At 39.5% G+C, this 72,089-nt stretch overlaps 1 long non-coding RNA gene across 1 annotated transcript; it reads right to left on the bottom strand.

Annotated features, from left to right (window-relative positions):
- Positions 1 to 18,770: 18,770 nt before the first annotated feature.
- LOC106149024 lies at positions 18,771 to 52,470 on the bottom strand. The gene is made up of 3 exons (XR_001234926.1): positions 52,301 to 52,470; positions 24,919 to 25,287; positions 18,771 to 20,615 (listed from the first exon to the last, which is right to left on the bottom strand). It is a non-coding gene; the product is annotated as an uncharacterized LOC106149024 (long non-coding RNA).
- Between the last annotated feature and the right edge of the window lie 19,619 nt (positions 52,471 to 72,089).

The raw sequence follows: 72,089 nt of genomic DNA, 5'->3' as shown, positions 1-72,089 counted from the left end.
CTTTTCTGTTTTTGTTTTGTTTTGTTTTGTTTTTCTCATTGTTGAAATGGAAGAATTTTTTTAGGGGCGGAATGGAGATTATAGGAATAAAGACCTTATTATAATCAAAAGACAGAATACAGAAGTTCTTTTAAGTAGGATAATACTGTTAAGTAAAATTCTAGACACTTTAATTACTTGCTAAGAAAAAATGAGGGGCCCTTTTCCCTTTGAATTTGGCTTTCTGTGAATAATTAACAATCCTGTTAGTCATTCTTTCAAATGCTACCTAAACTGTACTCCACCTTCTCCACAAATGGAGCAAATCTCTCTCCTGGGAAGCAGAGAGAGAAAAGCTCCCTGTGATGCCTCCGCTTTTTCTAACACTGATGCTAAAGTCACACCCCTCTCGGTGTGTTACTACTAGGAGGCCCTGGCCTGCTTAGTTTCCTTACTGCTCCTGAATGAGATGGATTCCACTAGAGTGGCATTTGGACATGGAGGCAAATTCTGTATCTCAGGATTTTATTTCGTACTAGTATATCTTGACCTATGACAGCAGCCACTTCTTAATTTGCTAGCAGATTAGCATGCCTTTAAAATTGCTTTACTGATTTTTTTCTAGCTATAATACTTTTCTTTGATGCAGGAAAGTGAAAAAGGAGCTGTGAAAATGTTCTATTAAATAGCAGACAAGACATGATTATCTTCTTTCACTAACAAACAAACCCATATGTCCTCAAAGTCCTCTTATTCGCACAATGTCAAAAGTATATAAAAAAAGGAAAAATGGCCTCTATCCACACTCTTCATTTTGTGGCATTATTTCATGTGCTGTTGTCAGGGTAAAGGGCGTGTTTGGGCTCCGTGACCAAATGTCTTATGATTTTGATCCAAAATGGCTCCCAAGCCTCTTGTGTTTGTAGAGTGATTGGATTATGGGGATTTACTGTTAGGGAGTGGGGTCTCATGGGAAGAGGCGGGTCACTGGAGGCATGACCCGGAAGTGTATGTCTGTCTTCCTGTTCGTTCTTGCTTGCCCTGCTTACTGTCCACCATGATGTGAGCAACTTTCCTTTGCCCAGGCTCTTCTACCGTGTGGGGCTATGCTGAGAGTGAAATTCATGACAGATGACCCCAGATAGACATCTCTTTCTTTAAATTGTGGGTGTCAGATATTTTGTCCCAGCTTTGAGGAAGTTGTCTTTAGACAACATGCAGGGTTGGCAGATGCCCAATGAGCGAGTCTTACCACTCCCAGCAGAAGTGTATTAAACAAAAGTTCCAGGCAGCACCTCACACAAAGACAGAGAGCTCACACTGCAACCTCCACTGCCCAGGCAGAAGGACAGCTGCAGACCAGTGCAGTGAAGAGGCAGAGATGAGGGGCCTGAGGATTTGCTGATCAATCAGAAAGCAGCAGCACAGGGAAGAGAGATGTGGGTAAGGTAGGAAGGTGTTCACGAACCATTTGCAAAATAGTGCCAGCTCTGCAACCCTTTAATCTGTGTTCTATTTTTCCTTTGCTGAATGCTAATAGCAAAACAGTGTTTCCCCAGATAGCCAGAGTTCCTAGATTCCAATTAGGAAGGAATGCCACGCCCCCTGCCCATTTCTTCCCTGGCTCCCAGAACAGAGCTTTTTCCTGTGGTTCCTTTACTTCGGTGGCAGTGGCAATAGTAGTTGGAAAATGACCAAGAGAAACACTTCTGTTTTCTCCCCAAATGCTTCAGAATGGTACACTGCCTCTTCTCTCAGCCTTAGGAAAAGAAAGTGGCTGGTTTTAAATGTTTTTTTATTAGCGCGTATCAACGACACAGAATAATGGATTGTAGTGTTGCATTTTCATCCGTGCACACAACACACTTCAATGGTGTCCACCCCCTTTGAACCCCACATTAACCCCCATCTCCTTCCTTCCCTGTAATAGATTCCTGGGAAAGTGGGTTTTAAAGATGCACTTTATTTTCAACAGCTTTGTGCTAGTCTTTTAAAAAATTGTTCTTTCTTTAAAAATTAGTGCATGTTTGTGATATGTAACGATTGCATTTCTCCTGTGGACTTGGTACGTGGATTTAGCACATCCTAGTTCTCTTTTTATCCCCTCCCCCTACTCTCTTGGTCCTCTTCCCATTTGCAAAAGTCCTGACTCCCTCTTTTCTATCATCTAGTTTTTATTTTGGTCTTCAAATTATTTATAATTTGCGTTTCTCATGTAAGAGAAACTGTGCAGTATTAGAGCTTGTGTTTGTGATTTATTTCACTTAACATTATTTCAAGGTGCACCTATTTTCCTACAGATGACTTGTGTTTGTCTGAGCAGTTCTCCATTGTGTATAAATAAAATGTTTTATTTATCCATTTATCTGAGGGTGGACGTATTGGCCACTTCCAAGATTTAGCTGTGATGCGTTGCGCTGCTATAAACATGGGTGTGCACGGATCACTGCAATATGATGGCTTTAACTCAGGAAGATACCTAGAAGGGAAAACGCCAAATCCAATAGAATTTCTACTTTCATTTTTTTGAGGATTTCTTTATTCTTAATGGCAAAAATTTTTTTTGAGTGCCTGCCTTGTATATCTCAGTATTTTGTGTCAGACTTATATCACAAGTATCAGAGGCATGTTACATAATTTTTCAGTTCTTAATCTTCTTGAAAGAACTAGATATGTGTAATCCTTTATTTATTGTTTTAAGAAATAGTTGTTGATATTTGGTGGTTATTGAAGTTTTTCAGTTGTGTCTTCCACTACCCATTTTTTGATACAGAGACTCAGTTGCTAAATTGCTCAGGCTAAGCTCAAAATTGGTATTCTCCTGCCTCAGCCTTCCAGAGTGGTGGGGGTACAGGCTTGCACAATAGTGCTTGGCCTTTATTCTTGTTGAAGTTTAGCTTTGAGGCAGTACTTTATAGATTGTAGAAAGAGACTGGAACTTTCTGGTGAATGTTGAGTGCAACCAGGAAAATAATGTTACTTTTTCTTTCTCTGAGCTATAATGCATCTGCTCCTTCCTGAGGGTGACTGTGTATCCTTTCTTTAATAGAATATGTTAGCTTCCTGAAATAAATTGTCTTGATTTATTTGCCATAAGCTTGTCACTTTTTTCTGAAATTTTACTCAGGGCAGTATCACATCAAAATGGGTAAACAGTTTTATTCTGCTTGACTCTTTTTGATTACTGTGACATCATAAAATTTGAAAATCACATTTTAACATTTTATTGCCTCTTTTTAAAAATGTCTTGAGCAACTGCACAGTGAAAGGATCCTTATTTTACATGCGGGTGGGAACAACTTAGTAATATTTTATTTTTTCAATCTCAGGATTGGTTTTAAAAATAAGTTCAGAAAGAATCAGACTTGTTGAAATTTACCGTCATCTCGATCTTAATATCACAGAGCTGATGCTCTCAAGGAATTAATCACAAGCTTCCAGGACTTACAAAGTGCTGAACCTGAAAACTAGGAACACATTTGCTGAATCAAACTAAAATAAAATGATGTTTTCTTAATCATAAATGAGACTAAATCATGGTAAAAGATTACCATATCGTAGTAAAAAGAGTTCGGAATAAAATTAAATCTACATATTTATATGCTTATTGGACTAAGCCTACTTCATTAAAATGATTTTATGATTCCCCAGTACATTATTTATGCATGTTTAACGCAAACATTTATACCTTGCTGACGGTTAAACAGTGCTTGCATGGTTTTGGATTTGTGGATCTCAGAGTAGTATGATTTCCAGTGCACAGGGCATTTGGAGCGTACTCCTGAGCACAATGTTAACTAAGATGAGTTTGTTTCCTTAAGTGTTTTAGTTGAGAAATAAAAGCTGTGCATATGTATATGTTCAAAGTATGCAGTGTGATAATGATTACCACAATCAAATTAATTAAGACATCTCTCCCTGTTGTAGTTACTGTGTGTGTGTGTGTGTGTATGTGTTTTCCAAGGTATTTTTGAAAATCTGAGGACATGACCTCAATATAAACTGGGTAGATTCTTAAAATGAGAGTAAAAGATGCTGGGACCGCAGGGGAGAAGGGTAGATGCTTGGACAACAGCATTAGAACTGCACGGTGTATATCCTCCTCAAGGAATGAGTGAGTGAAATAATGTTTGAACCATAACAGAACAGGTTATCTTGATAAAATATCGTATAAAAAAAAAAGTATTTCTTGGTGCTGAGGATTGAACTCATGTTAGGTAAGTACTTTACTCCTGAGCTACCACCCTAGTCCTTATTTTAAATGCTATTTTGAGACAGGGTCTTGCTAAGTTGTCCAGGATGGCCTTGAACTTATAGTGCTCCCGCCTCAGTCACCCAAAGAAGCTGGGCACTGAGCTTGCTTCCTCTGTAAATTTTTGAAGGCAAAGAATTGGTTCATCAAAGAAAGGGCTGAGTTTGAAGAATTGGTGGGATGTTGATGGAAAGGTTTTAGTGTCAGCACTAAGTACTGTATCTGAATACTCAATACTGAGTATCATAATGGCATGTGACTGTAAACCCTCTCTTTCATTAGGAAATGCTATCTGTACCTTCTCTTCAATAAAGTAAAGATTATTTTCATCAGTGAAATGAGGAGTGTCATAGGAATCTCAGCACAGCCTCTGCTTCTGATTATTTAAGACTTTAACCCACACAGACCCCCAACAGTTGCTCATGCTCAGTGAGCTTAAAAGCACCTGTATGAATCTGCTTTTGAGCCTGTTTCAAGTTCCCCAAGCCAAAAACCTGAGATCTGCATTTGATTCTTCTTGCCTTCCTTATCCTCAGTCTTATGCTGTCTCTGAAATCGCTCACATCTCTGCCTCCTGCCTGTCCCAGCCCTTCGGTAGCTGAGACCGTGAACACCAGCTTAGGACTCCTGGGTGTCCCCTGTTCTCAGGACGGTGGGGGGGTGATACCCCCCAACAGGATCGTCTTTCCCTGCCCTCTCAATGTGATCCGGGAAACAAAACTCTGATGCTGTGGCTCCTGGCTTAAATGTTTTGTCTCCTCATTGCCAAAAGAATAGCACTTCAGCTCTGAAATATTTTCTCTGCACAGGTGCTTCTCCCATATACTCTCAGCAGTGATCCTCACAGCAACTATGGTACGTGAAGTACTAATCCTTATTATCTCCATTTTGCAGGAGAAAAAGTGCTTGTCTGAAGTACTGTTGGTAAACAGCACCTTGTGAGGCTGCGGAGTTGTTAGTGTCGTGTGGGGGCCCCCTTTGCAGGCAGAGTGAGCAGAGAGAGGCTGGCGGTTCTGTCTCACCAAGTACCTGTGGGTGAGGCCTGCCTCACCACTTTCTGAAGAGAAGATGGTTTCAGCATTTACATAATAAGATTAAGGCTGAAACGCTTTGGTTCTTGACCCGTGTAGGTACTAATGGTTCTTAGGCTGTTTATTATATTGTGCGGCTTAGTTTTAGGTGAGACATTAGCCATTTTTTAATGCCTTTGCAACGTTTAAACATGATCTTTTCTTGTTACCAGTGTCTTTTCTGACCTTGTGTTGCTAGCAGTTTGGGGTGTAAATTTGATGCAGCGAAAAAAATATATTGATTCCGAGCTTCGAAGGGAAGTTATTTTCCTTCTTACTGAGGCAGTCGTGAGTTTGTAGTTGTTGTAAAAGTTAAACTTTCTTGAATTTTGATGGGCAGAGCTTCACTGCCAGACTCCTGAGACGATCCTGAAAGTGAGAAGGACCTGATCCACCTTGCCTTCCAGTAGATTTGCAAGTTCTGACTCCCTCGGGGTGGAAAAAGAATTTTCAGGACACCAAGGAAGAGACAGGAAGAATTTATTAGGCAAAAATTAAAAGGTACACCAAGAAACAGAGGGCAGGCCCTCAAGAGAGAGGTGGGTGTTGTTTCCTTGAAGGGGAACGTTTATACTTCTCTTGATGAGCCCAGGGAAGCACCCCCGAAAAAGGTGCCTCCCTCTTGACCCCAAGAGTACCAGCCTATTTTTCAGGTATGGGCCAAGTTTATTATTATTTTTCTAAGTTAGGTAATTAAATTTAGCTTTGTACTAGAGGTTGAACCTAAAACCTTTCCACTGAGCTACATCCTTAGCCGTATTTCTTTATTTTTTATTTTGTGATAGGTTCTCACTAAGTTGCGCAGGCTTGGTTTGAACTTGTGATCCTCCTGCCTCAGCTTCCCAGAGTGTGGAGTCTGCAAGCTTGTGCAACCCGCCCAGCTCAATTTAAAAATTCTTCGGATTTTCTCAACCTGTTCCTTTCTTTTCTCAACTAAGCGATCTATGGACTGTCAGCATTCCTGAGAAATTTTGGGAGTGACGAGTCTGGAAAGAAAGAAGCCTAAATTTCACCAAGGGACTGGTGATATGGACGGCTTGGCTGACTTGATTTCTGACTCCTAGAAGTTGCAAGCTTCTTGAACATACAAATTTTTAGTTATGATTTCTTTGTCTCCTTTCTACCTATCTTTTATTTCTTTTCTCCTACCTCATAGCCACTGAAAACTTTTTCTGTCTTAAAATTAAGTTGGATTTGAGGAAAAGAAATAAAATATACTAGCCTCATTTCTCCAACTTTATGTTTTGGGCCATTCATTCAATTCACTGTCTATTATAAGCATTTATCCTGTTTTCTTAGGTCGTTGGTTTCCTTCTTAGGTCAGGTGAGTTAGAAATATTTTTTAGGGGGCTGGGGATTTAGCTCAGTGGCAAAGCGCCTGCCTGGCAAGCGCAAGGTCGTGAGTTTGGTTCCTGGTACCGGAGAAAAACCAAAAAAAAAAAAAAAAAAGAAATATTTTTTGTTCTGTTGAAGAATACAGTATGTTCCAAGCAGGCTAGATCAAACTTTTGTAAATGACTTAAAACAACTTAATTTCTGATGCTTCTTCCACTGGACAATCCTTTGCCTATTTGATGACATTTGTATCCTCCAGTGTCGTCTCTGCTTTAAATAAGCTTCAGGTTTCTCCTACATCATGATTTGTAGTTTTTTTCTTTAAATCATGCTGTTCCCACTTTGAATTAGGAGACTCAAGTGTGTAATTAGATACGGTTCATTGTTAGTGAGAAAATTACGGGCAATGATCTTATATAGAATTTCATTTCAGTCATTACTTATTGTCTGTATCACGAGATGACTATTGAATGGTGATCTAGGGGCTTCATGGGTTAAATGGAAAGGAATAATACATAGGGTATAGGAAAGCTCAAAATCCAGAGTGTACAAAATATATTAGATTTTACTTTTGTGTAATTTGTTTTTAGATGTCTTGCACTGCAGACATGCATGTTTATTCCAGAGTGAAAAAATGGAGGTTTAAATATAACTTTAACACAGTACTGGCTTTGGGAGGTAAGTTTTGCATGCTGACACATAAGATTCTGGTCATCAAAGTCTTAAGAATATTTGCTTGGGTGCCCTATAACTTGAAAAACTTCAGCTACTTGAAAATAAAGAATTTTGAACATTCTTAAATTCTGTCAGGGATTTTGAAAAATAACTAACAAAGCATGAGTCATTTAATATTTCTGAACATCTGATTTCTGATCATAAATTGACACCTTCTTGGACTATGTTTTATTGCAAATGAATTGGGGAAACTACCGCCTCACATTCATAACAGTGGAGATTGAATTGCGGAAGAATCATCATTGGATGTTAGATTGGGGGCAGGTGAAGGTTGATGAGGAGCAGAATAACTGCATAGTCTTAAGAGATTTCTCTATAGAGTTTTAATTAATTACAAGCACACAAAATAATAGCTACACAGGGGAGAAAGTGAACATCAAATTTAATATCACCAAGGAGGGCAGGAAAATATTACATCCATCTGGGTATTAGTGAAGTTCAGAAAATGGTACCCCAAATTGAAGGACTGTAAAGTGTCTTCTGATGCATTTTCCCTGGGAGCTTTTCTTGGCCTCTTCTGTCCCTACTCAGGCTCCCCAAGGGAAGCCACAGAAAGTGGATTCCTCTTTCCTAAGCACTGTAGAAACCAGAACCCCTTCCCTCAATGCCAGCCATAAAAAATCAAAAGAATATTGCTCTAGAATTCTGCTTCCCTTTTGTGTAAGACTTGTAGCCATTTTGAAAGAAATTCTAGCCATGAAAGAAATTCTTGTAGCCATTTTGTTTCCACTGTAGCTCAGAAGAGCCCCCTCTGCCCCAACTTCCAGGAAAGATCTTGTCCTGTATGAAGAATACAAGATCACTTCTGCTGCATTTTGCATTACTGTCTTGTCATGAAGACACATCAAATAAACCCAAAAGGAGGAACAGTCTAGAAATGTACACGACTTACTTCCTTCAAAGTGGTAGTAAGGTCTTGAAGGACCTACAAAGACTACGTAACCATTCTGATTAAAGGTGACTTGGAGGTATGAGTTGTATTTAAATGCAAAATAGGAACTGGGTTTGAGTCTTAGACTGAGATGATATAGCTAAAATCTTTACGTTAGAGAATTGACATTTGGATACGGACTATGAATTGTATAAGGGATAAGCAAATTTTCTTTTCTGTAAAGGACCAAATAGTATTTTTGGGTTTGCAAGTCATACTTTATCCCTTGGGACAACAACATACCTCTGCTGTTGTTTGTATCCATGCCATAGATACTATAGACAAGAAGAGCCATAACTGTGCATTAGTAAAGTTTCATTTACAACTCTGGGGGATGACAGATTTAGCAACAGTTTGACAAGCCCTGGATTATATCGTCATACTCTATCAATGTTAAGTTTTCTCAATTTGGTAATTAAGAAATTTGGTTATATAATAGATTGTCTTTGTGGTTTGGAAATATATATGATTGAAGTATTGAGGGATGGTAAGTAAGCATACTGTATGCATTCTATAATTTAATTCTCTTAAATTATAAGTTATTCAGGGTTATGCAGAATGAATGTTAAGTATACTTGAAGAGGACACAAGCATGATAAAAACTGGTGAATTTTGTTAAAGGCTGAAGGGATTTATTTATCTTAATCTTGCAACTTTTTTGTTTGAAATTATTTGAAGATGAAGAGATGAAGGGAGTTCTCCACACTAACTGGGAGAGGGGACAAAAAAAGAAGATAATAAGCTACACGCGCGCACGCACCCTGCGTGGAGCTGTGCCGCTCCGTCTGTGATGCTCTGAACCACGTGGATAAACGGAAGACCCATGGTCAGGCTCGGGAGGACCACTCAGAGAAAGGGACAGTTCACTGGGGATGAAGGACAGAAAGAGGTGCAAACTCTGAGCGAACTGCCCAGTTTTTCTTGGCTTTTATCCTCTCTTGGGGAAAGAAGTCCATGGAGTCTCAGACTGTCTCTCTGTCTCTCTGTCTCTCTGTCTCTCTCTCTCTCTCTGTCTGCCTGTCTCTCATTGTCTCTGTCTTTGTCTCTCTCTCGCTTGTTCTCTCTCTCGTATGTGTTTTTCCAGATTTCTTTTCTTCCTCTACATTTTACTTCCCTTTCATAACCTGACACGCGGACTTATGCACTTCTGCTACATTCTTCTTACCCACTAGCTCTGGAGCAGTCATTGCAGAGACAGCGTAAGAATCGTTTAAATCACTGGGACCCCAGCCTTGGACTGCAGTGCGCAAATATCCAGTGTTAACCTCACAGGCACTCACTAGACCTGCTGGACTCCAGCTTGTGATTAAAAATAGGAAAGGATGTGCTCACCAGCGAGTCCATTTGCCTGGGCCATTTCACAGCGAGACCGCTTTTTTATTGATTGGCCTGCTTTTGTCTTTTCTTAAGTTTCTTTTGTTTCTGTGAGATGCAATTCCTTTTGTAATTTCTTCCCTGTAAGACCTCTCTGTGGTCTGCTGTGATAGAATCCCGATCCCTCTCTACTGCTCCCTTTGTACATTTTCCCAAACTCACCCCGAGAACTTTCTGTCGTCCCTGACGTTCTTCTAGAATAGCATTGTCTCAGCCTTTTCTGTAATATCTAGAATCCTCTGACCCCTTCATTTGCCTTTTTCCTTTTTCGTTTCCTGGCCCAGTTGGTATCTTCAGGTGTATCAAGAGTCAAACATCTTGTTGAGTAGAATTATTAGCACAACAAGTACCTCACAGTGCTCACATGAATCCTGCATTTCCCGCAAGAGAGCTTCACTATTTGGCATATTTATGGCGGTGGTTGGGAAACGCTGCATATATGTATTCTCGAACTGTTTTCTACTGTTGACCTTGACTACAGTCACTCCTAGGAATACTAAATTCATTGAAAACCAAGAGAACACTGTTGCATAAAATTTAATTTTAAATGATGTCCTTCAGTGATATTTATTGAGGGCCTTATCATGTATTCTACAGATGTTTTGACTGTCCAAGCTAGAGGAGACTGTCTAGCCCTCAGGGCAATGTACATCTAACTTTCTTTGTCTGGTTATTTTACAGCCCCCACCCCCTATTTCTTTGGTTTTTGAGACTGGATCTCCTATGTATTTCCGGCTGGCCTTGAACTCAGGGCAATCCCTCTGCTTCAGCCTCCTGAGTATAGAGATTACACCTCGCTCCATCCCATGTTTTTTGAAGCAGTAGCACTTCACTGCAGGGTTAAAATTAGCGAAAAAGATGAGTTGCCTTTGGAGCATTGTTCATTTCTGTTTTTTTTTTTAATTGTATATTTTAAGAAGTTTTGCCAAGACTCATTATAGTTTATAGGAAAGGCTTTTAGCCATTCCTAGAGAAGTATTGTTCTTTACTCTGGATAATGCCTTATTGAACCAATGAAGATCTGTATGTTGAGAATTATTTAAATGGGAAATTCTACAGAATATCGATTCTCTTCATCTTACCTCTTCTGAGATAGAAAAGTGTTAACTAAAGCAGCCTCTCTCTCTTGAACTTGGTCTCCTGCAAAGCTGAGGGACGGGCCGTAAAGCAGAGGAACTCTTACAGGCTTTAACTGAAACCCAGTGGGTTATTATGGATAATTTTGTGAATTCACATCAAATTTATTCTAATACAACTATTTCGTTTAAGAAAAATCAACAACCTAATTAGAAATTAACAAAATGGCATCATAGCAAACTCAAAGCTCAGACAACCCAAGCCCTTGGCATTCAAGAGAGGGATCCACACGGAGCTTACGAACTTGAAGGAGACTTTGAACATCCCAAAAAACAAACCAAGGCAGGGGATGTAGCTCCATGGTGCAGCACCTGTTTGGCAAGCACAAGGTCCTGGGTTTGATTACTGGTACCAAAAAAAGAAAAAAGAAACCAAGACTCCAGGAGAAGTAAATAATAATTTTAGCCATGTCTGAGGTAGACTGTGCATTTAAAAAAACAAAACAAAACAAAACTACAAGTTATAGCTGGGCGTGGTGGTGCACATGTGCAGGAGGCTGAGGCAGGAGGATTGCTTCCACTTCAAGGTCAGCCTGCGCTACATAATGAGTTCATAGCCAGTCTGAACTACATAACGAGAGCCTGTCTTAAGAAACCAAAACCAACCAAAAAAACACCCTAGACGTTAGGTAAGACAAGCTGGTCTGTTTATTATCATGCCTAGTTGTGGCATGATGGATAAAGTTTTGTTTGTTATTATAAAGTATTAATACAGGAAAATAAAAACTCCCAACCTGAATGATATCTGGGATGAGTTTGTGTTCTCTAAAATCGAACAATGAATTTTAGGAATAACGGTGGTTAAGAGCAGAATATATTTATTGAGCGAAAGAAAGCTTCTGTCCAAGAGAGGGACAGAATGGGGGCCCGAGTGGGTTACCCAAGACTGTGTCTTTTCTAGGGACTTTTATAGAGCAAAACCATGAGGTGAGGTGGGTCCAAGGTAGGGGAAAAATGGACAAAACCATGGTCAGCCAATAAGAATTGTTCAGGTAAAATTGATTAAACCAGGATCAAATGGGGAAAGGAGTCACGTAGCAAGCGGGCATGAATACAGAACAGGAGCTTTTCCTGTAAGGGGCTGGGTCAGGGACACTTCAAGGTGGTCACTACCTATTTAGAATATCAATCCCTGATGCCCACCCCTAGGGAGGCATGTGGGTGCATTTGTTTAGTCCTTTGTCTTGAGGTCTGGCCCACAGCAAATACGTATCTTTCATGTTGGCTCCTTCGAGGGCCTGGCCCTCTCTGACTGCTTATAATATTTCTGTCTAACTCAGCTGCCTGTAACAGTATTGGGCTGGTGATGCAGATCAGCAGTGGAGCACTTGCTTAGGAAGTGCAAGGTCCTGGGCTCCACCTCAGCAGCACACACCTGCACTCACACACACGCAGAGACACAAGCATACAAAACCGTGAAATATTACACAACAAAGTCAGTGGTTGGAGCAGCATGCATTCCCTGTCTTAGCTTTCTGGGGGTTGGCATTGGTGGGTTTCTCTGAGGCAGCAGGGGTCTACAGGGCTGGCCCTTCTGGAGCTTCTGGAGACCTCCTGACCCCCTACCCAAAGCTCTTTAATCTTTAAAGCCCAGAGTATCAGGCGTACCCAACCTGCACTACCAGTGCTGGTTTCTCTTCCCACCTGTCTTGTGCCTTTCAGCTCACTTCTGATTACACGGCTTTTGTTGGGCACTCCGGGGTCCTCTGCCAGCCTCCATGCTGGCTGATTAGCACTTCCTTCCATCTGCCGCCTCCACTCCTCCTTGTCCCAGACCTAACTATGCACCGATCTCAGGGATTCTGAGCCGTGTTACTGTATTCTATCTGCTACAAGCACTCTGAATACTCAGGGTGAAAATCCAAACAGGAGTAGAAACAGCTGCATGCGTATTTGTTTGGGTACAGGCAGAAGCTTTGGATTCTTTTACTCCTGTTTTGCCTTCTGTCCCCAAGCCTTGTGGCAGGACATTGCTTAGACCTGGTTCATAAAAAGCAATAATGCAAGGAAGAGACAGCTTTTGTCTTATTGGCTTGCCGTGGCTTTCCAGGTCAGGATAGAACTGGTCTTGGAGGCAGCTGCAGGTTATTGGAAGCTGTATCAGGCCTGCTCCCCTCGTGAAGGTTCTTACTTTATTAATTTGTAATCGCACCTTGCCCTGGTGCAAGCTAAGCTAAGTACGCAGATAACCTTCTGTTTCTTGAGAGGAGGCATAATACATGCTTTCTAGAGAGATAAAATCAATGGACACAGGAAAACACTCATTTATAGTGGACATTTCCATTTTTTCTCATGCAAGATGCAGGCCCAGTTTGTAAATCTTGCTGTAGATGTGCTGGTCTCATTTCTGTACAAATGAGAAAAGTATATTTGTCCTTGCTCTTCACCAAATACCACGTTTCAAAGATGTGAGTTTTGTTTATGAAAGGGGACTTTATTGGAAAAGAAACATCCTGTGTTGGTGAAATCAGATATATTGAGGCTTTTTACTTTTTATTTTATTTTTGAGAAAGAATTTTATGTACACATTTGATTTCTCCTCACTTGAGAGAGTGTTTTTGTTTAGTATAAAGTTTTGGGAAATTATGGCTCACAGAAATAGCAGAAATTCAACTTTTCAAATGGTTTGGGAGGGGATGTGGCCACTCCTGTCCAGGCCATACCAATCCGGTGACTGTCCTGAGATCCAGGGGTCTGGGAGCCAGAGCGGCAGGGCTGGGTCAGCTGAAGGACTGTGACCCGGAGCGCAGCACCTGTGCGGGCCTGCAATCACCCAGGGGTGCTGGGCGCCCAGGAGTCCATGTTCAGCAACAGTGTCTCGAGAATCTGTGACAGCTTGAGAGAAATGCTTCACAGGAAAAGGCAAAATGCATTCTATTTCCTGACTTTTGAATAAAAAGCCTCCATTTTCTTTCATAGCTCTGTGGAAATTATGCAGCTGGCCTTGAAAATTGTTAATAATGGTAGGCTAGTACCTTCACATAAATTACAGCCAGGCATGGGGCATACACCTCAAATCGGGAGGCTGAGGCAGGAGGATCGCCCCACGTTTGGGTCCAACCTGGGCTACATAGTGAGTTCAAGACTAAGCCCGAATACCATAGCCAGATCTATTCTTAAGAAACCCAAAAGAAAAGAAAATACATAAAATTTACATTTGCAACTTATTGATTATATTAAAAATAAGGTTAAAAAAGTTTCCCCAAATTTTTAGTCTTTCTGAAACATATATAAACAGGTCTAGTTATATTTGCAACCTTAAGAAATCCCTCCATCAATAAAAGTAAATAAATACCTTTGAATTCAGAATCGTGCCAATTTTCTTTCCAAAGATCATGTAGTCATTTTTTTGTAGTCTTTTGATTTAATTAATTTTTTTAAAAAGTGCTGGTGATAGCCAGTACTAATACAGAATACTAAAAAAGTAATTCGAATTTAAAATGTGTGCTTACAAAATTCTAAATTCGTACAGTTATTTTTACTCTAACTTTGCTGGACAAATGAACTGCTTGTTTTTTAAAAAAAATTGTTTGTGATCTTTTCCGGTTAAGATTTTGTTTAACGGTTTCGTAGTTGGAGACTGTGTGCGTGCATGCATGCATTTGGCGGGGTATTGAACTGGTCACTTCCTGCATCCCGCAGGTGCTCCAAGCTGAGTGGCCTGTCCAGCCCCAGGGAGTTTTCAGGACAGCTTTGACTCCATCACTCTCTCCAGGCGAGCTGCACCCTTTGCTTTACCCTCCATTGGTTCACGTTGCCTACCTGCCCGGGCTGGAAATAACACATCAGACACGCTTGCTTCCTGCAAGGTCTTAACTGCGCACAGTGACGCGTGCTACGTCAAGCGAGAGCGGCGCTGCCCGTGGCCAAAGCTCCAACCTTTATTCAGTGGAAAAAAAGAACTCGAAGAAGAGGGAATGAGTTGGTTTTAACTTTTCCATCCACAACCTTTGCAGTCCCTGCTATTGCTGCTCCTGCAGCCTGCTGTACTTTGGTTATTTTCTTGTCTTCATTTTTTTTTTTTTAACAGAGATGATCCTATTTTCTTCAAAATTTAAAAAAAAATGTGTTATATGTGACATGTTGGAGGAGTTAACCTTTGTTGCAGGTGCTCTCTGGGCAGGTGCTGCAGCTTCGTGGGGCCATCTGTCATGTTTTTAAAAACTAAAGTAAAGCTTCCAGAGGACTTTTTGTGATATGCATATCTTAAAATTATTAATTCATTACTTATGATTTAGAGTCACATAATTACAGCAGATGTCAGAGATGGGCTTTGCTTTGTTGATTCCCTATGTCCCTAGGGCACGTCACACCAGGGGACATTTAAAGAAATCAATACACCATTTTCTTTCCCACAAGCTCCTCAGCTTTTATGCAATTGACTTTGGCCCCTGTGGCAGTGTTTAGCTAGCTTACGGCCCTACATTCTCTCTCTGTCTAGAGGTGAGCCTGTCCCTCTGACTTGAACGTTGAGTTTGTGCCTTCTGAAATGATTTGCCAGTTGAAGCGATTGTTAACTATATGAAGATGTATTAAACTTCTGTGTTCGTTGTAATTTGGCCCATTGCCGGAGCTATTACGCAGTAATGAATATGTGCTTTGCACTCCAGGGGTAATTTTGATTCTAAGTTCGTGGTGGAATTCATGGGTGGAATCATTTATATAAAAGTTAAATTTGAGCTGAGTATAGTGGCATATGCCTGTAATCCAGGCGTTCTGGGAGGCTGACACAGGAGGATTGCAATTTTAAGCCCAGCCTTAGCAACGTTGGGAGACCTTTTCTCAAAAAAATAAATTAAAAAGGGCTGGTGATGTAGCTCAGTGGAAGACACTGGGTTCAATTCCCAGTACGGGAATTGCTTTGCCCCCTGCAAAGTAAAATTTGATTTAAATAGAGAAAAATGCACTGTCTTGTAGAAACTAAATGAAACTTAAATGGCAATGATTTTATATTTTCACCTTTTAATTAACAGCTACCTTAATTGTATTGTTTAAAGAAGGCATATTATTATTATTATTATTATTTTTAAATAAAAGGAAGGAAACATTAAGAGACAGACAACCTTTTACAAAATAGCAAAAGAACAGTACAGACAGTATAGAGTTACAGACAAAGTGGTAGGAAATTAACAATGCTGTGGTATTACATATTGATATCTTCAAAGTGGTTTCTTATAAGAAGGCATATTATTAAAGTATAAGTTTGTTTGCTATAAAACCAAATAAGGTAGGATTTAGTCGTGCAGAGAAGTTGGTAGTATAGCTCGATGGTAGAGAGCTTGTTGACCATGTACAAGACTCTGAGTTCTATCCCTAATACCACAGAAAAGAAAAAGAAAACTCATTGGATGTAGAACTAAGTACTGATAAGTCTAGAGCGGTTGCTGAGCATGGGCTAGGCTTGGCACTGTGATTCACTACACAGAAAAATGAAGGCCTTAGTAGTTGGAACAAGAGATAGGGACATCGGAGACACCCAGCAAATAGAAGCAGATCCAGGTACTGCTCTCGTGATTAAGGGTGGGTTCCCCAGCCTGGATGCTGTCAGGTGATCAGAGCTCCAGCCTGGGACTTTTAATTTGAAGTGCTGGACCTTCCAGTCCTGAGTAGATTCTAACACTTCTGTATCACTTTATTTGCATTTGTCAAGTAGGAGACATCACCTTATCCTTTATTTGTATTTTTTAAAATATTGGTAGGTATTTGCAGTTCATAACGTTTCATTCCATGTGTGGTGTTGATCTACATACCTGTACACAACACATCTTAATTCTTTCTTCATGCTTGTCCCTCCCCTCCCGCAGTCTCTGATCCTCTTTCCGTCTGAGAATGCTCTATTTCCCTATGTCCTACTTATCTTCTATTTTGTGTTTTATTTGTAGTTTGTGGTTTATTTGTAGTTTGGGTTTTTCATATAAGGGAAACTAGGCATCCTGGATATAAGAGCAAAGCAGGAGAAATCACCACTGTAGTCTTGCAGTTATCTTACAAAGCTACGATGATAAGAGCTACGGCAGCATGGGATTGGCACCAACCACAAACAAGGATCTGTGCAACAGAATAAGGGCCATAGGAAAAACCCCAGGCTCATTCCACTCTTTGACCTTTGATAAAGGAGACAAAAACATACCGTGGAGGAAAGGTAGACTCTACTAAATGGTGCCGGGAAGACTGGCTGTCCACATGCAGAAGATTGAATCGAGACCCATATCTCCCAACTTATATTAAACTACAGTCAAAGTGGATCAAAGAACTAAATGTGAAAGACTTAATCTGCTGGAAGATGAAATAAGTAAAACTCTGGAGGTCATAAGCACGGGCGAGGACTTCCTGAAAGGAGCCCAGACATAGCCCAGGAAACAGCACCTTCTAACTTACTTTTGAGTTTCCTGAGAACAGGTGTACGCTGTTGCCTTCTTAGTAGTTCCCTTGCCAGCCTGCTTAGTTATCGTACCATGGATCTTGCTTTCCTGGGTGTGCAGATGTGGTATTAAAACAGTTCAATGTTGAAATTAAAATGTGCCAATGTATTTTTTCTCCTGACAGTCTTTTGTTCTCCCTCTTCCCGTTACCAAGTTCTTTTCCCTTACCTTTTATAACCATTTTCATCTTTCTGTGATGGGCTCTTCTGCTCCCCCACTTCCTGGTCTGTACCTCCGCCAGGCAGCGTGAGGCTGTACACGCCTTTGGAGCCAGGGAAAAGTGGCCGGTCTGCATGGACTTCTGCGGTGCACGGAAGTGGCTTTGCAGGTGTATAGGAGGGAAGGCACATGAACAACTCACAAGTGTGGATTGCATTGTTTACATATTGAAGGGACGGTGTTTTGGAAGTATCTGACTACTAAAGCATTATGAAAATTAATTTCTTGTGCTTTGCTGTCTTTCTAAAATGCAACCACTAGAAATTTTAGAGCTAGATGTATCTGGGTTTAATTATATTTCTATTGGAAAGCGCTGTTTTGGATTGTTGTACTGATTTTTCTACTAACCCTCAAGACACCTTCCTGCCCATTTTTGGTTTTCTTTTGAGACCGGGTCTCTCTGTGTGACACAGCTTACCTCACACTCCTGTGCTCCAGTGATCCTCCTGCCTCAGCCTCCCAAATCACAGGGACTGTGGTTGTTTGCCACCATGCCTGGCTCTTCCTGCCCATTTTACTTTCTATTTTTACTCTTCCAAAAATATTTTCACAGTGTCCTGAGTTTAGAAAACTGAAAAACTCCTAAAATTTTCTTTAAAAGTAAATTGAGATGGAATATTACGCAGTAGTATGAAGTAACTAAACACTGGTACATGTTCTCAGGTAGATGAACCTCAAATCATTGTACAAAGTGGAAAAATCCATATGTAAATGACTGTAGGCTGTGTAACTGTAGTTATGCATGCATTGTGTGGAGCACGTAAATCTGTGGAGACTGAAAGAGCCCAGTGGTGACCTGAGGGAGAAGAGAGGGAGAGTGAAGATCACTCTGAGTAAATGTGCCCGCTTTTTAGAAGAGATGAAGCAGATAACGATGATTGTTGCCCAACTGTGCATATATTTAAATGCCTAGAAATGCGAGTTTATGAAGCCGGTCATGATGAACACACTTTTTGTCCTAGCATTTGGGAGGCTGAGACAGGAGTATTACCAAGAGTTTGAGGCTAGCCTAGGCTACACAGTTTAAGGCCAGACTAAACTACATAGCAAGCCCCTGTTTTTTTCAAAAAACAAATGAACAAAAAAGTTGTGGGAATGTAAATTATACGTCAAAGGTTGTTGCAAGACTAAAAATCACATTCTATATATAACAATGAAGTTTGTATTTGGCAAACTCCTCCCCCTGTACCAGTTTTCAGGAATAATTTCATTGCCCTGTATTAATTTAGCTTTCCTCATTATTAAAATGTATGTTCTTGTTATAACAACAGTAGCTGTTTCCTTTTATCTTAAAAAATGAAAAGAAATGGGTCAATGTGTATTGAGGCTTTTGTAAGCACTTATAATTTTTATTTTTTTTAAATTGGTATTTGTGCAGAACCACTATTTTAGTGATTTTCCCCCTAAGGGCACTTGTTAGGCAAATGTATTTAAGTGTGATTTTAATGCTTTCTCTAATAGCTTTTCCTTATTTCTTTATCATCAGTGATGTTCCAGCCTCTGAGGAATTGCTGTTTTTCATTAGGACATTTGGATGTCATATATATAGGGAATATCAAAAGGGAACAATCATTTCCATAATGTTGTTACAGGTAACTATTTATGCTTGAGGTGTATAAATATGTATTTTCTTCCTTTGTAACAACTCTGGACAATGCCGGGAACTGTGTGCTGAAGAAAAACATTTTGATTAAATTGGCCCATTAGAAGAAATGTAAAAAGATGAATGTGGAAGAGTCATTTTTAAACCATTTCTTTGTGCTTACATTTTTTTTTTTTTCTCTCATCATGTTCTTTTAAAGATAGCTGTGAAGGGCAAAGTTTTAAGTTAACTTTTTATATTTGGTCTTCTGAGTGTGCATTTTGTCGTCTTTTCCTCCCTTTTGACACGGCTTACTTCTCTAACTGGCAACATAAATATGTAACTGAACAGGAATAAAAGTAACGTAGACTGAGATCCATTTTGTTCGAAAAAAAGGACGTGAAAACTTGGCGGTTTCCTTGCAAGAGCTGGGTGTGCTCATGAGAGGAGATTTTTCTTTTTTCTCCGCCATCATCGGAGTGTGGGGCAGTGCTTGGGTCTCGCTTCTCCAGTGCGAAGTCGCTGCAGTCGCTTGAACTGTGGGCAAGGAACCCCACATGCGCAGCTGTGCTTGCTTCCGGGGACTGCTGCTTTTGGGTCAGTTTCAGGGATAAGCAGTGCCTGTCAGATGACGGAGTGTTTAGCTGGCCTTTCGTGGCTGGTACTGTCATTTTCTCTTTCCCAGGGCAGTTCTGAATTTTCCAGGTTTTAGGTTGGTAGAGGGAAGGGGGTTCGATTGCCTTCCTTGTCGGAATTGTTCACGTTGGCGGTTTGCACCAGGAACGCGGAGAGGGACGGCGAGAGGCCTGAGTCCTCCTCCCTGCGCAGAGCACTGTGGGGAGGTGGAGAAGCTGCAGACCGATTTCCTTCCCTTCTCTGCTGCTCGTACATCTGACAGTAGAGGAGTCTGGGGGCAGCGCACGTGGGAGTGTGAAGGCGTGAACATTAATAGTGCTGTGGCTAAACAGATGGTGTAATTAGCCCACGATAGGGAGGAACAACATTTTCATGTTTGGATAAAAAGGGCTCCCGGGGGTAGTAGAGGGAGAGGTTCCAAAGGACGGTACTTTGTGAAGAGTGGAACAGTGACACTGTTAAACTCCACAACTAGGACATTGCTGTGTGCATCTGCACCTGTATACACATACAATCTGCACACCTCTTCTCATCCAGGGAAACTAACTATTGCTATTTTTAGGTAAAACTTCTGTGCAGCTGAATGTACAAATGACTTGTAATTCATCTCGGTCCAGGAGACAGGGTGAAGTAATGTGAAAGATATAGGAAAGGATTAAGTCTTTGAATTCAGTGTAGTTTTCTTGGATAAATTCATAAGACAATGGCAGATACAGGACATGGCAACCATTTTTATAGCAAAAATAAATTGCAGGTCATTAGCTGCCTGATAGTTTAGCCGTGTTTGTCTTCTTCACAAGGAAAACGCTTCTAAAAGACAGTACTGAGAAATGAAAACTAACCCGGAGTCTTCAACTCATCCAACATTGTCATCGGCTTCTTCATGCGGAATAAAATTTGCTTTGGTCAAACCTGATTTCTTCTGAACTTGGTCACATAGTTATCTGCAGTGCAAGAAGTGAAACCACAAGCAAGAAAGCAATCAGATACACAAAAGAATATTCTTTTCCTTTCTGTTTGTGTAATTCGATAACGTTTTCCACTAGCAGATTTGCAAGTTGAAATTGGTTGTGTTGTGTGCTGTGTAGATAGATGTTGCATAAAGTATGATAGTAATGTAAATTTAGAATAGTACCTCACACTTGGGCTAATTATTAGAGAGATATTTGCAAAGATTTTCCCCTCATCAGCCCATCTGCTCTTGTGGTACAGTCATAATGTGGAAACATTGACATCTCAATTATTTCCATGGCAACAAATTGATGTCAGGATCCCACATTTGACTTCACTGCAGGACCAAATAGGATTTGGATTACAAGGGTGGTTTGGGAGTTCTTGCTGAAGCACGGGTCTTTAAAGAAGGGAAATTGAAATATCTCTAGGAAATAATTTTTTTCAAGTTTAGGCTTTCTTTTGAGGAGAAGACTGTATACAAAGTATGTGAAAAAATGTTCTTCTGTCTTTCTACATCTCCGTAGAAAGATCCTGGAGATTTGCTTTCTTTGTGACACTTGACAGTAAAAGTTGGAGCTTGAGTTAGTGTTTGCTTAAAAGCCTGAAGTGGGTCAGGCCTGGTGATGCAGGTATTAATCTTAGTGTTCTGGGAGGCTGAAGCAGGAGGATCCCAGTTTGGGCAAAGTTGTCCTGTTCCTGAGATTACATCCTGGGATGCTGCTGCTGAGGTACTCAAAGGGGTGACTGTGCCTGACCTGTGGGCCTAGGGCTAGGTGTCCAGCAACGAGTTGGAACGCTTCACCTTTTCTAAGAGACAATCACTGTTGCTCTCCCCACATAACAGAAAGAAGGAGAGAGAGAGAGAGTTGTTCAGTAATCCCAAAATGACCCCCCAAAGCAATGGAGGAACTGGCCTTTGAGTCTCACTCTGGAGTCAGGGCTGTCTCTACCTGGCTCACGTACAGACCGGCACATCCTTTCTCACGAAGCTTATCGAGCTTATGTTTTCACATTTGTTTTGTCTTCAGCAGCAGAAGGTGAACACATTTCCAAGTTCTGAAAGTATCTCCCTGTAGGCCTGATGTCCGAATTATAGTTTTCTACCTGAAGTAATGCTGCTTTGAAGGTCAGGGAAGCAGAGAACTGGTATGAGGCTAAGATGAAAATGAGTGTACTTAATGAGAAGGACTTATAATGAAATTTTGTATCAGCAAATAGATCCATTTTGGGTTCATTTAATTTTTTTCCTGTGCAGCTTAATAGCATTGCAATAAAGGCTGGATAATTTAGATGAGTTGTATGCAACACCTGTCTGAATTAACTAAAAATCAGAATCACAGAACAATCTTATAGAAATTAAGTTTTGTTATTTTTCTGATACATATAATTAGCCCATCAATTAGAAGAAGCTAAGCTCTGAATTACTTCGTATAGCTTGTTTTATATTAACACTCTGTCTTCAATCTTGTTTATGCTATTGATAGACTTTTAAAATATTTTAATATTTTCCATTTAGAGGTCCATTTGTGTGTGTGTGTGTGTGTGTGTGTGAGAGAGAGAGAGAGAGAGAGAGAGGAAGGCTTGCATGTACAATGCCACATTTAATTCTCACAAGAATTCTTGTTTCAGACCAGTCAGTTTGGTGGGATAGGAGAAGAATGAAATAAATTCTTTAAGGCAAGATGGCAGATGAGCCATTTTCTACTCTGTGTCTTTTGAGGTATTTTACATCAGCATGTCTGTGCTGTTTATGCAGTATTTTTGGAGTTATTACCAAGTTTGCAGCACCGCCTGAGCTGAAATACTCTATTTGGGCTGCTATGCTAGACTACTATAAACTGGCTGCCTTTTGAACAATAGGAACTTATTTCTCACAGTTCTGGAGACTAGGGGGTCGACTGTCTTGGTAGCAACAGATTTGATGTCTGGTGTGGATTCTTCCTGATTCATGGACAGTCATCTTCTGTATCCTTACATGGTTGAAGGCTGACATGGTGCGTGGGGGTCTTTTATAAGTATTGATATGTTCATGAGGGCTGTTTTCATGACCTGACTACTTCCCAAGGTACCACATCTAAATTTTAAGACATTAAAGATTAAGTTTTAACATGAATTTTGCAGAGACTTTAACACTCAGTCTCTAGGATGAATCAGCTTTCCTTCCCTCCCCTGCGTCCCTCCCTTCTTTTCCCTCTCTCCTTCCTTTCCTTTCCTTCCTTCCTTCCTTCCTTCCTTCCTTCCTTCCTTCCTTCCTTCCTCCCTTCCTTCCTTCCTTCCTCCCTTCCTTCCTTTCTTCCCTCCCTCCCTCCCTCCCTCCCTCCCATGTCTTCATCCACTGAGATTTATATTTCTAAAATGTGTAGAGAATGTGTTTATCCTATCAGATTTTCTGCTTGCTAATTTTTTTGCTGACCACTGAAAAATTAAATTAAGTTCTTGTTACCATTCAAATTTATAGTCATTGAATGAAAGAAAGCATTTCATCATGGAAATAAATTATAGACTGCATTCATTTTCTAATGCCACGTCAATGGGATTATCTGTGAATAAGCCGTCATTGTAAGTCACCATTGTAGAGTTTCCAGATTTGAATCACTTAGTTTTCTGTTCTCTGATTTCTACTATTATTAGTCAGAATTCTGAAGATTTTATAGCAGAACTGACACTGCTTACCTTGAGCAAACCGAAAAGGTCATCTTAGGAAAATGAGGTGCCTAGTTACTGAAGTACAAGAACATACTGAGTTCATGGATTAACTAGATTTAGGAACTAGACCATCTTGGAACGCTATTGAGATCTCTGGGGCTTCACGACTTTAATGGTACTTTCACTTTGCACTCACCTTCCTGCTGCCCTCCCCCCGCCTGGATATCCCTCTCCTTTTTTGTCTTCTCTGTACCTGTTTTAGTACATCTTTTTCCTCCCCTCTCTAGGCTTTCCTTCATTTCAACCTCCTTTTTCTTCCTGTTTTGCCCTGTCTTGTTTACCTTCTTCCTGTCTTCCTGTCACCTCTCGCTAAGTCCCTCATCCCTCACCAGCACCCCCGCCCCTTTAGTCATTTCAGTCACATCCTCTCTCAGGGAATGTGATCTGTTGTCCTTCTCTGTCACTCAGTGGTAAGAGAGACCGGCCCTTCAGGTGGTGGGAGCCTGTTTCATTGTAGGATTCCTTGTTAACCTTACGCCTCATGCTTGTGTCATTCATTGATATCTATTATTCCGTTAATAGTTGCAAAGTGATCGTCTCGTATTTTTCAACCTATATATTATCTAAAATTATTTCATACAGAACTTTGTTTTGTCTTCGTGGGCTACTTAGTTTCCTGAAAATACAATTTATAATGGCAAGATGGGACAACTGTCTTCCTTATGTATCAGTTTTCAGCTGAGCTGGTACCTTGTATTTTTAAGTCTCTCCAAATGATTTTATGGGCAGCTGGGATAGAGAGGCATCAATCTTGGCTGGATCCCAAATCCCAAAGTTTTATTACTTATTATAAAAACAGATTTACGATGTAGTTATTGTTTTTACCACAAAATCTATTCTTTCGCCAAACTTTTTTATCGCAAGTGTACGGATTTCATTCAAAGCAATTTCTGTGGGAGTGCTCTGGGAGTTGCTTGCTTGTATTTGTTCATCTACAGGCTAAAGTAAATGAACCATAGAGGAATCACTCCAAGGGCAACCTGGGAAGAATAATGTAATAGCCAGCATTTGTGCAGAGCATATTCTGGGCCCAGCTTTTAGGCTTAGCCTTTTACAGCCAATAGCTCATTTGACCCAGGAGGTAGATAACCGAGTCCCTCACACCACAGAGGAAAAACGGGAAGCTAAATTCATCCATTTAAAGATAAAGGGCTAGCAAGGGAGGGCCGCTGTTGAGAGAGACAGGTTGTGGAGAGTCCCGGAGCTCGTGTGGCGGGTCCCCTTTCTCCCAGAGTGGGATATTTCTGATCCTTTCCCCCATGTAGATTGTCCTTCTTCCATTCTTGGGTAATGAAGTGGAATGTGTCTCTTTTTAATCTTAAGGTTCAGCCTTAAGAAATACGCACCTTCTCAGTGGTATGTGGCCCTTGTATTTTGATCAGGCAACGGTCACACCCAGGCAGTCACTTACACTATGGTGCACAAAGTGCTATTTCTTTACTGTCATGGCGTAGTTAATTGTGCATGCGAGTTGTTATTTGCCATTTTTATGTTGGAGAAAATAAGCTTAGGGAAATTGAGTGCTTGGTGTGACAAGGTGCACTTTGAAACAAAGCTACACCATTTTTTATCTTGAACCACACTTACCCTTACTTGGCAGAGGAGGCGTTAGTAGGAATCGGCAGTAACTTGAGTAATGGGCTTCTCCAAAAGCCTTCTGCTTTCCAGCCTAAACAGGAGACCCAAACTAGCAATGCACAACATGAATTTTAGAGGTGCTGGTCCAATTAACTTTCTCAATGTCAGATCTTGGCCAAGTCTCTGAAGTCTGCTTGTTTTTATTTTCTCATCTACTCCCAAGTGTTCGATGGTGAAGGAATAAGGTGTTGACGTACTATGGTTAGCTCAGAGTTTTGCTGTGATGTTTCAGTAGGTGTTGCTCATTATTTGGAAATGAGTGCTCAAGGAGAGATCGTGCAATTTCTTGTGTGGTTTGCCTCATTATAATTGCAGAATCTGAATTTAAGAAGAGTAAGCTTGGGTTATTTTTACCAACGATTGAAGTTTAGTTTTATGGGTACATATTTTATCCTCCTGGAATTTTTTATTATGTAAAAGGTTACAAGAATACAGTGGGTCCCTACAACCTTCTTTGGTAGTGAAGACAACAAACAGCGACAGGAGCACTCAGGTAAGAGGATCAAATGAACTTCTGTAGGTGACAAATGAAGTTAAGAGAGTGAAAGGAGAGAAGACGGAGACAGGTGGCCATGTTTGTTAAGGGCAGGGTGGCTTCATATGTAAGAAAGCATGGAAGGAGACTAAAACAAATTTTTAAAAAAGCACAGGAAGTCAGATAAGCAGAGACTAAGGATAGCACTGCAGGTCGCAGTCTGAGCTTGGAGAACAGGGCCTCAGGCTGCTCAGGGGCCTTAAATTCCCAGGGGTCCCATCCCCAGCGTCTGTCCTTGGTAAACTCTGAGCAACGTGAGGGCAAGAACTAAGTCTTGGCATCTTGTACTTCGGGGAATTAGCGTGGTGCGTGCCTGGCATTTGGAGGCGCCCCTTCCGTGTGCACGTGAAAAGTGTATTTTAATTTGATTAGGGAAGTGAGTGGGGTGAAAATTTGGTTTGAGGGTCATGGTAATTTATAGATAAATAACTTTCGTTAGCTTAATGTTCATACATGTTTTGTTCTAAATGCTCATTTGTGATCTTAAAATAGTTATTGAGGGGCAAAATAACTCCTGTTTATGTGGATTACGCCTACCACTATTTATCACATAAAGTAGAATTGAAATTAAAGCAAAAAAGATACAGTCCCAAAACGTATAAATAATTTGAGGAGACTGATGTTTTGAAAAATATAGTTTTTTGCAATTCTCTAATATCTAGGTTACCAGAAGACAGCTGCATGTTCATAGCCACCTCTGCTTTCCATCTCTTATAATATATTCTCTTGGTAAAATAAGTAAAAAAAAAAAAAAATCTAATCTTCACAGATATAGTTGGAAAATAAGGTATATTTTAATAGACTTTTCAAATAATTGTAAATGCCTTTCTTTGATAATATACCTGAGCTTTATAAATTCTAATTTTGAATAATTCTGAATAAAGAATGTACAACTTTATAAATGAACATTTTGCACTTTGCTAAATGTCTAGAGTTATTATTATTTTTTTTCACTTTAGATGGACCTTTTACTGCCTGTGTGTGATTTTGTCATGTCTCATATTCTTCAGTTAGGAAATACTTATTTACCAAAGTGACTCAGGTCTTCCAAATGTTGACACACTTACATCATTATAAATCAAACATACTAATAGCTGAAAACATTTTAGGTATTGGAATGCTATTCAGCTTGGGATGGTGGGCAACATTTTTCAAGATACTAACTTTTGCTTTATATATATATATCTGTATCTTATTTTGTTTTATTTTATTTTATTTTTTTTTTCCGGTACCGGGAACCGAACTCACGACCTTGCGCTTGCCAGGCAGGTGCTTTCGCGCTGAGCTAAATCCCTAGCCCCTCTGTATCTTATTTTAAAGAGAAAAAAATTGTAAAAAACGATACAGAATTTCAAAACATAATAATAAGAGATTAATAACGGTTAATATGTTGTGTATTGTTATCTTCAAAATAGTTGCTCAGATTACAAGATACGGGCATGAAAAATTAATCAAATAATATAAGCACAAGTCTTTCTAACTTTTGCTTTAAAAGTTCAAATCTTATCATTGGTAATAAATGTCAATGTTTCCCTTTTTTTTTCCTTCACATAAGAGGCTCACTTTTCATTTTTCCAAAACATGTTGGTTAGGATCTCTTTGAAACAGCTGGTTATTCAGACAGAAGTGATGTTTCAGGAGGAGAGTAGCCATTCCCTGTCACATCCCAATCTCATACGTGCTGTTCTTTGACATTACCATCCCATCCCTTATGTTAGATACGAGAGAGGCTTCATTACCCCTCCATCCCTGCCTTGAAATGACATATTAAAGACTTGTGATTTCGAATTTTTAACTAATTTCAGCAGTTTATCAAGACACTTCCCAGTGAAACAATATATTATTTACTGTGACTGCAAGTTGGGGAAAGCAAGATGATTCCCAGTATAATGTTGTGCCCCATCTTGATTTGTGCTAATGCTATCAACACTTTACCCACTGATACTTTCATTACACCAGCAACTGCAAAGGCACATAGTGGCTTAGTGTCGCTAGAACATAAGTGCAACTTCCCAGACTTTGGGAGCGTTCTGAGGAACACATGCTTTGACTGTACTTGGAAGACGTTGTTTCTCATATATAGGAAGTCAATTGTTCTTGTGTGTAAAAAAATTCTCTTGATATATAGTTCCAAAAGTAGAATTTATTTCATGCATTAAAATAAGTGATTTCTTTTAATTGGTTCATTAACAGCTTGGAAAAATTAAAATTGTCATTACAGAGAAGATAGTTTGTTGTTAATTTTCAAACAAATTAAGTACAATAATACTTCATGGTGAATTTCTTAAGAGTAATCTCGTTCATCATTATAGCTATGTATGCATCCTTCTGGGCAAATATAGTTGGAGCAGGTGACACACTTTTCCACTGTCACCGTACTAATCATTTCTCTGTGTATAGAGTTCTTGGTCTGATATTTATGCTACTGTAGTTCAGTTTCACACAGTACATGTGTGGACAGAAATAACTAAGTGTGGATATGTTTGGCTCTTTGGTTATTGAATTCACATATGGCCTCTTCTGCACAGAAGAATTATTACATATTTATTTCTTTGGTTAATAATCAATTCAAAAAAATTATACATTGAGAAAAAAGCCATTGTTTTTAGCCAGGCAGCAGAGATTAGATTATGGAAATCATTTGAACATTTCCTATATTTCTCCCTTTTTATTCAGGTTTTGCTTCTGGGAAAAAGTAAAACTTAAGTATAAGGTTCAGTCATAAAAGAAGTGTCCTTTTAACAATAGTAGTGCTTAGAATGTTTATGTGTTAATGTTCTGCTAGTGTGTTAAGAACAGTTCTGTAGATTGATATAAAACACCATGAGTGACCAAAATAATAAATTCTAATACAGTATTATAAAAATACAGGTGTTAATAATTCGTTTTAGCTGGGCAGGCTGGTACGCACCTGTAATTCCAGCACTTGGGAGGCTAAAGTAGAAATATTGCAAATACGAACTGACCCTAGGCACCTTAGTGAGATCCTGCCTCAATATATGAATACACAAACAAGAATCTCTTTTAAATAATGTAAAGTGATATAGACAAAAATATTTAAAGGAGCCTATTTTCACCTGTGTTTACAAAATAGAAATCTGTGGACCCTTCCTATATATGTGTGTATTAATGTTTAATGATCACTTCTATAAACATTGAAATACATTTGTGAAATTGGCAGGCATAAGACTGATACACTTAAGACTTTGATGTGATCATTGCTGATCCAGAAGGGAGAAATTTTGTTAGGGGTTCACTTTTCTGAATACGTTTTGCACCTGGTTAGTGAATGAAGTTTAAGTTCTCAATGATATTCATAATTTCTTCTCCCTGTCTTGTCTTGCACACATAGAGCAGAAAATCTTTGATTCTGGAGAGTGAGAGATGGCATCATAAAAAGCTGTATGCATAAATGATATATTTCCAGTAATTATTTAGTGCCTAATCTATACCATGTTCTGTATAAAAGACAAAAGAGGATAAAAGAGGAATAAGATAAGATCTTTACAGTTTAACCGAAGAGAACATGAATGCGGAAAGAGTATTATAAGGTCTATAATAAAATATGTCCTGGGTTCTTTGTAAGGGATCAGTTCTTTTGGTTTGTGTACGTGTGTGTGTGTCTGTGTGTATGTGTGTGTGCACTTGTAAACCATAGAACAGCTTTTGCAGGACATTTGATCAATTGAAATTATATGAATTCAGATGACTAAATGGCAATTATTAAGGTTTACTCCAGAACTGACATTATAAAAGTTAATAGTTCATCATGTAGTACAGAAATATGTGTGAAGTATCTACAGCACCTATTATATGGCATGAATACACTCTGGTAAGACAGTCACCTCGTTGTGATATTGTGTAGGAAGCATGCAGGGGCCTCCTGAATAAGTGCTCGCTGGCCATATGAACAGGATATTTGTGTTTGCCACAATGTAAAAGGTGTTTCTGAATACTGGAAGATTTTCTTATATTTAGCTAGAGTCAATGTGTCTAAATAAAAAGAGATCTTTGCTTTTCTGCTGTAGTAGATATTTCTTATCTTAAAGGAGCCTGGTCTTGAATCTGTACACTGGAAAATGGCCAAGGTTTTCCACTACCTTAAGCTCTCGTAATAGGTTAATCCCGGTTCAAATCCCACCACTAATTAATGATTGGATTCTTGAGTCAGTTATGTAACTTGTCTAAACCTTACTTGCTTCCACTGTAAATTAGAGATAAAAATAGTAGCAAAGTCCTAGGGTTTCTGTAAGTACTTAATGAGATAATCCATGTAAAGTGCTTAGCGTGGTGTGTGACATATGGTAGATGCTTGCTCTATATTAGCTATTATTTTCTCTTAAAGTAATTTAATAAACTCTATAATATTTACCCCTCTCAAAATAATTCCAAGTAGTTTTTTTTTTTTTTTAATTTTATAGGTCAAGTACAAATCTCAGCATCCTGGCATGGCTCTTTTCTACAACTAAGAGAATGGTCTTTTTGTTCAGTAGAGGCACTGCCTGTCTTGGTAATGATTTCAAGAGAGTGGTGCTATCCTTTTTACAGTAAAGTGGGATAAGAACTATTTTTTAACATGCACTGTGCTAAGTAGAGATAAGAAACGTGAATCTGAAATCATTGTTGTTCTTAAGAAGCTTACACTTCACCATAATAAACAAGGTAAATATTTAAATAGCTGCAGTAGAATATATAGCTGTTTTTTAAAAAAGAACAAGTATTGTTTAGCTTTGTCTCGCTTAGGCGTTAGATGTTCTGAGGGGTAAAAAAAAAACCCATAAGATTGTAGTTGGTAGAAGAGGCCTTCGTTAAAAAGCTGTTTTGAGCATTTTCTCCTGCTGTTTTCCTTAGTTTTATTTGCAAGCTGGAGCAGGTATTACAGATAAAGTGTTCTGGTGGGAGCGGTAGCCCAGGGCGCTTGAAGCATTGCTAATTTCAAACCTTGTAATTTAGTTAAATTGAAACATAACTGCATTTAGATGAATGGGCTGCTAGCTTTCCTTCCCAGTACAAACATGCCAACCTTTCATTACTTAGTGTCTGTGCCCCGGCTTCGGTGCTATTCAGATCTGCTCCTTTACGCATAATTGACATGGAACAGTGTTGCAGGTTTTGTTTTTTTTTGACAAAAGGATTTAAATAAACTGAGGATGCTCTCCGTAACACGCTGTATCCATCGCTGCGATTGTGCAGTGAGAAGACCGCGTGTGTCCAGGTGAGGCAGATTCCTGTGCAGGGTACCTGGCTTGGCTTTCAGGATCCCGGGAGCGAATCAGTGACACAGTAGGTCTGATTACAAATACAGTTTATCTTCATTTGGGATCCATGGCTTCTATTAAATTTAATTACTTCCCCCGTGGCTTCTATTAAATTTAATTAATTTCCCCTGCAGCTGGCATGGAAGAGGTGCTGCTGCTAAACGAAGGTGATTGCTAATTGAGGGCGTCTTCTAAAAGAGGTTTTACCTTTTCTCCAGTGTAACTGGAGATCGCATCTCCAGCCAGACACCATAGAACATCGGCAGGGTGTTGCAGGCTGCATAGTCCGAGAAGAGTTTTCTTAGAGAATGCTGTCTGTTTTTTTTTTCCTTTCTCATTCTTTTCTTTTCCTTTTTCTTCTTTTCTTTCCCTCCTTTCCTTTTTTGTTCTTATTCCTCACTTAGTGTGTCTTTTGGTGAGAGGCCAGTGTACGATTCTACAGGAAAAAAATTGCCCCAATCTGAACCAAGACAAGGTGGAACCTGTTAGGCCAATCTGCTCGGGGAAGTTCCTGGCAACTGCGGAAAGGTTAATTATTGCTCAGTTTCAAAAACACAGAAGAGAGGAAAAGAATTCAGCATTGTGAGCAGGGAGCACACTGCTCCACCCAACAGTTATTATTTGAGAAAATTTTTCAAATGAAGATTAATAGTCACATTGTTAATGTGGATTATTTTATTCGGGCCAAACTCCTATACTGGTAATAGAAGCTTCAGTGTACATGCCTAAGACGAAACGAAAGCTTAACAAACTCAAGGTACATAATCGTTGCATGCCTGTGGCCATTTCTTTGTTTCTCCAAGTTGGTGAGGTGTTAGGAGGAAAAACCGTATGCTGTAATTAGGCGTGCATGTAGTTATTGCAGATTTTGTTCTCTGCCTTTTAAATCATAACAGAAATGGACTCATTTTTTTGAACATCGTTTTGTACCCAAAATTCCGTACATGTTGCATATACACATACATCTTTCATAAATATGAATATACATATTGTATAAAATGTTAATTAATATTATATTTATAAATATGTAGTATATGCCCATTAATTACCTAGTAGTCTAATGAGGTATTTTTTACACAGGAGGAGTTCCGACTCCAGTTCTTGTCTTTGTCCACAATAATTTTTCACCTTTTTAAGTAGTAGTATATGACTTCTACATACCTATATAATATACGGCTTTTAAGGAAGTTTTGTTGTTTTTTGGATGGAAAACAATCATTTGACATTAAACTCACTAAAAAGCTACTTTGTAATTTTTAATTATCTCTTTTTTCTTTCCTCCTACCTTTCTGGATAGTCCCAAAAGTTTGAGTTGGGCTCAGACTGAAAGTTTAGCATCTCTTACTTAAACATTAAGTTTTAGTTTGATATACTTGATGCTTCATAATAGCCCTGGTCTCTTTTTGATGCTACACTTTCGCCTTGACATTCTGTGTAGTACCGCAGCCACTAGAGCCATCCAAAACTCCTTCATGACTCTTAAGTTTTTGCCTCCAGTCCTGCCTTCTCTTTTAAGCTTGTTAAAACCAGAACTGGACAGCCGTCAAAGTGGTAAAGTGCAGAGCAAGACTCTGCAGCTCTGAGAAACTGGGGCCAGGTTGAGAAGAGGGTGTGGAGAAGCCAGTGGAATTTGGTCAAAGAGAGTGTCACTGTCAAGCCCCGGGACTTCTCCCTTCTTCCGATTCCCTCCTTCCCTCCTTTCTCAGCTCCCTCTGGGCAGGCACTCTCCCTCACAGCACAAAGAGGAACAAATAGCTGTACAGTCTGTTGCTTCTTCCTCTAGCCCTGCTTCGGACCTTGCTTCAGGGGCTAATACAGAAACCTGTTTTTCATAATTCTGGCCTCCCCTTCAGGCTTCTACTTCAAGAGTCAAGCTCCATTTAGATAATTTTCTGACCTCTTTTATCACATTTCAACCCAACCTTACCATTTAAGTCTATGGCACCTTGACTGTTATACCATTTACCCTTTTTTCTTCTTCACTGAAAATTCTGATACAGCTGTACAGTACATGTTTGCTCTTCACCCACGGTAACAGAACCTAAATTCCTTTTTCAAAATACTTGGACATTTCTCAGTTAGTCATGAGGTTTCAGATCATTCCTTAACTGATAACCTCTTAAAGATTCAGGAGGCAATCAAATGATGCATTAAACCCCTTCTCTTAACCCTGATGTGCTCTTGGCTGTGTTGTTGTTCTGCTCAGAATGTAGGAGAGACTGCCCTTCTTGTACAACATTAGTTTGAAGATAGTTTTGCCCTATATAAAGATGCGCTGTTATTCCTTGGAATCTCACCACAGTGTGGGAGGGATGAGGTAGGGACTAGCTACAGTACAAGGATACAGTTCAAGCCATTCAGGATAATGTGTGGGCATTGGTGGCCAGTTTTCTACCTAGTAGGAGGTGCTGACGTTGGCTATGTGGTTGCAGGTGGGAGGACTATGGACTTCTTTTAAAACTACTTTTGGTGGCATACAAATAAATGTATATTTAGTTGATACATAATTATTTGAGGTGATTGGGAATCTGAGGAGGTAGGTGGGATATTGAACTGTGTATCCCTAGTTGACTCCGATCCCAGCAACATTGAAGGAAAAGGAGCAAATGAAGGTAAGGTAAAGAGTGCTGGGGCTACAGAAGGAACATGGTATAAAAGAGATAACCAGTGGACGGGTGACCGTGGCGCTAGGGCCGGAAGGACTCAACCAAGAGATTTCAGTGGGGCACATCCACTTGCCTTGAGCTGTTTTATCATTGCATAACCTGTGCATAATTAAACGTTTAACAAATCTGCCTCTGCTCAGAATCATAAAGAATATTATAGTGTATTTTGAAGACATGTATTCATTTGTGTTGGTCTTTTCTTTTTTGGATATTGGGGATCCAACTCTTGACCTTGCGCTTGCTAGGCAAGCACTTGTGCTGCTGATCTATATCCCCAGCCCTGTGTCTGTCTTTTCTGAGATTTATTCAAATGTGGATTCAGTTCCTGCCGCCTGACCTTCATGGGGCCTTTTGTCTCTGGGCTTGGAGGTCGGAGGTATCTGCAGACTTACCATGCTTGTTTTTAGAAGTGGGACTTTCTGTCATTACTGGCTGTCGGTGGCAGCTGTGCCCTCTGAGAACATCTTCTCTAGGCTTTCTTTTCAGGTAGCTAGTACAGACTGTCCGGGATGATAGTACAGACTATTTGCTTTTTCCTAATTTTTTCTTATTACTGTAATAGTGAATAAAACTAGCTATCTAGCTTTTTTGTGTAACTACTCTGTATCTATCAGTTTAAATTACTTTGTCATTGCTTCTTAGAGATCAATTGCAGTGAATCTGTCCTTTTCATCTTTTTGGGGGGAATAGACCATTGTACCTTTGTTATTTCTGTGAAAGGCAGTGCTGCCTGGCTCCGAAGCCCCTATAGGTTAGCCTTTTTTCTAGGCTGACCAGCAGACAGACAGGAACACAGCTTGCGCGTAAGTGACGGGGACTGACCTTTGATAGAGGAACCTTGCCAGTGAGCCCCGGTTCTCGCTGACACAAAAACAAATGCTGTTTGTCAATCGGCTTAAATTTCTAATGTTTGTTTTTCCTTTTCATGAAAGAGCACTTCAAAAACCTAGGCCAGCCTGACCTCACTCTCGGTTAATTACTTTTGCCCGCTAATGCCTGCTCCCCGCTCTGCCGAAAGTTTTCATTGCACATTTTCATGTTGTCGGAAGTAGCACCACTTAATGACTAATTTGGTTGATTAAATCGCTTTTTAAAAAATCAAATGCTTTTCACAGGCTTAAGTGGCTGCCCACATTTCATACGGTTAGGGGAGGAAGAAATTATTGACAGAAAAGCACATGCAAACGTTTCAACAGAAGAAAAAGATGCTGAACTGCGCTTCTAATAAAGAAGTGTGAATTCAAATGACAGAGACGTATCATTTTTTTCCTCGTCTATCAGTTTGGTAGGTTTCCAGAAATTTGACAACACTCTTTGTTAGCGAAGGTTTTGGGAGCTGGCATTCTTACATCCTGCCCTTCGGTGTGTAAGTGGGAACACATGCTATAGACGGTAATTTCAAAGTATCCCTCAAGAATAAATGGGTATAGTCAATACCACCTCCCTTGGGAATTTATTCAAAATATCTATGTACAAAGTGTTCATTGCATTATAATTTTTAATAGCCTAAAATTGAAAGGCAACTAAATATATATCAATGGGAAACTACTTAAATCAATTATACTCCATTCATACAGTGGCGTACTCTCCAGCCGCAAAAAATTTAGAATAATGAGGTAGGTCTTTATGTACTCATAGAGAAAGGTCAAGTCCATTTTAGTAAAGTTTTTCAATGAAAGTATCTGACAGGACATATATTGTGCTACCTCCTCTTGAATAGGAGAGGAAATAAAGTATTTCTGCTTAGTGTTGATATACCTACATAAGGAAATATAGGAAGGATATACACGGGGCGGATAGCAGCGTGTCATCTGCAAAAGGGAAATGTGCACTATAGTGCCTTTTAATTTTGAAACCTACAAATATACTATCTCTTAAAAATCACCATGTACTCACTTACATTGAGCTCACTTACAATGAGTTCACTTACATTGTTTCCTTTGAAATACATCTGCATTCAGGGGAAGAGTTTCCATGCGGAGGATGGAGAAACTGAACAACTGGTATCATTCAGCCCTTCCGTAGGCAGGGTTTCCTCCTTAACCTGTGCTGGGGACAATTTGGGGGGCCTTGGGGGATGGGAAAGTAAGTAGTAGGAGCTTTGTAAGAAAACAGAGGTGAAAGGATGTCAGCGGCTGATTTTAACTACCTTGAAATTTTACCTGTTATGACTGTATCTAGATGTCCCTCAAAGCCTCATGAGGTCAGAGGTGGAGATTTTCAGAGGTGGCTGGATCTGGAATGTGTGATGCTGGCGTTGATTCACAGTGCAATGCTAGGCTCAAGGGCATTAGGATTAAGGATGTGAGTGGGATGTGAGTGCTAACCGCCCTAAGTAGCCTGGGTAAAATAAAAGGGGCAGACAGAGGCTGTTAAGGTCCCTTGTTGCTTTGCTATCTACTGTCTGCTGTGAAAGTTTCTCCTCTGCAAGGCCTGTCTGCCATGACTTCCTCCCTTGGAGCCAGTCGATTATGGACTGAAACTGCTGCAAACTGTGAGCTAAATAAATCTTTCCTCCTTTAACTTTGGATGTCCGGTATTTTGTCATAGCAACAAGAAAAATAACTAAGGCAGCCTACAACCAAACAACTCTAAGGAAAACAAAAGATAGGACGGCTTTTTTTTCTGAACCATTTTCCAGCTTTTTGTGTGGGTCAGAATTTAAATCAGAATTAAGTTGAGAAGATAATGCTTTGAATTCACTTATGATCAAGCTACATTAAAAGGCAAATATATGTAATTATCTACTCTGAGAGACTTACTAATGTTTAGAAGTTTGTAACTGCCGCTACATTTTAACTTACCATAAACCAATTTTCAAACTTTGGAATTAGGCGTGGCATTTAATCATTGGAAGGGTTATGGACCCTGTCATTCTTGATATTTGTGGGTTTTACCCTTTGGCATTTGGCCTGTTTTGTTGAGACTTTCTTTTTATCCTACAGCATAGCAGTAGATTGTAGATTTCTGAAATCAAAGCAGAAATCATGAATAAAACATTCTGAAGGAGATTCTGTTATTATAAATCTGGTATAATTCTTTCATGGTGAATTAGTCTTATATACAAAACATGATTGTACTGTAAATGTACTAATAAAAATGAAAAGCAAAACATATGGTAAATATTAATTACATTATCATGAATAGTTTTATATTTTCTTAGTTAATTAATTCACTTAAAAATATACAGACACTTTCCAGATTGCTGGTGAATCCAAGTGTCTGCCTTTATTTTGTTGGTGGTCTCAGACAGAGATGTTATCTACCAGGTCAGTGGATAGCCCCACCTCCCAGCTCCACTGTAAAATATTATAAAATAGGAGGGCCAGGAGAAAGTGCATAACTGTTCAACCACTTTGTCCTAAATATTCAGTTTTCACTTAGGAAAGAACATTGACCTTTTATTAGAATTGTGACCTTTTGAAACTTTTCCCCCATGTTTTAGGGGTAACTCTGATTACTGCAAAGTAGTCTGTAAGCACGTCACAGTGTGCCTTTAGTACAGGAAGCTCAGCACTGGGTATTGGAAAGAACATAAGTTTGAAGTTCAGGGCAGAGTACTGAATCATGCCATGGTAATTGGTTGGTAACACTGAGCTTATTTTGTCTCTGCATTTCCGTGGGAAACCGAAACCCACCTCCCGTGCTGTGTAGGGAGTAGAGGTGTCAGCTGTGCACCTAGCGCACTGAGAGCTCTGTAATGCTAACTATTACTGGGCCATTAGCTTAGAAGCAGCTGAGCAATAAGAGTTGAAGTGGTGGTGAACCTTAGAGCTTTCAGTGACGACAGCCAGCCAGCTGCAGCACGCATGCCGTAGGTTCGCCACCACTTTAAGCGGTGTTACTTGGATTTCGTAGTGTGTTCAGGTTTCAGCCTGAGTCTGAACTCCTTCCTCTTTTTGGAGCTTAATTTGGTACCTGGAGCAGACCTAGTTCACTCTCCTCGTGTCTTTGTGACAGCATTGGAGGTAACAGCCCTTTGATTTGATCCCTCCGTCAAAGGAGACGAGATGAAGGCAAATGAAGAGAGCTGGAAGTGGTTGGACAGAAGCAGGGAGATGAAGGCAGACTGGCCGGCTCGCTCCTCCAGTCCCTGCCTGTGGCCCAGAGCCAGCTGTTTCCTTAATTCCAGCCTCTGTGTGCCCTGGCAGTGCTAGATTACATTCTTCTTAGAGAAATCCCTGCTGACAGTTGCATTGCAAGGGAGAAACTGAATTGAAGAATCACTACGGTGTAGAGTGTTCGTGTGTGTTTGGGAGGACAGTAAGTAGAGTAAGCAGCCAGCGTATACCTGGGTGCAGAAGCAGCAGGGCAAATTTGCATTTCCTCAGTCATGAGCAGGGGAAGAAACGCCAGTACAGGGGCCCCCTGCGCACAGACTTCTTCTGAACCCTCTGTGATGGCCAGAGGTTTAGTCCAGAGAGTCAGCCCTCACATTATACTCATTCAAACCTGGCCCCCCGCTGGGAGCAGCCACACTTTCTGGTACAAGTGGGGATCTTTCCAAAGAACAGCGGGGATGAGGAAAGGAGAAAAGAAAGAAAGAAGGAAGGGGAATGTATATGTGCTCAGATAATTGTAGTACTGGTTTCTATTGTTTTTTTTTAGAACAGTTAATGCTTAATATTTTGATCAATTTTGCATGCCTGTATCTGGTCATCTGAACAAATACTTTGAAGATACCAATATCCAATATAACAACCATTATTGATTCCCTATCATCTTTTGAAATTCTGTGTCATTTTTAATTTTTTTTAACTTTTAAATGCTCTTTTAAAATAAAAAAAGTGGGGAGCTGTCTATTTTGTGCTGCCCTCACTCACTGTCATAGTCCATTTGCTACACTAAACCCTGCACATACACTCCCTCTCCTTGCCTTCCGCAGTCGCCAGAGCCCACTTCCTGTTCGTGCGATATTACCTCATTTCATTCTTTGTAATTTCATCTCTATTCTACTCTCTTTCTGGTGCTGGTCTACTGCATTGTCCATACTGTGGACAGAATAATGGCTGACACTCTGGAGCCTGTCCGCTGTGTGAAATACACGTGTTTGTGTGGTTAGAACGATGGCTTCAGTAAATTAGCAATTTTGGGTGCGTAACACAGGCTTGCTGCGGAGGAGCACCATGTTGCAAAGCAGATGCCTGGAGCTTGCTCATCTCGCATTCACTGAAGTTTCATCCTCATTCAGCAGCTACTCCTGCTTCCTTTCTAGATCCTGGAAACCACGATGTTGTCTTCTGTTGCTTTGGGTTTGACCATCTTAGAAAATCAGACATGGAATCGTGCCAGTCACAGAAAGACAAGCACAAGTTACCCTGTATTCTATGCCTTTGTTTTCTATTAAATGAGAAGATAAAGTATAATAAAAGCCATGCAAATAGAGTTTTCAGCACATCATTTTATGTGGAAAACATCAGTGATTGGTAACTTCTATTGTTTAGCTGCCAGCATACCTTTCATTTAAGCACCATAAATAATTTCAGTTGATGAAATTAGTGTCAGTACATACTCAGCATGGAAAAGTTGTTTTAGAGAAAGTAGGTTCATAGCAATTTTTATAACGAGCGGAAACACTGGAAGTTGTCTTTAGAAACTTCCTGTGTCTAGTCCTCCTCCACAAAATTCTGAAATTTGTTTTTTTAAGCTCCACCAGGTGAAAGACACATATTTTACAAGATTCTTTCAATTTACTGTTTCATTTTAGCATTTTAATTGTTAATGTTGGTCCTTTGTTATTTTATCATTTTCCAGTTTTAATATAGGACCTGAAAACTGACTTTAAAGGCTTCCCATCCTGGGAAATTTATTGCTGCTTACAAAAGATGCCTCAGAAAAGTATTGTTTGAGAGTCCAAGTGTAACTTGCAAGTTATCTCTATGAATTATAAAAAGGGAATGATTTTTTTTTTCCCCTATCCTTTGCCAAGTTAATTGAATTCTCCCAAACTTCTAAGAGGTTTAATTTTCCTCTTTATGTTTATTTAAATAGTTTTGGTTTCTTATTTTGGCCCCTTGACTGGCAAATTCGGCCACTTAGAGTTCTCTTCTTACACTGCTTTTGGTCTGGATGCCAACATGTTTATTTCTGCTTGGTTGACTTGATGACTAAGATTTTGTTAGAATATTTTTGGTAACTAGAGAGCGTACAACTTGCTTTCATTGTAATTTCTGAGCACTAGCTTTTCTGAAAACTGGCAGCTGTGCCGAGGAAGTACTAGAGGGTTTGCTCCTTCACCATCCTGCTTTCTCTCCCGACCTTTGTTTCTCTCTGTGACTTGTCCTTTGAGAGCGGTGCTGATAGTTGTCACTATGACTCTTTCAAGTGACAGCTAAGGAGCTGCTCTAGAATTCACCTGCCATCAAGAGAAAAACTATCATTTTCTCCCTCTTTCTTCAGGTGGTCCGGTTGCTCTGTGTGACAGTCTTTCCCCAGTCTCTCCCTGGGTGCACTACTAAGTTTAGATCTAAGCTATTGGCTATGCCGAGATCAATTTCACCAAAGGATAGAAGGTTGTTTTAAAGAAAATAAAAAACAAATGCATTACTTTTAGTAATGTACACTGTACCTCAAGCTGAATTATGTTATCCTGAAAATAGCAACAGCTTTAATTGTACACAGTATCAGACCCAATCAAGATGCCTACTGCAGGCCACACTTTTGGCAATTTGAAGTCATGAAATTGTCTCAGACAATGGTAGAGTCTACCTTGGAAAATCTATAACATAGATATTTTCTTGATTTTTATCTAAAAGTTAGCATATTAAGGAGATGTCTGTATCAGGCATATTCAAATTCTTTTTCAGAAGTGAAATAACTACTGTATTTATTCAAATTTATTTGGAGTGGGTCAACATAAGAGATTCTAATACTTCACATTTGAGTTATTATGGGTTTTTTGAAAAAATCTAGTTATATTTATTGCATTCTTTAAATGCCAGACATGCTCCCAACAACATAGGAGCAAGTTCTAGGCTCAGATGATGTGGGTACTAGATTAATTGAGCTTTCAGGTTAAGTTCTTCACTCAAGCTCATGTGGTGGGACCTGCTGGGCCCTGGCTACACTGTGCTCATCTTTCTAAAAGCCAAACAGGAAGGTTCCGAAGTATCTAGTTAGGCTCTATTATGAGTCCTTGTGAGATGGAGTGAAAGGCATATTTAGGAAAGTCCCATGTGCCTTCCTGTAGACCCATGACTGGTTTGCTCCGGAGAAAATACCGCAATCCCAGAGCAGTGCTCAGAGACCAGGAGATTTAGTCCATGTGCCTCCCTCTTCACAGAGGTGAGAATTGACCCAGACGTGATGTTCTTGCTTCGGTTCCCCCCGACCGTTGTCTACATGGGCAGAGTCTGTTACCCACAATTGACTAGTGGTGATTAGGATCAATGGTTATCCTCCGATATCCCTAACTTGGGGTGATGGTTTAATAAAAAAAACACCATAAAGATGTCTTTTTGTCTTCTTCATACAGTGTTCTTTTTTCTCTTGCTGTGCTCAAGTACTTTCCTAGTGTCTGTTCAAAGGGGCGAAGGATAAAATTTACATATAAAGTTTTAAAAACTACTTAAACTCTGGTTCAAAAACAGAAGCCAATTACCTGAATATACTTAGATTAAGGAAAGAAAATTTAACATATGCTATAATTAATAAAAGTTCATAATAAAAATATAAGAGTAAGAGTGGATAAAGCACATGGAGTTAGATATGAATATATGTGTGTGTTGATGTGTGCACACCTATTTGCGAACACAGCATACCTTTATGGTAAAGGTCACGTTGTTTTACATTCTCCTCACACTTCATGACTGTGCTCAAAACACATGACCAAACTCCTTATGAAAATATTAACACTTTGATAATCTTGAAATGAGACTCACCTGACATGTAGGAAGCGGCTAAAGCAGGAGATCAGTCACACCTGTGAGGTAAACCAGGCGAACAAGCTGTCTACCTCTGAGAAGGGGAGGTGCTCAGGCCAGGCACACACAGTTGCTAAGCAGAGGGGTTGAGATTGACCTCAACCTCTTGAAAATATAAAGAAACGGGTAATGGTGGTTGAGCAGTTCTTTTCCGCCCAGCCAGCTTTCTGTCCCTTTTATTTCTCCTGCCTCTTGCTGAACTTCAAGAGCTGTGCGGGACGTGGCGCTAATAGTTACATCTTGATTCAAACAGGGCACAGTTTTGTAAGGTGCAGACCCGTGCTGCCACTGTTAACAGTTGCATCTAAATGGTTCTAGCATGTTGTGTAAATCTTGTTAAGCTGTCTAGGCCCATTGCTACATAACAGTAAGTGGAAGTTTCATAATAATAACTTGCATGTGTTTAGCCGTCTTATCTCTTAGCAACTTCTTTAAATTCCATTACTGCATTTGCAAGTGCGCTGGAGGTTCACTTTGGGTTCTATGTTGCAGTAATGGTTTCCAAGAGGTTTAATTTGTATCAGCCTTTTCTCATTAAAAAACCGAAATCTATTTTAAATATCCCTGAGGGATCATATAATGAATGATAAGGTAGTACAGTCTACTTACTGTGTAAGTTAGGGACAGTGTTTATTTTTAAGAAACATTTAAAAAGTTCTATTTCAAGCATTCACAAACAGAGTTCCTTGAAAATAGTAGCTATATAGGTGGTGATCTGCCCTGGTGTATGATGGTTTTAACCAACTGTATTATAAATCTGTGAGAAGCTATGTTTTCAGGAGATTTCTTTCCATTTCTTCCCTCCCCTCTTTCCGTCCTTCTATTTCCATTCTTCCTCTTTTTTTGGCATTATGGGTAAGAAAATACATAATCCATCTTTTCACTTTTTATAAAACATTTGGGGAGTAGAGAACAATACATTTTCCAAGAAACATCAGCTTGCCATGACACCTCTGCAGTGATCTTAGGTCGTCTTAATCATCTCTCCTGATTTTACATTTGACACAGTTTTATTGTTAGGTACCTGTGACTGAGGAGCGCTCTCATGTTGTGACAGTCGTGGTGTGTCAGTTTTAATGAGTTAAGGAAAGCCTCTCAGGTTGGTAAAGCAGCATTCTGGGCGTGTCTATGGATGATTGACATGGAGCCCAGCGAACTGAGAGACGACCCAACCTCAATGCTGGTGGCACCAACCAGTTGGCTTGTAGCCTGGGTGGAATAAAAAGGGAAAGAACATGGTTGTGCTCCCCTTTTAGAAGAGCTCCGGCCCTCTCTGTCGCCTTTGGTCATTGGTCTCCAGTTGCTTCATCCTTTCAGTTCAGAATGGCACTGGGAACCCTCCAGAGACCTTCTGGACCTTTGATCTTGGAGCAGCGCTGCACCCTTAATCCCTCTTGTTCTGCGGCTTCCAGCATCTTGGGTGGAGCAGCTGCTGGCCCCTGCCTTCTCCAGGGCATACATGGCCATTGTGGACTCTGCCACACGCATTTTGTCTTGATTTCCATTAAGCCAGAGAAATCTAACCAATGCACACGCTAAGCTTATGGTGTGCTCTACTCCCTTTAAAGAAAGCCTATAATACTCCATTGCTTCTTCTAAAAAGGAAATCCAAACCAGCAGGTAGATACAGTAAAATGCTTGACTGGTGGTTTAATGTAAACACGTCTTGATCTTTTTCTGTTTATAACAAGGAGTATTGCTCCAGCTGAAATACTTCATTTGTGTTGATATGCTCCTTGTATCATTTATGGCGTGTGTTAAATACTAAAGCATATTTTTAGAAAGTGATTTTATTTTAACCCCTTGCATAGGACTGCTAGTTGAGGTGCTGGTGAATTGGCTGTCTTATATATTAAATAAGCCATTTCTCAAACAAGTCCCAAAGAAATGTGATATTCTTAAAAAAATGTTTTACCTATCATAGGTGCTTGTGTTTAACTACCTGCTGAAAATGTATAGAAATCTCAAGAAAACAACCACAATATAATGAAAAGTCTTCACATTTGCATGAGAATTAAAATATTTTAAGAATCATATGTTCAATAAAGGCTTATGTAAATATACATGTGTGGGAGTATGAAGTAGTTATTGTGTGGGGATTACTTGCTCTTTCTGGAATGCGCTACATATGTTCTGCCATCGTCTCCCTGCTTTGGCATGCCTGGCGCCAGTTCAGAGCCTAAGTATACTGTTTCAATGTCTTTTTTTGGTTTTGGTTTTTCTCTGGTACCGGGAATCGAGCTTACGACCTTGTGCTTGCCAGGTAGGCGCTGTGCCTCTGAGCTAAATTCCCAGCTCCTTCTTGTCTTTTTGTCATGACAAACTTTTGCTTGTATTTTGGTCAAATCTAAAATTCATCTCTTTGCAACATTTTTTCTTTGTTATTTTTCTTTGACAGCTGAATTCATTTTTGGGGTGGGTCTGTGTTATATAATCTGGTAAGGTTAGCTATAATGCTATGTGGGTTATTCTTCCTAACTATTCTGCTGTTGCTATGGAGAAGTAGCATTTTAGTCATCGTTGTATCATTAGCACTTAATATGCTCTATGAATATAATAGACATTCAATAAATGCTTTTTAATAAAATAAAATCAAACACGATTCAAAAGAGAGTGACTTGGATGACAGAAAATTAGCATGTGTTGATTCATAATATATGCTAATCTCTTCATTAGTTACTTTAATTCAATGCTTATATACTCTTTCCAGTAATCTTGGGTGTAAAGAGGTACCATTTGTCTTTCACAGATGAGGAAGGCCAGAACAAACTTTCTCCTAATCTGTTTCCTTAAAATTCTATTAAATTGTTTCCTGAGATTCTGATTTTCCATATTTTTACAACTGTTTCCTTTTATTTCTTTAATCAGTTGTAGAAGTTGGTCGTCTACCATTTTCAAATCTGTGTTTGAAATCTGTTTCTTCCTTTTAATTGCTCATATTATGTAAATAAACCAATTTCAAATTAATTCATGTAGGTAGCTCTCACGATTCCTACATGTCATAATTTTTATCATCACAATCATGTGTAAAATTTCTTACAGAGTACTGGAGTTTGAAATCTGATTTTTTTATGTATAAATTTAATATGTAAGAAGTGAATTTAAAAATGAAATCCACATCAATAATTTCAAATAGACTTTATAGCGTTGAGAGTTGTGCAAACATAACTGATTATGATGAATGTTCTCAGCATATTTGTTTTCATTCTTGCCAGGCTATCAAGGCAGAAATTAGCTAATTAATAATGTACATCTAATTGAGGAGAACAAATTCATGTTCAGAATTACTAAAACAAACTTGTGGAGAGGTCCTTAGATTTTTTTTTTTTTTAAACAGAGATGAACCTTTAAAATACTCTCTCCTGTTACCACTGGGTATTATGTATATTTTAGGTGAGATAATGAAGCTACTTTTAATGTTTAAATTTTATTTTGCTGTCACTTTGGAAGTGACTTGATTAATTTGGTTTCACTGTAATCTGGCCATGCTGTTAGAAGTGTAGATTTTGTACCTCGTTTCCATATTATTGTTTTTTTCTTTTAATTAATAGGACAGGGTCAGGGAGTATGAATCTTGATTATTATCATGATTGGACTTACGTTGATTTTAGCTCAGCTGCTTAAAAGGATGTTAGGTGGTTAGCCTAACATGGTAGATCATAATTTTAATCTCTTCTTGGGGACATGTTTGACATAGCTCCTGGTAGTTCTGTCACCAGGGATATCTACCATATAGCAAGCAGGACAAATGATCTGTCAAATTGGGAAAGACCAGTCCAGTGGCAGACCTCATGACCACAGACCTATGGGGATTTCAGGTGGAAATAGCTTAAGGCTACCCATTCTCGGGTGTCATTTTACAGATGAGAGAGAACTTCTTGCCCTCGGTCATATGTTCTGGCAGCGCAGCCTGGATTAACATGTTACATTCTCTTAAATGATGCATTCTTATTAAAGACCTGAATTTTATTCTCGGCATCCTACTAGTTTGTACGTTAACTTTTTGTTGATCTTCAAGTCATGTTGCCAAATTTTGATAGCAAATGCTTTTTATGAGCGCAAAGCTTATTCTGAATCCTGCAGCTATATTCTTCTTCATTGCTTAGGTGGTTTTGCTACCTCCCTATTTCATCCTTGCCATTTGTACTGATGTTTGCTTGGCTGGAATGATCCCAAGCACGGGTCTTCACAGGACCTCTTTCCTTCAGGACTCCAGGCTCTGCTCTTTAACCCTCTGCAGTGCATCCCAGATCCTTCTGCTTTCACTGGTGAAGTGGGGGCTGCATGAATGTTTTGTTGTCCCTGTTGAACTCAGTATGCTTGGAACACTGCCTATATTTAACAAGTAATTCCTCAACACCCTGAAAAATTGTGCGGTACCCAACAATAAGCTTGTTTTCATTAGGAAAACAAGTCTTAGTACTAATGATAAGCACTCTTAAACTGGTATAATTTTTCTTGCATGTTTAGGGGTACATTGCTCAATGATAGGGTAGCCCTGCTCCAGAATTTTAAGCAGTTTATACTTCAGTTGAAGGATAGACTCAGTCTTATCTCTGAACAAATGACTCCAGGACTCCTGAGGAAGTCCAGTATTATCAGCAGATTCGTGTATGATTTCCCATTGCACGGTGTCTGTACAGAACAATGCCCAGGATTTTGATTTGTCTTGTTGGCTGATGGTCATGGTTGGTCTGGGCTTCGGAAGGGTAGGTGAAGGGAGAAATTTATCAAAGGGACAGATTCTAGGGTAGTCGTCATCCAGGAATTGATACAGGTAACTAGTTTTACTTTTAGGAGCACGGAAAGAATTGATTCATAAATCTATTGAATGAATCTACAAATGCTTTAATTGAATCATGAAGGTTTTAAGAAATCGTGTCCCTGTAGTACACCATCATCTTCCTTGCAGACCTAGATCACCTCTCTGGGAAGGAGCACAGACATGACTGCTCTGCAGTGTCTTGATGTATTGTCAGACGTGTGTATAGCAGGAGGCATGCTCGCGGTTACGAGTGGATCTGTGGCCCTGAATGCACTGTGCAGGATTTCCGTGTGCCTTAAGAGGAGGCAGGCAGGAGAGTGACGGAGTAGAGTCCATGCTCCGGCGTCAGGCTGTGTGAGTGAGAGTCCTGCCGTTGCTTGCTCTGTGAACTTGGATAAATTGTGTGCTAACTCCCTAGGTCTCTGTCCCCTTCCATCTCTCCCGCTCTCCTTCTTCCCTCCCTCTCTTCTCTTTGTCCCTCCCTCCTCGCTTCTTCCTCCTCCTCCTCACTTTTTAAACATTTTCAATATTGGGAATCCAAAGTGGGGGCTTTGCGCTGAGCTACACCCCAACCCTGTTTCATTTCCTATTTTGAGACAGAGCCTCTGTATGTCACGAAATTGCCTACACTGAGCTGGAATCTGCCACCCTTCTGCCTCATCCTCACAGAATGCTAGGAGTATAGATGTGCACCAACATGGCTGTCTTGTTACTTTTGAGAATGGATTGTGCTGTGTAGTCCCGCCTTGAAATCTGTGCAGCCCGGGCTGTCCTCAAATTCCTGACCCTCCTGCCTCACCCTCTGGAGTGCTGGGAGTACAGGAGTGCACAATCACAGCTAGATCTCAGTTTTCTTTTCTTGGTCTTTTGAGGTACTGGGGATCAAACCTATAGGTGCTCCACTACTGAGCTACATCTCCAACCTCCCCTGCTCCCCTTTATTTACCTTTTAAGAAAATCTTTAGACAGTATCACACTGTGTTTCGCAGATAGGATTCAAATCTGTGATCCTCCTGGCTCAGCCTCTGCTCAGGGCTGGGGTTACAGCTTTGTGCTATGTTGTGTGGCGGCTCTAGATTTTCTTATTTGTGGAGGTGGTAGCTGCAGTATTTTTGTTGCATTATTGTGAAGGTTATATAAGATAATGCATGCAAAGCACGTGAGCACTAGCAAATACAAAGTTAGTAGCAATAATTGTTCTTATTACTATTTTTGTAGTGCTGGAGACAAGAGCCCAGGCTTCATGCCTGCTAGGGACACACTCTCAGCCCTGAGTTACACTCTCAGCCCTGTTGCCATTTTTAAAATTTTAATTTTTTTTTTACTAGTGCATGTTTGCAGTACATAATGATCATATTTATCATGGGGAGTTGACAAATGTACATGAGGCATCTTTAGTCTTTTCCTATCTCTTTCCTCTTTGTCCCTCTTCCCTTCCTCCAATTCTTGGTCCCCTTCCCATTTGTGAAAGACCCATGTCCCCATGGCTGGTATTATTAACATGACCAGTGCCAGCCAGTATCCTTAGCGGGTACATATTGGTACTGATGCAGGTTAGAATACACGAAAGGTATGCACATTAAAGGAACAGTGTAAGCTTTCGACCTTTTGGTCTTTTGTGTTTAGAAAGGAGACATGGACGTCAATCGTGATGTGGAGGAGTCCCTCAAGGAAAGGTTGAAGTTCAGGAACACCAAGAAGAGTAAAGGCTCTGAAATCTTGAGTGCTTATCGGTTTATTAAATGTTCTTATTGTGTTCTTCATTTCACACAATTCAAGAAAAAAATGACTTTGTAAGGTTACCTTATAAGAGGAACATAGGCTTTTCTTTTGTTTTTAGCTTGTTCCTCGAATCATGGGTTATAAAATGACAAGATGAAGTGACAGCATGTTCAGTAAGACTTTAAAACATCAATCTTTCTTCTGAAAGTTTTGGATTTTTTTTTATTCCTACACGATTTTAAAGATGGTGGTGAGTTTTGGAAGTGCTAGTGCTTTTTTTTTCATTTTTGTCAAAGGAAAAAGCATTTGAAGAAGCTTGGTATGTGACGGGGTCAAGGGGAGTTATGAGAAGGCATCAGTATTAGGCTACATTTGAATCTTTCACTTACAAATAATTAAAGACACTGTTGGGTGCTGAGAAGAATAAAAAATGAATAAGACCCAGCTACTGCTTTGAAAGGGATTACAGGAATTGAATAAAATATCAGAAAAATAGCTTTAAAAGAAAATAAGAGACACTAAATGGAAAGTAGAATCAGGTTCTTTAGGAGATATTACTCCTAGCTTAGGACCTCAACCGGAGCTTTGAAAATGAACTGGTGTTTGAATTTGGCCTGGCACAAAAGGAAAATTGTTAAATACTCATGAATGAGGTGGAAATGCATCCTTGACAAAGGAACTAAATTGTACCAAGAATAGAGGCAGAAATTAGAAAAATAATTATTTGAAGCTGTAAGTCACAGTTTGTATCCGCTAAAATACTAGTCTTTGAGAGACAATATGCACCAAAAAATTTCTATGGTGAAATTAGTTTTAGAAACATTGAGTATTATTATCTTCCCTGGAGATTTTCTGAGAAATCTTCTGGGAAAAATATATTTAATACCTCTGTTAGATCTGTTGTTACTTGAGGAAAATACTGGAAACCCATGTTCTAAAGGAAGTAAGCATTAACTGGCTCGGTTTTGAGAGGTTCAGTCCATGGTCAGCGGGCGCAAAGGCAGAAATGGCACACTAGGTGAGCACAGCAGATGAACGCTTCTTATCTCACAGCAGCCTGGTAACAGAGCTACACATAGTACCAAAGAGGAAGGGGTACTACATAAAGTACCCAAAGTCACACCTGTGTGACCCACTGGAGCACACCTAGGAGTATGCTTTCTGTATTGGCAAGGTGTTCCTTAATCCACCAAATTTGACATATCAGGATTAGTGGTCACAGTGATGGCATTTCTGGTTGGGCCTTGGATAGCTGAATTATATCTGATTGAATTAGGAACTTACTGTTGTCTTTACTTGAAGATCAAGTTTAGGTGAAGATGTGTTAAAGAGGGGCAGATTGTGACTGTTAATCTTGATATGTCAGCTTCACTGGATTAAGGGAAACCAAGCCAAATGACAAAGCACACTCCTGGGTTATCTGGTTGGGTGATGGCTATGTGACTTTGGGCACCACCCATGGTCCCCACCCCAATCCTGTCTGGCGCTGTTTCTCTGTTCTGCTTCCCAGCCACCATGCTCTGAGCAGCTTTGTTCCTCTGCATTCTTCTCCCATGATATTTCCCTTGGAGCCAGCCAATTAGAGACTAAAAACACGAGCAAATTAAGTGTTTCCTCCTTTAAGTTGTGAGTATTGCCTATTGTGTCCAACAACAGGACAGCTACTGTAATGCTATTTATACTAGCTTGTTTAATTATGAAAGCCTGTCACGTAGTAAAATATACAAATGTACCATCAAGCAATTTCTTGCATGTGCTTACTGGGAAATACTGGTCCACAGGTACATTGAAATGAGGTAGTAGAGGATCTGAACACCAGGGTAAAGAATCCGTGAGTATTGACTTCCAAGTTTTCTGATGTGACTGAGTCATGACCCACTGTGCCTTTTAGGAGGATTAATCAGGTTAATCTGCAGACTAGGTGAGATGGGATGGATGGGGCCCTGGGAAGAGATTGCCATAGAATAGTGGTGGTAAACCTATGGCATGTGTCTTACTGTATTTTTCTTTTAATATAAAAAATGTTAATGTATGAGTTGTTTTCTCTAAAACCTCAGCATTCAGGTTCAAGTGCAATATGGACATTGTGATAAGTAAGTGGGTTTTGGGTTCCCGTTTGGGCACTCTGTCTCTAAAAGGTTCGCCATCATTGGCATAGAACATCTGGTAGGAGGAGTCTCCTAGAATTCTATGTTTGATATGAGACAGATCTACTCTGAGGTGGATATGGTAACCATAGGAGCAAAGTTTTGAAAGAGTGATCTAACACGAGGAGAGCCAGCAGTTCTTGGTGCTGGTTGTTGGAAGCTAATACATAGATTTTTTTTTTATTCCAAAACTTAACTCCGCCACCCCACTTTAACACCTCTGCAATTAAGGACTATCACAGCCTTTAGTCACTGCTTTAGAGTCAGTGTCTTTTAATCTTAGTCGTGCATAAGGGTGGATTTTTTGCAATATTGCTGTTGCTGAGGATGTTTTTGAAGTAAAGGAATAAAGTCGTGTGAGAATAATTTGGGACTAAGCAGTTTAAGTACTTCATGTTGTCCACTCTCTTGCTGAGAATAGTGGGGCCACAGGCAGAGGATCCTGTGATCATTTGCACTAAAGAGAGGCTGCCTGAATTCAGAGAAAAAGAGCCGCTGAGTCTCTGAATGAAGATTCCCTTATATATTTCAGTGTCCTTTACAGCCTTTTCCAAGGGAAGGAATCCTTCAGCATTTCCATGCATCTCACTTATTTACACAGCAGACTGGCTTTATCCAGACTGGGACAGTGTGACTTTAGGTAACTTGCTGCTCGGTTGAGAACTGTGGACCTTGCCCTTGACCGTCCAGATATTAACTTGGCAAAAGGAGCAGATGTCTTCTGTGTAAACTTCCTGTTTCCAAGTGACTTCACTGGCTGCTCGTGTTCTCTGCAGTAGATCTTTGCCCTCTACCTGTAAACATAGCTATTTTGCCTTTTTTGCTTCAGTTTTCCTATGTGTAATTTAACCTACTACTTTACTTCTTATGATTCATATAAGTTAAAATGCATTTGTTATTAAAATTCTGCCCTTATGGGCCAAAGAATGCAAACAAATTATTAAGCAGATAACACCAAAAACAAAAAGCTGTCCCTTCAAATGGAAATACTGATCTAGTAAACTATCGCAAAATGACAAAAGGTTAAGTGTGTAATTCTTAAAGTGTCCTGGAACATATTGATTCCCATTGTCATGAGATTAATGGTCCATTTTTTCCTTCCCTCTCACAGAGATTTCTAGAAATTTGTCTGTTATGATTTGATGAGCTGATACTTTATAAAATGTTAATCCTTTTGTATTTGTAAATTGATAATGTCCAGAAGCCATAAGAAGAGTTTGAAAGTTGTTTTGGTTTTTAAAAAAATTATTAATCATAGTTCCATTCCTAACATATGGTCAGATCCCGTATAAATAGATCAAGGAAAGAGTTCACCAATGATTTCCTTTTCTTTAATCAGAAAAGTTGATCTCTCTTAACTTTTTTCAGTCAGAGATTAATTTGATTTTAGGTAATCAGTGAAGAAGAGACCCAGGTTGCCTCTTTAAAACAAATTTTGTTGGGAAGGATATTAAACCTGTTTTAAGATGTCTGTTTGCTTGTTTTAGGTTAGAAAATAAAGAGGAGTAATTTAACATTTTAGCATTAAGTTTTAATCACAGTATTGTACCACTGATTGAAAAAGTTATGCTGATCCTGTCCATGTCATTGATAGATTGATTGACTGACTGACTAACTGAATCAGGGTTTTGCCATGTAGCCTAGGCTGGCCTAGAGCTCCCAATCTTCCTGCCCCAGCTTCTCCAGGACTGCAATTATAGCTGTGAGCCACCATGTCCAGGTTTCAAACTCTTAATCTCTTTTAAAAATATTTCTGGAGAGAAGAAATGTCCATTTGTTGATTTAAAAAGAAATCTGTGAAATATCAAAGACTACTTTGAGTTCTTTGGGAAAAATGCATTCTCCGAGGCTAAAACAAATGGGACCGACGATGTGTTAGTCAAGAAGATTTTGGGTACAGACACAGGTCTGGCTGCGCAGAAGAGGAAGAGGGTGTTTTAGGAGGACGCATGGGAATGAAACAGAGTCTAAAGATGAAGTGAACAGGAAAAACAAGCCGTGGGGAGGTCAGGGGTAGGGCCTGATATCAGGAACAACTACAAGTGCCACACAGACACCCGCGCTGCTGTCTTCCTTCTCTGGCTCTCTGTGCTGGCTTCGTTTTTTTCCCCTTTGAGGTTTGCCCCTTTTCTTCACGCAGTAGCACAACCATTGAGAATTTTGTAGTGATTCTCATCTTTCACAGAAAGAGTTATATTGGGACAAGGCAGTGGAGTGGATTCTCACTTTTAGAGTGATTCTAAGGCATCAAAATCAGATTTACACATACTCACACTCAGGAGTACACACACAAGAAATACAACAGAAAATTCTTACCTTGCGTGATGGATTGAATTTCTACCTGGGGAAAGTAATGCACCACAATTAAACACAACATTTTATCAACAGATTCAGAGACGTGTACAGGACAAAAAAGGGTTGAGACAGAGGCAGATTTCAAGCGGAATACAAAGCCGCTCTGTAAGCTCAGAGTTGCCGGCCAGGGTTCCAAGGTGGGTGAGCCTTTGTTTGTGTGTTGCTTAGCAATGTGTTCTCATTTGAATGGGCTTCGCCTCATGAATCATGAATTGTCAGGATACAAGAGTAAGGTGTTTGCAGAAGCCTGCCTAAAACAGTAACCAAACCTAGACATTTTTAATACGAAAAAGATTTCAAGAACGAGACTTTAGTTGCACAGATTTATTGCCGAGCTTAAAGAAATAATATTTGATGATGATTCTGTCATTATAATCAACCTCTAACCCTCTGCTATTTGTGTGCTACTTACTGTTAGTGATTTCAGGGAAAGGAACAAGAGCACTGATTTGCCTTAGCAGCGCAGGTGGGTATGTGGAGGAGTGGAGAGGTGAGCTTGCTAGTTCCCGAGTCTTTCTTGCCATTTGGGTCCCAGGTCAGGATAGTTGAAGATTTAGGATGAGTATTCTTGAATGTTTTATAAAAACTCTGATTCTTACTATTCACCAAGTTTTGAATTATTGTAAGAGGAGTATTTATATTACATCAAAAAGGAAAAAATACCTAAACAATAAACACTTCTTATTTCTCCACTGCTATCCCGCTGTTTTGCATAACAAACGTAGAGCTCTCTGCTGTACACATCTGTGTTCTTTGTAAGTGTTTGCGGGACAGCCAGTGACCATCACCGCACCTTTTTGAATATCAACTGTGCTCCCATTTTTCTAAACTATAAAGCTGAAAAGCTATACTTTTCTACTATAATCTCTGTGATGAACTCTCTTCTCTTTTTTGCTTTACACTTTAAAAAATAATTAATAGTTTGGTTTGCCAGGTAGTATATTAAAACTATGGTAAATTTTTATTTATTTAAAAATGATACTGGAGAAAAGAAATCCATCAAATTTAGTGAATATTGATTTTAAAGTACATGAAATTGGATGATTTTATACAAGCAGCTAGAAAGTGATATATAAAAGCAATAATTGAAACTCAAGAGAGGCAAGCAAACAAGCTTTGTATTTTATGAGTATAGAAATTCTCTTGCAAATATCCCAGTCAGATTTTATTGTTTTGCTCAAGAGTTGAAGATGATTATACTTAGGTGAATTATCTCATTTCCTGCTTGACCATTATTTTTGGTTTAAATTTAGATTCCGCGGTGCACCATCCCCCAAGTAAACCCTGCGGCTTGGACCTATGCTATCACCACAGTTTGAATGTTTTCTTTCAGTTTTGGCTGCAAAAATGTCCTAGGCTTAGTTTGTGCTGTCATTTCTGTCCATTCTGCCTTACCGTGTATAGCAAATATAAAAGACCATTCCTGCCGTTCTGTAAATACTCCCATAACTTCACATGCACTTCCCATTATCAAGTGGAAAGATTTCTATGTCTGGTGGTTTTTATTTGTGCCCAGAACTTTCTGTGGAACTCTAAGCCCTCTGAGAGTAGGGGCAGAGTGTCCTTTGTTGATCTGTGTTCCACATATCTAGTTGAGGCTCTTGGATTGGTTGGGTGGTAATTAATCATTTATTGTTTGAACAGAGGATGAATCACAGATCCAAGGAGAAAAGACCTTTCAGCTTCTGGTTATTACAACTTTCAGAAAAAACTATACAAATAATTGAGTTTAAAGCCTTGGGTTTATTTTAATGACTGCTTCCACTATGTATAGAGAAGAAAAAAAAAAGACCTTTCTGGAATTATACTCATTGAGGAAAGCAGTTTATATAAAATTTTCAATTTCTTGTGGAGAACTGTTCTTCTCTGTGAATAGTGTGGCCAATGATAGTTGAAAAACAGGCAGTGATATTTGGAGCAGGGTTCAAGGTTAGATGAATAAATGTTGACTTAGTTTGGAAATACAATGGCATAACTCACAACATGGCTCGTTATATCCATGTTCAGTGTGTGTATGATTATTTATTGCTCCTAAATGAGCTTTAGTTCTAAGCAGGTAATGTGAAGAATTTCCTGCATTACTAAATCAAATGTTGATTTTTCACTAAAGAAAAGAGTTGATCTTGGTATATTTGTAAGCACAGCTTTGGGTCCTTGCAAACTTATTTTCTAAGGAGAAGACTTTGAAAAAACAGATATTCTTCTTAGCACTTTTTCCTAATAACTTTAGGTTGGAAGCATTAAGTGTGTGATCCTTTCCCATCCCACAGTTAGACCTTTCCTGTCTCCTCAGCACTGACAAGAAGTCAAGCTTAGTGTAAATCTAAGTTTTCAAAAGGCTCTCAGGTTGGATTGCTATTGAATGATTATTCTCTGTCTTTTCACTTTCAGTAATTTGAAAGAGGCAGCTAAAGGCCACAACTACTTTTTCTGTTGCCATTGTTTTCCTTCCTCGGTCTGAATAGACTTAGTCTTTCCATCCAGACTGAATAGACTTAGTCTTCTGTTTCAGATGATTACCCCTACACCCAAGGGCTTATCTTAAAGTTCTTTGAGTATCATGTAGTAGGATCAGAAAGCAACACTAACCCCTTTACTACCATTTTTCTTTGGAGTAATTGTTTATTTATTTATAGACATTTGGATATTACTCCCTAAAGCCCTGAGAAGACTGACTTATTTATTTATTTATTTACCTTTTTGAGACAGGGTCTCCTTATGCAGTTCAGGCTGGTCTTGAATTCACTTTGCAGCCCAGGCTGGTCTTGAACTCACAATGTTCTTCCTGCTTCAGCCTCCTAAGTGCTGGGATTACAAGAGTGCACCACCATGCCCAGCAAGACTTTTGGAAGAGAAGGAGAGCAGAACTCTTACATGGTTTCTAGAGAATGTGGTGGGCCTGGTGTGGGTTCGTGTCGTGGTAGAAAGCCCTGCGAAGCTAGGAAGGATCATTACAGTGAAGGATTTCTGAGCAGGAAAAGGCATCAGAATCAGGGCTAAGCAAACAGAATGGGGTAGGCAAGAAGGGAGTCTGTTAGAGTCAGAAACATCTTGAGATTTCACGTTTCATGAAATGTGACTCGTTCAGATCCATTCTCCTTCTGTCCCTCTTCTTGCCTTTATTTCTTCTTCCCATCCCCTCCTGTCCCTCCCCTCCCCTGCCCTTGTCTTCACTTCACTTCACTTCCCTCCTTTCTTTCTGTCTCTTTCTCTGTCTCTGTCTCTCCGTCTCTGGGAGTCTCTCTCTGTCGCTGTCTCTCTCTGTGTGTCTCTGTCTATATCTGTCTCCCTCTTTGTCCTTCTCTCCCTCCCTGATTCCCTCCTTCCCTCCCTCTCTCCTTCTCTCTTTCTCTCTCTTTCTGTCTCTTTCTCTCCCTTTCTCTCTCTCTCTTTCTCTTTCCATCTTTTCTTGTGAAGAGGAAGAGTCTCTGTTTCAGGACACACAGAGCATATTTTCAACAAGGATTTACAGCCTCTAGTTCAAACTACATATTGTTTTCTAAGGAAAAAATTTTATTTGGAGCACCTAAAGATTTTAAATATGCCTAACTTTATAATTAATGAAATTTATAAAATCTAGTGTTGGTAAAAAATGCTTTAATTATTTTTTTTAACAAGATACCGTATCTTATGGGATTTAACACCTGTCTTTGCATGGAAAAAGTAATCTTAATAGAAAAAGAAAACAAATTCCCTTGTGCTAAGTCGTTTTTCCTTTCCTTTCTCTCTCTCTCTGGGAATAGTTGGGAAGTAACAGGGCACATTACTCCAGTGTGGAAGATTAGCAAAGGAACACATAAAAAGTATTTCCTCTTTATATGAAAAACCCAGAGTATAAACAGAGAGCAAAACAAAAGAGAAGCAGTAGGAAGTAAGGAGATAGATCCTTCTCAAAGGGGGAGGGGACCAAAGATGGAGGGGAGGGGAGAGGGAGGGGACGGAGTGAAGCAGGAATTGAGATGTGTTATGTGCCTTACCCGGTGCCGCCCAGTGATTGGGAGCTTTGTGCACTGTTGACACGGACTGATGAAGAAAACTGAGAAAAGAAAGCGGAGTTTCTGGGAATGTCATGTCTCTGGAAATTAGAGAGGATATAGAATATATTTCCTTCATTTTTCTTTTTCTCCTACTGGTAAAAGAGATTCGTTTGGGATCCTGCTTGTTCTTCACAGAGAAAGATAGTTCACTGTGATGAGCTCATGGCAATATTATTAGAGATGCAAAAGCAAGGGAGAGGGACTAAGTGACAGAAGTAGTATTTTGATACAATAAATTTTCTAGTAATTAGGCAAAAGAAGATAGAAGGTTCAGTTTTATTGCTTAATTGTTAAATGTTTATTCATGAAGTCAGGTGCTCTACAGCAGTGACAGACCCAGAAAAAGCCTTTCATGTTACAGCAACAAACTAGTTTTCTTGCATGAAAGTGATCCGTACCTGTTAGTGTTATAAGTGATGCTCCTACTTTCCCTTACAGTCTTGCTGTGCTTTGAATTCACACTACGAATCATTATCGTTGTTCTGTGTCCAAATAGCATATAGACTTATCTTTGTTAAAGATGCAGGGAGAACTGTGATAAAGATGTAGGGAGAACGGTTCTGCAGTTATAGTTAACTTTCTCTTGTCGGTCTGTGCATGATCTTTCCAATGGCTCCATGTTCCTGGTGTTTCCATTCCATGTACCACATATATTCAATTATTGATCAGCTATTAAATCTAGATTGTGTTTGGATAATATAAACATTTGCTCAGAAAGAAGAGTGATGGCCTTTTGTTTATTGCTGTCAAAGTACTACACAAAAAAGGGAAAAATAATAATCTTACATTAATTTTTCTTTTCCATACTATATATGCAAATATATGTACCTATACTTAAGAATTATTTAGTTTTTAAGTATGATATGTCTTAGTGAGTATCTCCTGCATAATGTGAACATTCTTACTTGACTTTTTACAGTTTTTCTCCTTAGTTTGGAAAAAATAAAATTGTTAAGATGAATGGATTTACAGTAAAGAATTTGAAAAATGTGAGGAAGCATCTAAATCCATAAGTCTGAAAGCAAAAACTGCTAACAGATTTTGATCTACGCTTTGAATCTTTTCTGTGCATATGTCTATTTATTTGTGCATATATATGTATCCACACACACCCTAGGAGCAAAACAGAATAGAGATAAGGAGAGAGAAGTTCAAACACTTCCCCAAATTATATATTCTATTGTTTCAAAAATATTTTAATGTACGTGTTAATTACTTTCATTTATGTTACTAGTTTAGCTTAGTTTGTTGAGAAGGAAGTTTTGTGTTATTATCTGCTTCCTTTTTGTAGGAATCTTTTGGTTTATGTCTGGTACTATGAGAAACTGCTTTGAAGAGAGTATTAACTATTGTTATTTTCTTATTTTGCTGTGAAGTTTTGTTTTTATTTAAAATCAAGTAAAAGAGTAAAGTTCAGATTTCCTATTATATAAAATAATGGTACTTTTCTCTCAAGATGTGGCCTGGAAAGTCACTCTTACGTTACTGCTAATGAAGTCTTTCTGGAACATAAATCTCTCAGAGCCTCATGATCTCAGGGACCCTTGGCGTAGCCCACAGGCCAGCTGAGACTAAGTGATATTTCTCCAGCTCTTCTTTTAACATTTCTCTTTAAACTGATACTGCCCACAAAAATTAGTTGTGCTGCATTTGTCTTTTGTTAAAACATAGTTCATAGATCAGATTTTGTTTTCCACAACGTTCTTTGGCCTGCCCACTCAAGTAGAACCTTCGTTCATCTCTGATTTTATTGCCACCTGTACACATCGTGTGTGTTTCTCTTATGGTGGTTATTTAAGCCCTGCTGGTGACAAGCCACTTGTCCTGTCTCTGATTCCCAATATCGATTGCAGTATTAGTACTTTAAATGTTTATTGAATTGCGTTCTTTACTTGATTCGGTGAGCTCTGATAACACCTATGAAGATTATCAGCCCCAAATATTTATATCACTAATTTAGCACAACCAAGCGTTTTCATCACAATCACCAGAGTAGGAAGCTTCATGTCATATTTTTATTTTGGAAAGTTATTTAGCCTTCCTCTATGTCATACACCTGCCGGAGGCACACAAGTCACTGTGACCTAGTGAATAAGTTCCGCAAATCTGTTCTTGAGGGCTACTCAGTATTACCATCACTGCAGCAGCGTTGGGGTCTGGCCGGCTTTTCACGTCCGTTCCTGTGTCCCACTCCCGCGGACTTCCGGTGCTGCTCCTGCGTGCTCTTTCAGAGGAGGGGGCTTGGACAGGGAGCATCGTCCTATGGGCTGTCTCAGATAAAGGCTCTGTGTAATTTGTGGGAATATCTTTGGGTTTCTCTTTCTCACTGTGTGTCTCAAATGGCACTTTTTAAACTATTGAAATATGAACACGGTTGTTGGTGTTTCTTAAAATAATAGTTAACTTACTCACTAAAAGGTTGCAGTTTCTTTGATTGGAGCAATTATCTTATGGCCTTGGATATTAAGCACAAGGTATGAGGTGTTTCTAGATTTTTAACAGAATCCAAGCCAGAATTCTTAGAGAAAAACCCCTTCTCTTTTTATTGTTCTCAGATTTAATTTGCCACTGGAGAAGCCTGAGGTTGGGGGAGGGAGGTTGGGAGGATGACATGCAGAGAAGGACTGTGTACATGTTTCCTACCAGGCTGTGCCTGGCTTGAATCACAGGTGAGCACAAATCCAAGAGGTTTCGTCACTGCCAAGACGACAGGATTGGGTAAAGCTTGCCTAATCTGGAACATGCGGTTAGGAAGAGTTCCGGTCATTTCCTTATTCTCCTGCATGTCATCAGGACCCAATGGGTATTGCTTGTAGGTGGATTGAAGAATCTGATTCGTTGTATCTAATCAGATACATGCATGTTTCATTTCACCAATTATTAGCTATGAGACCTTGGTCAAGTCAATAAACCTTTCCAAATTTCAGTTTTTGAGCTGTAAGATGAGAACATTTTCACCAACCTTGATTGTAAATATTAAAAATTTATATAGAATGGAACATTAGCATTTCCTACTAAGTAAAAATTAAAGGAAATTAATATTTATGACTATTAAATTGTATAGTGTGAAACTAAATGGTAGTAAATATTAAGTGAAAGTACCACCTATAATATCTTGCCCATAATATATGATTTTACCAAAGCACTTCGCTTTTTTCTTTTAAAAAGCTTTTCTGGAAGTGTTTGGTTTCTTGTTTTCTGGATACTGCAGTTAGTAAAGCTTAGAAATGGCTTTATTACTTTGGACCAACTGAACAACGTTGCAAAAGAATTAATCTTTTCCAGATGAGGGCTTAAAAATAATTAGTGACAAAGCAACTTCTCACCTGTTTCATTTACTTATTAAAAAATTAGGTGAATGATATAAAATATCTTCTGTCTTTACTACATTCAGAAAATATCATTTATGCATACTAGCAAAAAATACTTCATAAAAAAGACTATGAATGACAGAGGCCAGCTGAGGAATACATATTGCAAGGCGGTGTGCAATAAGGGAAAGAATTGCTGCTCCCGGAAAGACAGTCGTAGGATAAAGTCTCATCATTCACTATGTCTTGGAAAACCAATTGCCCTTGGAGTCGCTGGTGTGAAAGGAGGCTGTGATACTTTTCTACCTGGAAGTGGGGAGCTGGTTCAGGTAGAATCGTGGCGTCCCATCTACTTCGAAACTATAATGTTAAAAGTTGAGAAAATGTGGCCTTTTTGGTGAGCATTTGTTTTAATCAATATTACATATATATTTGTTACATAAAAGTTTGTGCTTTTGACTTTGGGAAGTTTCATATAGAATTTATCAGTCTATTCAGTCCTGAAAGCCTGAAAGAACAGTTTTCACTTTTCTCCCTGTTTTGATCCCTGAGCCATTAGATTCCCAGTCCTGGAGTTTCTCTTTTCTTATAGTGAATTTGAACTTTTATCAGTCTTTTTTTAAAAAAAACACAAGAAAATGAGGGTCAGTTCCATAGGATGGAAGGAGAAAAAAGTAGACAAAAATGAAACTTCATTTTGTAAAGTTGGATCAAGTGGAGGGTAATCGTTTTAAACTGATCATTACCATTCCAGTAACTTCATCCTTCTGCACTTCTTCCTAAGTGAGCCAGGTTGTGTGCTAGTTAAAATAGCCCTAACAGGATCTTCAAAGCCTTTTCTAGTTCTCAAATCCACTGGCTGTGTGACACGCGATAGTGTGTAGCTTTCAGGAAGATCTGGTGCCTCAGAAGTGCCATGGCATTCCATCTGAATAGTCAAGTGGTTTGAGAGACACCCTAGAAGGTTACCCTTGATATCACAGTCTTGCCCTTTTTTAAGATGAAGGAGGTGAAAAATATCCAAGCAGATGCTGGGGCCATCTGTCCTGAGACTGGAGGACATTCCTTTACCGGGTGGGGAGTTGTACTCCCTGGATCTTGAGAACCCTTAGTAGTTCCTCCGATTTTTAAATTCCTCCATTTTAAGTAAGTGAATGCTTAGAATAAACGGAGTCCTGAATTTTCCCAGAAAACTGAGATGAACCTCACGGAGGAAAGGGGCACGAGAATGCTCGTTTTTGTACTGTGTTGAGCGGTACTCTTGTAGATAGACACTTGACAGAAACCCCTGGTATTTTGTTCCCTTCCTCATGGGACTGGTTTGAACTCTGTCAGAGGTGCATCTGTGTCCTGCTTTGGGATATGTAGGTGGGCTTAAATACAATTCTGTCCTCAAATAGCTGGTTCCAGTGAATTAAATACCCTTTGCTACTGAGGAAATACATGGGTTGTAGATGCTGAAATAAACTGGGTTAAAAACATTTATTACACAGAAGAGATGTGAGCTAAGAGCGGCACGTAGCCTCGTTCTCCCAACAATTTCTCACTTATAAATGGCATCTCTGAGGGGCTGTCCACATTCCTGGTGTGGGCATGTGGAACACACAGCTGAATCACAGCTGCTAAGAGGAAATCTATGCCTGCCTCCTTCCCTTTTGCCAAGAGAAGAAACGGGAAGAACGAGTGATTGAGATCCAGTCCCGGTAGCTTACTTCAGATTCACCGGCCTGAGAAGTCTGCAGTGTTGGGCCCACGAGGAAGCCATTGCTGCCCCGTGTGGCAGTGTTCAGAGTATGAGATTCACCTTTCACAGGAAAGCTCTTGTAATTGGCCATAGTTTGTGCAAAAATATATCTTCTTTCTCGAGAGAGCTTTCCTGCATCTGTGGGAATGCCAGTGGTATCTGGTTTAGGATTGGAGAGGCTCCTGTGAGACTGCATTTTTAACTTGGTAAAACTTGGCATGTCCACTGGCTTCTTCCTCAAGAGTGGTGTTACTCTCTTCTTTGAAGTGCTTGCTTCCAACTGTTGGAGGAAAGCTTGGAATATGACCTGTGTTTAGCTTTGCGCCCTGGCTTGCTGCCTTATTGTCAGTGTGACCTTGAACAAATCGAGTTCTCTTGACCTCAGTTTCTTCATAGCAAAATGAAAATAATGATAGTACTGAGTAACCAAGAGTGTCCTTATTGCAGGAATGTGCCTGACTGCTAAGGACAAACTACGGAAGATCAATAGAAGGGATTCTAATGTACTCATAAACTAACACTAATAAGTAACGTCTTTTCAGTGTTGCCATTGTTCAGATTGCTTGAGAAATTCTTATAGATTTAACTAATGATACACAAAAGAAAACAAGCAGAGCATTATTTAAATATTATGAATTTATACTTGCTGGTCCCTGTAGCATCAACTGCAGAGTTATTAAGTTTAGATCATTAGCAAAATGGTTGAAAAGTGCAAAGTTTCCAAGTAGTGGCTTTCTCTACATATCATTAGTAAACAACAAGGAGATATCCTATGGGAAATGTTAGAAAGAAATTGAAACTGAACTATTAGCATTTAGATACCTGATTGGTGGGTAAGTACGTGATCTCTTAAGTTAATGGAACTCTGTTATTTATTTAGAAGTTACTGTGTGCTGTGAAATGTATTAAATATTTTCAGTATTTTAAAGATAACTTTTGGCCTTAAACTTCACTTGTATTCTAACAAAATATTTTCATTAATCCCCTGTGAGACCCATACAGCCTTTCTGAGTTCTGTTTGTGAATTACAATGTAGATGAAGACTGTAACTGTAAAACTGCTTTCCAGATGGCACATACTGTAATTTACTGCTACTTAAATCTGCTTTGAAGCTGTCAATATGGGAACAGATTTGATTGGAGAATTGAAGTAAAACTGTTCTTGATTTGGGATTAAAACTCAAACTACCTTCTTCCTTCCTCTGTGTGAAAAGATGTTTGTATTCTCTGTGTGTTTCTCTTCATATGTAACAGAGCAATTTTAGTTTCAGAAAATTTAATTAGACAAAGTATCATATATTGACTATTGGTTTTATTTTCTAAAGAAAAGAAGGGGTTACATTTTGTGTCATTAAAAATTTATGTGCCTTTATGGGAGACAGTGTGATAATTTGATATGCATATTTACTATGTAATAATCAAATCAGGGTAATTAACATTCAATCTCCTTGTGATATGGCAAATCAGTTCATTGAGAAAGACCCTTACAAGAACACTGAAAAGGTAGGAACGAACAAAGCTTTGTTAAGCTGGCTGACAGACAGTCTCTACTCAGGAGCCGGAGAAGATGTCCCTGCCAATCTGGGTCTCACCTTCGGTTTCAGTGCATTTTAGGTTTCCATAGTAACCATTACTTCATTGTGGGGAATCTTACAAGAATGTCACACAGTTATCACAAAGTTTACATCTCCCAGAAGGTCGACAGCAGGATCCCAGATGACCGTTGCAGTTTAACTTTTAGCCCTCTACCCAATTTGTCCTGTTCATTCTGTTCCCATTTTATGACTCTGCTCTGCTTTGAATTGATAACTAGCCAAGGGGACTGGGGTGAAAAGTGGGGGTCAACTATAGCTTAATGGAACTTTAAGTGACTTCTCTTACTATGGAGTGAAAAACAGAAAGTGGAGTCTCTCTTGCCCTATCGCTTGCACATTGATTATTGCTTTGTGTTGGGAAACTTTGAACCCCTCTGCTAATTTTTACAATAAAATACATAATAAACTACCATGATGATTACTAGGATCATCCTGGAGGGCACTCGTACTTACTCCTGTGTGAAAATATTTTGATGTCAATTACCTGAACTTCTCAGTCTCCTCTCCACTCTACCATTGGGGGCCTTGAAGGACTATCATTCTACCTTCCACTTATAGGAAATCAACATTTTTAGTGAACAGGTAGTATTTTTTTTCCTTTGCTCACTTACATCATTTAACCTCCCATCCACCACTTCCATATGAGAGGATTTCAGTTTTCTTTTAATGGCCAAAGTGTACAGTACTGACTCATTTAGACCTAACTGCTCTCTCACCTAGTGTGGAAATTTAGGTACTGAGAAAAAGCACAATATACCCAATAACCTGGGTCTTGGGAGGGCTTTACTTTCTTTGGAAGCTGCAGTTGGGATTGTGGAGATGAGTGTGTGGCTCTAACGGGAAGTTTACCACTGATGGCCCTGCTTCCGCCAGGTTAGTGATCACACAGGAAGTGAACTTCCTTGTCCACCACTTCTTACCCTGCGCTTCCCTTCCCTGCTCACTTCTAGGCCAGTATTTTATAGGACTATAAAGTCAGCCTTTTGGGCTCACGTTATTACCCTTGGAAACCTAACTAATGCCACTGGGTTAGACTCAATAATCATTCATTCATTGACCTCTCAGGGTCTTTAGAGAAATCACAGTGTAGGGCTGCGTTTTGTCAAGATTGCTGCACCCGGGTGCTGGGTCCCACAACAGATCTCTCACTTTCAAGACTTTCAGTGTTCTGGAAGAAATACTATTTCTTGCAGACAAGACCCTGTTATCACCAGTATCTCCACAGCAAAGGGAAATCTTTTTTCTGTTTGGCAGGATGCTCAGCGTACCTACAAAACCAAACTTCTGTGAAATGTAGCCAGCGCCTTTAGTCTAGGTGGACAGGGATGCTCATGTGTTGGGGATGTTTACTGGTAGATGGGAGCAGGGCCGTGAGTAGGCTCCTAACCTCACGCATTTCCTTCTGGATGTAGTCCTTCACTGGTTGGAGACTAAAATCTATTGAGCAAGAAGCAAAATGCCTCTTACTTACTTGACTTCTACTGGCAGTTCTTTTGTTTGTTCATTTATTTGTCTTTCAATACTGGGGATTGAACACAGAACCTTCACACCGAGCCACAACAGCAGCCTTTTTTATTTTGAGACAGTCTCCCTAAGTCACCCAGGATGGGTCCAAACATGGGTCCGTCTGGCCTCAGCCTCTCAGAGTTCTGGGAATATGTGCAGTTCCAAAAGGAACACAACTTTATGGCATTACCAACTCAGCAATTATTCCTGAATAATGGCTTTGCCACCTAGATTGAGTGGCTCACAAATTCTACTATCAGTCCATTCAGGCCAGCTCAGGGATTTCTGCCCCACATGATTACTCACTTCAACCCTTCAAGAACTTAGTCTTCAGCTCACTCTTCTTCACCACTTAGAATTCCTTCTTTTTCTTTTTCATTCCTCTGGGTAGCTCTCCCTCAGTGAAACACGTCTATCACATTTGTAATACCAAAGCCCTTCTTGTGGCTACTCATCCTCTAGAGAAGTTCATGAAATATCAACTAATTGTGTACCCTACTGTAATTTCTGTGCTTTAGTTCTTTCCAGTCTACTTCTTTCATAGTTCACTTTGATCTGAGCCAAATCATTGGTGACATCAAATGTAAACTACTTACTGAAAGCTAAGAAGAGGGATTAGGGAGGGACTGATACCGGGAGCTATGTTCCCACTCCTTCTAGTATGTTTAACGTGTACTTTCATTAGTTGACCGGATTGTATTGCACTAATTGAAATATAATTTGTGGAAATAGATTATTATTTACTAATGTGAAATCACTATTAAATTTAACAGTGTAATGAGTAGTAATAGCATCTAGATCATGATCATAGTCATGGTTGAAACACTTCATATAGAAATACACACACATACAGACTCTCTCTCACACACACACACACACACACACACACACACACACACACTTCCTAAACAAAGTTATAAATCTCTCCTTTGCAGTTGAGGCATTTCAATCCTGAAATGCTTTTGATGTGTCTCTCTGTTATACCTTAACCTATTTTGCATTCTAGATCTGTTTTCAGATAACGCCTGTCGTTACTAAAATAATTGAAAAGTAGGTAAGCTATATGAAGAGATGTCAGGAGAATACTAGGAAGTTTATACACACAGCCATTAAAAAGGAATTTTATTTTGGGCTGATTTACAATGCTGTTGATGCAATCAATCTTATCTTGAGCAGTTGTTATGCTCAGAAAGCAGTTTCCTTGTGTTTCTTCCACCTGCTAAAGACCTAGCTAAACTCATTCATGGCTAAGAGGGGATTCTTTGATGTCACTGATCTTCTTGGACACTGCCATTGTTCACTTAATTCAACATTTCTTTTTCTTATTTTAAAGAGAATAGTAAACAAAAAAAATTAGAAACCATATAGACTTTCACTAAACAAAATGATAGGAATTCAACAATGGTTCTTGTGTTGCATATTGTTGTCTGCAAATTAGTTGTTCATATTAACCAGAGATAAGCATGCGAAATTGGTCAAAAAAATTAAAAAGAAGAAAAAAACCATTTACGCATTGACTGTTCCTTTCAATAGATCGGTAGAAATCAGCAGGGACAATTATCCCAGCTATCCTGTGTATATTCATATATAGTTTTCCCCTTCCTTGTTGCTTTATTTTCTCCTTTCCCTCATCCTAGTTGTTCTTTTCCTTTCAGCAGTTTCTTTCCCTTTCACAGTATCTATTGTACTGTGGGATTTTATTTACTCTTTCAAGTTCTTCCTGTAATGATTTTGGACCTTTTCATTTCTTCAGCATTTGGTGAAATTATTGCTACGCAGTGTACGGTTTTATAAAGTGTGGTTTGTTTTTAATCAGCTAACGATGTTATATAAGTTTAGGTTTCTCCCATGAATTAGCCTTACTGATCTCTTACCGTTGGTCATTAATCCAAAGTGGGCGGATGTATTTGCAAACAGTTTTGCTGTCATTGGCCTTCACTCCTGAGGGCAGTCTTGTCTTTGGGTGTCACTGAATTGGTATTTTGCTTTTTTTGGTGGTGGCGGTGGTGGTGTAGCCTAGGTTGAGTTTGTAGGATTTAGGCACATATACCAACACTTACGTAGCATAGATTCATAGCAGTGAAATTGCTGGGTTAAAGATCAAGTGGAATTCCACGTTAGGAAACAAACCAAATTGCCCTCAGGAAAAGGAAGTGCAGGCTGGGCTATCTTGCGGTGGTGCAGCCTTACCTAGCCCCGATGGAGAGGAGAAAGGAAGGTGAGTTTTCCTGGTATTGTTACCCCTCCGTTCTGCGCAGCCCTGCAGAATATCAATCCTGTTGACTTTTGGAAACTGATACAGACAAACCACTCATTTTGGGGACAGTTTGCTCTTATAAAAATAGTGAGGATGATAGAATTTCCTTAAGTTGTTGGGAAGAAACATTAGGAGCACTTTTTAAAAAGAAAACCATTGCCAGAATGGCCCTCAGAGCAGCAAGTTGTGTTTGTATTTTATTGTATCTCTCATTAGAGACTGGAAAGTTCCAGAGTACAAGCTATGGCTTGAGAGATGAACCGGAGCAGGAAAGCCACCGCGTGGCAGGTGCAGAGATGCCGCGCGTCTCATGCTGCCTCCGCACCACTGCGGCTTTAATCTATTATTCAAATCTGATCTGCCGGCTTCTCCTTGATGTAGGAAATTAAAAAAAAATCCAGGTTTTTATGTCACATTCTGAAAAAAGGTGTTTGCCTTTCTCAGGAAGCCTTAAATTCGACAGATTCAAAGTTGGTCATTAAGTTTTAGAGCAGAAGCTAGACAGATAATTAAAGAATACCGAATAAGCGGGTTTTCATGATTGGCAACTTGGTGAGACCAGGAGGCTATTTCAGTTCTGTGGATGCTCTCACGTTCCCGTTCTTGGGGACCACAGAACCCTGACCGGCTGGGTGGAACAAAAGAACATCAAGCTCTTATCGCTCTTCAAGTATTCCTCCAGTCCCTGATCTCTTTTCCACACTGAACCTTTCTCTTGTCTTTTGTTGTTGTTTCCTAGGAAATCCTAATGGACGCAGAATCAGACTTTTAAGAACATCATAGTACAGAAGTGTTGAGTTCTGGTAGTTTACGTTTTGGGAGCTCTTCAGGGGAAAGAGTCATCGCTGGCATCTATTTTTGACATATATCTGAATACATTATCACTTCGCTGCTGTATCGGTTGCAGAGATCCGGGAGTGATGGGTATTACTGTGAGCTTATCTTCTCTTTTCTAATCCTTGAAATCATTGATCACTCTACATTTAAAATTTCACACAAATATAGAACGAAAATCCTGGCTTAACGATCACTTAAACGTGCAGATTAGCTTGTACTGTCGGGGATAATGTGGAGAGATTTTCAAATTAATTGGCACAACGTTATGAAGCAGCCACCGGAAGTAGAGATGGAAAGGTGAAGCCAAATTGTTTCCTAGAAATGAGAAAATGCAGACCAGGCACACCTGAATCTTGGTGAGGATCCATACAAAATGTGCTCACCACCCTACCACTGAAGTGTTCCATTATGTTCGAGTGACCAGGGACTTACATGGCCCTTACCTGTGTGTGTAACGTGCTTTTTGCTGCTTGAGAAATCATTATTTTACATAGCATCTCCAGTAAATGGTAACCGTATGTACTTTCCTTAGTGGGAAAGCAGAGGAGAAAGTTGCTGTGATTCAGGTGCTTTGTATGAGTGGCTTGGTTTTTGTGGGCAGAGTAGAAGGCCACAGTAGTCTTTAATAATGCATTCTAGTGAAGGAAAATGGAAGAAATGACTCTTAACTCCTACTCCTAGGAATGTATTTTAAGAAGAGCTTTGATAGCAAAGACTTTCATATTAATGAAAAATAGAAAAAGAGAAAGGTTCCTCTTTTGAGATGCTTTTCCATTATTTACCTAAATTAGTTGGACATCTCTTCCCTGGAAGTATCTTAATTGAGTTGTTGACCTTCTTAAAATGTAGTTGAGCCTATTTACGAGACCTTTGCCAATTGGATATCTCGCATAAAACTTTAAATCTGAAGGTTCGTAGCAGGTGTCCACCCTGGCGGCAGGAGCTTGGGTCCTGTGTGCCTGCTGTATGTGGCTTCAGCCTGTCACTGAGCTCCTTCATGGGTGAAAAGTGATCCATCACCCATCGTGCTGGAGCTGCATCAGGGGCCACGGCTGAAATAAGCTGAATCGCATCTGCAGTGGCTGAGGTAGACAGAGCCCACCAGTAATCCCTCCAAGGGGGGCAAGGCAAAGGCAGGCTGAAATGCGAGCTTGGGTGGTTTCCAGTTTTACCAAAATGTAAATATGGCTTCACTGGAGAATTTTATTTTTCACTACATTTAGTCTCAATTACTTTGTTCACTGGGTCCTTCTATATTGTGTTCTAATGCTAAGTGAAAAACATGAGATTTTACTGAACTAGTTAGAAGGATTAAAAACAACAGGCAAAGAAATGTGGATTCATGCTTCCACTAATGACTTTTGGGAAAACACCTTGTTTTCATCCTACAGTTTGTGTGGAGGGCGGCAGCAAAAACAACCAGAAAAAGATTGCTCTTAACTTAAAAAAAATACATTTGTTTGAATGTTCTACAAAAGTAGTAAAGTCACCTATTTATATATGCTTTTGAAAGAGAGGAGGGGGACAGTAAAGTTTACCAAGCACGAATGATACGACAGTGTCTCTTATAAAATTTCAGCCTGTGCCACAATTTAAATGAAGTTATTTGCTTATATCAGCAATTAGCAAGGCTTCTATAACCTTATTCTGTAAAGCCCCTTTTTTATTTGTGCTGTCAGGGACACCAGAGAGACTTGGACATAGGACATGGCTCGAAGTTTATTGCCTTTTGTCCTGTAAGGGAGCAGAGTCACCAAAGGTATCACACGGATGGACAGGAAGTGCTTCTTCATTGGATTACATTTTGAAGCCTGCCGTATTGGTGGAAGCCATACTGTATAATTCTGAAAGTGTCTACTTTTGCTTTATTTTGGGGAACTATTTGGGTTCATGGTTAAGAGTAAAGAACTCACAGTGTGTAGGATCAGATCCTGGCTTCCGTGCTTTCTTACTCTGTGGCCAAGAGCAATTTCAATTTTTTGTACTTTGAAATACTTTTTTTTAATATGTTCCCTTTACATTTTAATAGAGCTCTTTTCATCTGTGAAATCATTTCTAAGGCTATTTGGCATGTAATCTCCCATTAGCTCCGTAAGGAGGTTGGATAAAGTCACATACACGCCATCAGGGCTGTCCACGTCTCAGAGTCTTATGCTTGGATTTCAGCTTGTGCCTGAGCCCTGGAAGTCAGGCAGGGTAGTTCAGATCGCTCACACCTCTCTTCTGAGTTCCTGCAGTGGTCATGTGGTCGCATGTATTTGAGACCCAGAATTGCTGGCCTTTTTTCTTTTAATATCTGCTTCCCTGATTTTCACAATTCCATTTCATTTCATCTCTGGAAAGAAACTGAGAGAGTGACCCAGAGTGGGAGAGAGTGTGCATGCATTCATGGATGTACATGCTGGGTCACAGGTTATGTTGTATTTCCTTTTGTGGTCTTGCAAGTTTGGAGCCTCAGGACTGAAGGGCCTTGGACTTGCCCCTCATAGGTGCTCATTTATGCTGCTGATACAGCAACCAAAGACCCCACTTTAAGCTATAACCTGGAATATTTTCTACCCATAGCTTAAAAAATTCTTAAGAGCATAGTGATCTAGACTAGAAGTTGCTGAACTGTTGCCCATAGGTTACCTCCAGCCTGTGGTCTATTCTACAGTTCTATTTAAATGCAGCCATGCCCTTACTTAGATACTTTCTGTGGCTACTTTTTTTGCTACATTGACCAAGGTTGTGAAGCTGTGATAGAAATGGTCTGACCAACACAGCCAAAAATGTTTACTCATTGGCTTTGTACCGATTACAGTTTGCCAACTCCTGATCTAAAAGAATGTACTTCCTGTTTGAAAACATGTTATAATAAGTGTCCGGGAAAACTAGTTGTGGTATTACGTTAGTTCGCTTTATGTTGCTGTGACAATAGCTGAGAACATTAACATTTAAAAAAAAACAAACAAAAAACCCCAGTTTGTTTTGGCTCACAGTTCCCGAGGTTTCAATCCATGGTTGGGTGGCTCCATTGTATCTGGGCCTGTGGTGAGAAGGGTGTGGCAGAGCAAAGCTGCTCAACTGTGGCACACAGGAAGTGAGGCTGAGACAGAGTGTGTGTGTGTGTGTGAGAGAGAGAGGAGAGAGAGGCAGACAGTACCCAAGGGCACCCCTTCAACTAGGTCCACCTCTCACCAGTACCATTGCATTTTGAATGAATTAAACCACCGAAGCAGCAGGAACTCTTAGGAGCCAATCAATACTTCAGCACATGAGTCTTTTAGGGACATTTTAGATCCAAATCAAAATAGGCAAGACTCTGTTTAGTCTCCCTGGCTAAGTGAGATGAAAGCCATCTTTCTCCTTCCTTTATGATTTACCTGTGCCCAGCATTGGAAACTGCATCGTGCATACAGGAACCTGAGAGAAGTGTGATGTGAAAACAGCAAGGGCGCATTTTGAAAAACCCATCAAGTGTAAGAGCTTTGTATCCGTTATGAGGAATCCTCACACCGCTGCCCTGTAACTGTTATTGTCTTGATTTTACAGGGGAGGAAATAAAGGCTCAAAGAAATAAAACAACAAAGCTACGTATGTACTTAGCCACCACTCCATACTATATCTCGATACATTCTCATTAGGTCACCTAAATGGATAATGTGTGCAAATTCCATATTACTCCTTCACTCTTTCTTATTAACTGAGGTGCAAGAGATTTTAATATTACTGCTCTGCAAAGAGGAAATGTGAAATTAGACTTTTTACTCCATTCTGGTTAATTCAGTCTTATTGGAGGATGATTATTCAGTCAAAATTTGCTTTGAATCCTAGACAGTTTAGAATAATTTTGCATTTTGTGTATATTACAGATATATTCTTGGCTAGAAGTGGAACTCTAGCAAGGAGCAATTAGATTATTAATGAGTGTGTTTGAAACGATTCTTCTCTCATCCTTATGAACTATTTCTGCCAATCAATCAATAAGTTATGGATCTGGATTTCCGCAGATGTATCACAAATTCCTTTTTCTGTATGACAAAGCTAGGGTGAAATACTATTTTCATTTACTAATTCACTACATGCAACATAAAAGATTTTCTTCTGGGTCTGAATTGATAATAAAGAAGTCTTACTTGTAAATTTTCTTAGTTTTCTTCTAGTATATCTTGTTTGGGTTTGAACTAGAACAATATATTATGACCACTGATTCATCCTCCTGCCTTAGAAGCCATTAATTCTTTGTGTCTATTTGAATGATGTTCAGATTTTAATTTCAGTACTTAAATTGAGAAAAAATGTTGTTGTCCTTAGAGTGGATATAAACTACCTAAATACTGATCATGTATATCAGTTCATATTTTGTGCCTTCAAATGTCCCAGAAGTGTAGAGTTAAAACAAAAAATGATGTATTAAAACATCTGAGTTTATGTCAGAGGAGATGAAAATTGTATTTAAAAGCATCATTTTTTGTTTTTCTC

Source organism: Chinchilla lanigera, unplaced genomic scaffold (assembly GCF_000276665.1).
Source record: "Chinchilla lanigera isolate Chin_1 unplaced genomic scaffold, ChiLan1.0 scaffold00035, whole genome shotgun sequence".
Taxonomy (NCBI): domain Eukaryota; kingdom Metazoa; phylum Chordata; class Mammalia; order Rodentia; family Chinchillidae; genus Chinchilla; species Chinchilla lanigera.
This window is presented reverse-complemented; position numbering and strand designations above follow the sequence as displayed.